Source organism: Sarcophilus harrisii, chromosome 3, assembly GCF_902635505.1.
Source record: "Sarcophilus harrisii chromosome 3, mSarHar1.11, whole genome shotgun sequence".
NCBI lineage: Eukaryota > Metazoa > Chordata > Mammalia > Dasyuromorphia > Dasyuridae > Sarcophilus > Sarcophilus harrisii.
In genome coordinates, this window is record NC_045428.1 from 399,903,150 (window position 1) to 399,971,986 (window position 68,837).

Below are 68,837 nucleotides of genomic sequence, written 5' to 3' on the forward strand. Positions count from 1 at the left end.
TAAGAGAAGACAGGAGAGAGGTAGATAGAGAAGGATGTAGGACATTCCCTGTGCCCACTATCCCCCAGGATCTTGGACTGATATAAAGCCTATTACTGATTTAACAAGAATAGCTACTTAAACTAGAAAACCATGAGATATTCTGCTATTTGCCCCTATCATAGGAGTATTGAACTAGAATCCCAGGATTTCTATTTTCTCCTCTCTACCCCCATAAAAATTATTTCCCAACCACATCCATTCAACCAAGTGTGTATTCCATGACTCCTGATCTAGGTACAAAATGTTTTCTTACATGTCTGATATGGTCTGACCATGGCAGAGCACAGTAGACCTAACAATCCCCATACTGGATATTGTGCTTCTCCTAAAGCCTAAAGATGGCTTCAATTGTTTCAGTTGCCACACTGATTCCCATTGGACTTGCTGTCCACCAAAACTCCTAGATCTTTTTCAGACAAACTCCTATCTATCTATGCCATCTTGTGTTATGTTACATTAAGTTATGTTGTTACGTTTATTTTATTATGTATATATGTATGTGCATATTTATATATGTATATATATATGTGTAAGCCATGTTAAATATTGTAAATATTGTACTAATTATCCCTTTTTCAGTTCTTATTAGATTCAACCCAATGTTCTAGCTTGCCAGAGTATTTTTGCATCTTGACTCTAGGCTAAAATGTTCCCTTCCCTCCTGCCTTTGTAGTACCTACAAATACAAATTTGCAGGTAAATGGTACAATGGATACAGTTCTGGCCAGTGACACAAGAGCACCTGAGTTCAGTCAGACACTAATATAGCTGTGTGACCTAGATACTTAACCTTTATTTGCTCAGTTTCTTCAACTGTAAAATGGGGATAATAATAACAATAATAATAGCACCTACTTCCCAGGATTATTGGGAGATCAAGTGAGAAAATATATGGAAGTTATTAGCATCATCATTATTACCATTAAGCACAAAATGCATGTTTTTATCCATCAGATTAAAGCATTAGCACTGGAAAGAAGATGCAAGGTCATCTAATCCAATGACTTGGCCAAATGGCAAACGAAGAACTCATTACAGATTTTCCGACTCTCAGTCTAGTATTCAAAGGTATGGGAAAATGGATTAATTTCTGTGTGGAACAAAGACATTCTTTGACTCTTCACCTTCTTTTATACCAAGTTTCATGAATTCTGCCTCTAAGATGTCTTTAATCTGTCCCCTTCTCTCTACATACATAGTCACCATTCTAGTTCAGACCCTTATCATGTGTCACCTATGAACTAGGCTTCCTAGTTCCCGTCCTCTTTTCCAAAGGATCCTCCACACAATTGCCAAAATAATCTTTCTAAAACATGGGTCTGATTATATTACTCTTTTGCGCCTCCCCCCCAAACTATAATGTTCTCCATTGCTAATAGAACAAAATACAAACTGCTTGACTTTGCAATTAAGACTTATACTATTTAGCTCACACCTACATTTTCTGTTTTATTCTATAATATTCCAAATTCACAGACTCTATGTTTCAACCAAACTGGACTACTGGCCATTTCCTAAACTCCATCCTCCATCTCCTTCATGCATTCTCATAAGTGATTTTCTTTGCTTGGAACTCCTTCATGCATTCTCAGAAGTGATTTTCTTTGCTTGGAACTCATTCTCTCCTTATCATGACCTCTTAGAATCCTTTTCCTTGAAATTTTAACTGAGGTGCTATCTCTTTAATGATACATTTCCTAGTTCCTTTACCCCAATTAATAGTGTATGTTCTTTTCCCTCTTAATTTTTCTGGTACCATGCTAATTTTCTGGTACCATGTCTATCTACCCTTCCAGTAGCATGTCGGCTTCTTGAGGGAAAAGATTATTTCATTTTTATTTTCATTTCCATTACCTATTATAGTATCTTAATCATGTCAGATGCTTAATAAATGTTTGCCAAAATGAAATAAATTTGAATTAAGTCTAAAAATATGTTTGCTCTGATTATGAATTGTCTCCAACTGATCATTTCTACAAGGAATGTTTATATATATCAACATGGAAGTTAATATGTAGATCTTTAAAATTGCATTTAAAAAAAAAAAGGAAGGCATCAATTGTTGGTCAAAAGACAAATTTGCCTTAAAGCTGTTTTTTTAATTGGCGCTTTTAATACTCATTTCTTTTATTATTATTATAGCTTTTTATTGACAAAACATATGCATAGATAATTTTTCAACATTGATTCTTGCAAACACTTCTGTTTCAACTTTTCCTCTCCTTTCCTCCACTCCCTCTCCTGGATGGCAGGCAGTCACATACATGTTAAATATGTTAGATACAACATATGTATACATATTTATATAGTTATCTTGTTGCACTAGAAAAATCGGATTTAGAAAGAAGGTAAAAATAACTTGGGAAGAAAAACAAAAATGCAAGCAAAGAACAACAAGAAAGAGTGCAAATTCTGCCTTAAAGTTTTATAGAAGCAAACACCAAGAACCCCATGGGGATTTTGACTTTGTTATCTAACATGTTAACCTAATATGTTATCCCACATGTTAATCTTTCCTCCTGCCTTGGTACCATCTACCAACTTAATAAGTAGCTAAATGGTGCAATGGATAGAATTCTGGTCTTGGACACAAGAAGACCTGAATTAAATTCCATCTCACTTATATACCTGTATGACCCCCAGATGCTTAACCTCTATCTGCCCCAGTTTCCTCAACTGTTAAATGGGGATGGAAATAGCACCTCTCTCCCAGGTACTTGTGCTATTGAACATTTGCCTGACTTGATTTGACAACTTGTAGGCTACTTCTACAAAATGAGAGGTAGCATAGTACAATGGTTTAAATGCTGGCTAAGGAAAATCTGGATTCAGATCTTGGGGCAGACTTAGTTCCTTCTACTTCTAAAGTTCTAGGATTTAACTATAAATTAATTTCCAAATTAAAGAATTGTTTAATGGGATGAACAGCTTTAACTAATTAGCCCTTCTGGGTGACATAGTCAGGCAGTTTGGTCTGTTCTTCCCATTGGACCATCTCCTGGGAGATGACTATGAAACTCAGAAGATATTTGTAAATCTCTCTGTGCTTGAAGTCTTTATTCCATTTTTTATTAGCCTGATGATTCCTATATCTACTCATTTACTCTCTGTCTCCATCCATGGAGAAAGGAAACTCCTTTGATGTTTTTCTTATATTTTTCATGTTCCCTTCTCCCCAACTCACTCTACCTTTCTTGAAAAATTGTTCTCCAACCTGCTTTTCATTTTGTTAGGTTTTTTTTTAACATCTTTTAAATCCATGGTCCTCCTGTAGATTTTCTAATTTGCTTCTGCATCTCTGGACATTTGGGATGTTGTAATACATTGATGTAAATACCTTGAGATATGTGAAAGTTTCAGTTATGGCCCCAATGCTGGAATGGAGGGAGGCACTAAGTCTTTGAAAACAATATGGTAGATCCTGATGTCCTAAGGGGAAGAAAAAAGAGAGAAAAAATCCAAGCACAGGAACAACTAAAGTGACAATGGATCTTTGCTTGTCCAGGAGCTAGGTATCAGGGGAGCTTCACCAGAACAGAGCAGGAGAGGAAATGAGGGGTGACAGAGAAGATAATGGTACAAGAACACCAGCTTGGTGTGAAAGGCTTTATAATGGAGGAGTTAGCCCCAGAAGCATGATTTAATCTGCTTCAAGGCACTAGTGAAGATTCTGAAGACATTTGAGGAGCAGAATTACTAATTGAGAAATATATTCTTAGACATAACAGTTTCTCTGACCAATAAAAGTGATATGATTGATCCTTTTTATTTACTCTAGCATACCCCTGGTCTTACTAGCTTCCTCACTATGTATGATTATTTAGGTGGAGGGATAGAATGGGCCTAGGACTTTGTGTCAGTCAGTCATCCTTAAGAGAATAGGCTCAAATGGAATGTAAAGTTAAACCTCCTTGGGTTAAATGCTTCATCCTTGCTAAAGTTCAAGTTGGCTTGAGCTTCTTAAGATTATATTTCCTTTATCCCTAAAATGTGGCAACATACTCCACTAAAAAATCTCTACTGGAAGCAAAGCAAAAACACATAGATAAGAAAAAAATTGAATTCCAAATTGGCAGAGTCAGAGTTCCTTTTTTGTTATAACTATTATATAACACTGACTATACTTTATGCCAGTAATAAATGCAGAATAAGATTTCATTCTGGTAGTGTTGGCCAATTGAGATCCAAGGATCTATTGGTTTATGTAGGGCTTCCTTCTTATAATTTGGTCCCGCTCAAGACTAGTTAACTCCTTTTCAACAAACTATAACAAGTTAAATTATAGGTTAAATTAAGTTATAAATTAACAAGAAAAGGTACTCAGCAGACCACTTGGCAGCCCCTGCTTATTCTCCCAACAGTCCAAGCAAACTCTAAGGAGGACTTCTATCAACTTTTGATTTGAATTGACTCAAAGGTTATTGAAAATTACCTCAGCCTTGACTAGAATCTCTCAATTTCCTGAATTAGCCATAGGTTGAACAGGGGGAAAGGAAGAATAGAGAATAAGATCTATATAGCACTTAGCACATCTCAGTTACTGTGTTAAGTGCTTATTACAAATATTAGATATTTAAATTTCACATCAATCCTGCAAGGTAGACACTGTTATTATCCCCATTTTACAGTTGAGGAAACTGGGGAAAACAGCAATTAAGTGATCTGCCCAAGTCACTTGGGCACAGCTGGAACACATCTAAGAGTGGATTTGAATCCAGATCTTTCTGATTCCAGACAACTGCCACCTAACTGCTTCTCTGCTATTGGTGTTTTTGACAACTCTTCATGATGCCTTTTGGGGATTTTCATGGCAAAGAAATTGGAATGGTTTGTCATTTCTTTCCCTAGCTCATTTGACAGATAAAGAATTGAATTAAAGGTTAAGGGGATTCCCCAGATCACACTCCTAATAAGTATCTGAGACCAGATTTACACCCATGAAGATGAGTCTTCCTGATTCTAAGTCCAGTGCTCTATCCACTGAGCCACCTAGCTGGCTGCAGGATTGCTATCAAAGGTCACCTAATCCAACCCTCTCATTTTACACGAGCAAGTTGAAGCCCAAAAAACTGTGACATATCTAAGGTCATAATATCAACAACAGTCATTTATTAAGTGCTTATTATGTGCCAGGTAGTGTAATAAACATTGGAAAGCAAAAAGACCGTCCCTGAGTTCAAGGAGCCTACATTCTAATTAGGAAAGGCAACACAGACATAAAAGGGAGCTTTAGGGATGATAGAGTAAAGTTCTCTGGAGATGAATCAGCAGCACAGCCTAAAGAGGGATGAAAACATCTTTAGCCTAGACCTCCTCTCCATTTAAAGAAGAGAGAAAGTAGCAAGGTCTTTGAATCCAGGTCTTCGGACACCAAGTCCAGTGCTTTTTACACTGGACCATCTGGCTGGCCTTCCTAATTAAAAGCAGTCAGAGATTCTCAAATTGATCCCTTATAGTATCTGTAGTGCCCCTAGGGCTCAATTGATGCTGAACCTAACTCTTAGCATAAAACTCCTCAAGACTTTAGAGACATATAAGGTTCAGATTAAAAGACTCATACATTTATCTTAAACATATACCAATCATCAAAGGGAAAGCTTAATCCCTGCTATCTTATTCTTTGATGATGGTGAGATGGGGTAGAAGGCAGGGGCACCCAGCAGGATACTTTTGAAATATACCTCTCATTTATGCTCCTTGGTAATCCCTCAAATACATGCCCTTTTCTCCCTGAACTATGAGTCTGTTTAGAATTTACCAATTTCTGCATGTATCCTACCATATAAATCTGTTGGGTAGCTAGGTAGCACAGTAATCAGGCTTGGAATCGGGAAGACTCTTCCTTGGTGCAAATCCAGCTTTAGACACTTACCTTCTTGATGTCATTGTCCTTTTTGAGAACAAAAGACAAACATCAACAGACACATGCTATGTAATTCTGGGCAAGCCACTTAATCCTGTTTACCTTAGTTTCCTGATCTATAAAATGAGCTGGAGAAGGGAATGGCTAACCATTCCAATATCTTTGCCAAGAAAACCTCAAACAGAGTCATGAAGAGTCAGACACAACTGGAAAATGACTTTAAAATAAATTTAAAATTCTAGGAAATCAGTAACAACTGAAATCAAATAATGGTAACAAATTGTTGGCATCAGGAGCCTCCCAGTGTGACAGTGAGGTTTTTATGTTTGGGCAAATGCCTAGGCAGATCCTGGCTCAGCTTCCCCACCTCTGGGGCTCGTCTAATTCTGGTTCAATGTTAAATCATTAGCATTCCAAAGGACCTCCTAGGAGAATAGACTGCTGGGGGTGAGGGTGAGGAAAAAGGAAAGAGGGACAGTTTTTTGTTGTTGTTGTTTGTTTGTTTTGATCCATTCTGATTGGAATCTGTTTTGGTTCAGGACATAAGAACTACCTCAAGTCTGACTTAATATATCCTCAAATATTTGATGTATTCTAAGTCTAAATCCCCCAGCCTTGAACCAGATCTGGAATTTGGAGAAGTCACACATTTGCCCAGCTTATAAAAACTGTTTAAAGCTTGAGAAGTTCTCATTTATTTATCTAGATTACACTGGATTCAGATTATAAAGCTTTCACCATAACTTGTCTGGCTCTGGGTCCTCCCCACCTAGTCATCTCCATCCACCTAAATTTTTCAAACATTAGTCCCTTTACATATTGTCTTCTCTAATTAGAATATCAACTCCTGTCCAGGGTTTAGCCTATGCCTAGCACTTAGTAAATGCTTTTTTCATTCATTCATTCCTCTTGTTTGATTCTTCCAGATGCTAATATTATTTACAACATTATAGATGAGGAGTACATCATATTATATCATAGATTTAGAACTGGAAAGGACCATCTCGAGTCACTCACTCGTTTTACAGACACAGAAACCAAGACCTAGGGAGGTTAATTGATTGGTTTAGGATTTATACTCAGTATGAGAAGCAGGAATCAAACCAAACATTCCTTACTAAGACACTCAGCTGCCTCTGAGCTTGGGTTGAGTGCTTAGGATTTAGGTTTGAACTGCCTCTGGGAGTTGCCTGTTTTAATTTTAAAACTAGCAGCAAAGAAATGCACAGAACAGTAAGTTGTTCCTTTCCTGAACATTCAATGATAATAGCATTGGTTTTGTATGTATGCTTTCCCTCTAGCTAACTATACTATAGTTGTTCCTCCAGACACTGCAAACCCCAAAGCCACATTTTTTGTTGTTGTTCTGACCATTTCACCTTTTAAAATAAATGTCTCACCGGTTGTGAAAAGGAGATATTCTTTACACTTCACAATTTAGCTACCTTATGTGTTTTTATGGCAACCTCCCCCACTCCCCTTCTATCATTTATCATGTCATCTTATCACAGTCTCTTTCTGAGACGCAAATAGCACACTAATGTTTCCTTTTGTTAGGGTGAGTTGGCAATCTCCTCAGAAATGGAACAACTACAGACAGCTCTTTTTTCTGATAATCTTCCTGACACTTGGATGAGACTGGCTTATCCATCAACACACAGCCTAGCTCTGTGGTAAGTCACATGCCAACAGTCAATCAGTATGGATGTCACTTCTTGTCCATCAAGAAAACGTGTAACACCAATAATCTGAGTGCCTTGTCCTGGTGAATGTCCTTCTTTCCTCTCCAATTTTGGACAGTTCTCCTTAGCCTGGCATTACTGGTACCACAAACCACTCTCAGGCCATTACACTCACTAATATGCAAGTCTGAGAGATGCCTTCATTGTTTCAGCTTAGCTAGGCTTTCACTTACATCAACCCACACTGATGGGAGCAGAGGATCCAGCAAAGGAGGGGCATAAAAACTCAGATTGCTACAGCATTGCAGTTCAGAGATTGATGTCTGAATTGATGTAAAATCAGTCATAAGTTACATCAGGGACTATAACATAAAACCTGTAATAATTCCTCAGTAATATCAGACAACTCAACTTGTCTGTCTCTAATGCCAACAGTTTTCCAGGGGCAAAAAAAAAAAAAAATTAAACAGAGAACACAAGGAAGAAATGAAATTCCTTTGCTCAAAACAAATAGAAAGGTGCTACTCTTAAGCCTTGTTCCTTGGTATATTTCTTTCCCATTTCACTGGCCTTGGGTGAAGGGAAAGAAAAGAAGAAACATTTTTCTAATTTAATTTGCATTCATGTCTTGAGGAGCCACCTAGGCTATCCCAAGCAATTTTTTGTCTCCTCTTGGGACAGTAAAAATAATGCCCTGAAGAGGATGTGAACTAAGTGGCTATTAAGGGCCATCCCTGGGATTCAGTTACCAGGTAAAAGAAGTGGGTCATACGGTGGTTTTCTATTTGTTTTTAAAATAAGTTATTACTGATATCTTTCCTACATCACCATAGTTTTCCCCCAGTATCCTTCCCTGTTCCTGAGAACTATTCCCTATAATAAAGCATTAAAACAAAGAAGGGGAAAAATCAACATAACTGATTAATACAGGTACTAAGTTTGAATTTTTTTTTTTTAATTTTGCCGAAGTACTTTCTATATCCTCTAAATTTGGGCCTTGGGGCAAAGCTCTGCTCAACTTACCTTAGTTACAATTCTGTAGCCATTGGCTGGGATTTTTATTCTGTTTTATATTGTCCTTCAAACAGCACTGAAAAAAACTGATTTCAAACCTATAAGGCAAGTATTCTGAATGTGATTGTACTGACTTAACCCTACAGCTGGGCAGTGAACAGAAGCTTGGGTTGGCCCAAGTGAGACTTGGATTCAATTGAGTTCCTAGGTCTTCTTTCTTTTACCCTTTTCATTTTTCTTCCTGCCTTCCTCCTCCCCATCTTCCTCCCCATCTCTCCCTCCCACTTATCTAGATAGCCCCTTGGTTGGTGTAAGTTTTTGGAGGTAAGCATGTAATATATCTTCCTAGTTTATTAGGAAAAGGCAAGTGTTTTAGAAAATGATGGGCTAAAAAAACAATATTTGAAAACCTTTCTGATAGAAAGGGTAAATCTTCTTGGCTAAGAGGATGGGAGCATAGCGTGTTGTAGCTATGAAGTGCAAGAAAAGTAAATGACTCCCCTAAGATTTAATACCTCAAAAACAATCTGGCATCCTTTCATCAAGGAAAAAAATATCTATTCCTGTTGATTTTAAGCTGGCAGAAATGGGTAAAGCTGATGGAAACACTAATAAAAAAAAATCCCTTTTGCAACAGACATCCAACTTTAGGAATCATTTTTGATCAGGGTTTCCTCTGCCCTAGTTCCCCCCCCCCAAAAAAAAAAAAAAGTTTTATTTAATTTTTTCCTTCAAACCAATAAACTAACTGGTTAGACCACTAAATCCCAGTAATGAAAGTTAGGGAACTATTGTCACCCACTGCACTGATACTTTGAAAAATGAAAAAAAATGAAAGCATGTATAGCAAGAAGAGACTTGGGGAATGAGGGGGGCTAGAAAACAAGCGCAGTGATATTCATGGATTAGGACAGAAAGGAATACACTGTATGTATTCATGAAGGTGCTTGTCAGTCAAGTGAAAGAGGTGACATTACAACAACTTCACTCAAGCAAACTACTTGAGCCACAGATATTTTCCCCTATGAATTGGAAAAAGTGAATGGTCTGTGAGGAAATTTTCCAACAATCTGGAAATGAAATCTGGGCAGGGAAAAAAAACATACATAGCATTCTGTGTACCTGATGGGCATGAACAAGCATCAGCCTTTCTACCACACAGTGAGGCAGGGCTAGGATCAAGTACCAGAAGATCAGTGCAAACCAGGAACACACACACACACACACACACACACACACACACACACACACACTGTCTCTTTTGTCTCTCTGTGTGTCTCTCATTTTCTGTCTCTCTCTCTCTCAAGTTTAAGATAAAAAGATCCATATGAACAAGAGAAAGTGTCAAGGTTTTGGAACAATAACAACACCAAAATAGACAGATGTCAAACCACTTGTAATAATTAATAACAACAGATCACTTATTTTAATACCAAACATTGCAAAGTCAATCATGTTTTAAGGCTTCACCAAACCTCTGGAAAGAAAATAACCCTTTAGAATAACCACGGACAAAAATATTCAACTTCTGCCATTTTTAGTCTCCATGTGGGTTAGGAAAATTTCATAATCATCTGCCAAATGGGTGTGTTCTTTGCATCAGTCCCAGATGCCTTATTGTTGTTAGTTTTCTCAGACATTTGTCCAGCACTCTTAACTTACACCTCCACCTCCAAATCTCATCTGCATCAACTATTTGCCCTCACTGGCTGAGAGCTTGGAGATGAAGGCATAATCCTCCTGCCTCATCAAGAAAATATCTAACTAAAAAAAGGAACAGTGAGCCCGGCTTATATCAAGCCAAGAAGGGGTGTAAATTTCTGAAAGGATGAAGAAATCCCTGGGCCTGGGCCTCAGGATTGAAGATCCTGGCAGAGGCAAGTTGCTGTGCAGGTGCCTGGTTGTGTACATTTGTGGTCTGCCTCGGGCCCTTTTAACTCACCCAGTATTTATCAAGCACAGAGAATGAGAGATGAAAATTTTTTCTAGCGGAGGGGAAAAGGCCACAAATAACAAAATCTTTTTACAGTGGCCTAAGCTAGGAGGGCTGTAAAGCCTGTCTGTATGTGAGTGGGTCTGCCTGTTGGAAGCCATGTTCATTACCATTTGAGCCACACTGGGCCAGTCCTAGGAGGAGAATAGGTGACCCTGGGATGTGACCACCACTGTGTAGGAAGCTGAAGGAGAGCGATTGAATGCCGCCTGAAAGAAGGCTTCAAGGACACCGCGAACCACAATTGGCCACCGTTGAACAGTCTGTTATAGCTGGGAGGAGACAGCAGGAGTGACACAATTAGGGACAGGAGTGGTTCAATTTAGTAGAGGGAAAAAAACCCCAACAACAGTCTGCTGTGTGTGGGACAAAGAAGGCCAGTTCTCAACTGCTCCTACAAGCCGCATCCACAAAGAACAGACCGGTGTGTGCATGTGACAGACACAGATGGCTCTTTAAATCATACTTGTTCATGAGCTCAAAAAGTCACCCAGGAGCATGTGTCTGAATGCAAAGGACAGCGAACCCGTGGGTGCATCTCTGTGGCCGCCCTCATGGACACTCTGGGTCCAACAGCGCCCTTTGAAGGACTGGTGAGTTTCCATCCTGTTTCCTCTCTCTTTTCTACCTCTTCTTCCATTTTCTCTCCCCAACACACCCTTGTTTCTGCATTTTAAAGTGAGTTCCGAGAGCTCATTTGCTCAGATGTTTTGGTTATGCCGGTAGTTCAAACCATCTGCGAGTACTACTTTCCCTCTGGTCTAAAATTCTCAGAAAATCAGAGCATGCAATCTGCTAGAAGTACAGGTTAGAAAAGCTGTGTCATACGTAGGAGGAATACTAATCATGTACAATATACCCCAGCTCCAATAACTAATATCTGAGGTAACTAGGTCTGGGGGAATAAGAGATCTATCTAGGGAAAACAAGTGGGATAATGTCTATGTTTAAGCTAAATTAGTGGACATGAATGCTAGATGCAAGTTAATCCTTTATAAATAATATTCACAAAATATATAAGGCACCAACCTACCCACACAAATCGCTTCTCTAGCCAAGCCAGGAAAAAATGAGAACATTTTTAGGCATTGACTACTATGGAGCAGTAGAGATGAGTGATGAACAAAGAATTGATATCTTAGGTTATTGAATGGAATATGACTGTGAAAATTGTTGGTTTGTCTTAGGGTAGTTGTACAAATTCTCTTTTTCTTGAGAAACTAGGTGGAGGAGTAGAAGATAACATTAGATTTGGATGCAGAAGACCCAGGTTAAAATCCGAAGTGATTTAAGAGGCAGCTAGGTACCATAGTATGGGAATAAGGTGACTCAGTGGACAGAGCGCTGGGCTTGGAGTCAGAAAGACTTTCTGACCTCTGGGTTCAAATTAGACCTTTACTAGCTGTGTGACCCTGGACGAATCACTTAATCCTTTGTTTCAGTTTCCTCATCTGTTAAAAATAAGCTGGAGAAGGGAATGGCAAACCACTCTAGTAATCTTGCCAAGAAAGGCCCAAATTGAGGTCTTGAAGAGTCAGAAACTGAACATCAACAAGAATCATAGTGAATAAACTATTGTACTTGGAGTCAGGGAGCCTTAGCTCAAATCTTGCCTCAGACATTTATTATCTAAACTAATAAATACTTACTAGACTTTTGGAAAATTCCTTAATCTCTCTGTGCCTCAGTTTTTCATCAATAAAAAGAGAGGTTTGGGCCCAATGACATCAACAGCCTTTACAACTCTAAATGTGTGGTTTTCTACTTACCACCAATGTGCTCATGGGTGAATCACTCTTCTCCTTTAGGTTTCAGTTTCCTCTTTTTATCCAATTATGTAGGTTAGGGTCTCTTGCTGCTCAAAATTCCATAATCTTGTGAATATCATGCATCTATTGTTATATTCAGAGAATATAAATGCATCTTTGGGAAAAGACAGATCTTCCAACCATGTAGGCGAAAAGGAAAAACTTTCTTAGCTAGATGAAAAGGAACACATTTTCTTTCTTTATTTTTCACATTAAAATTTTTTTTCTGTATTTTATTTTCCCAAATACATATAAAGATAGTCTTCAACATTCACTTTTGTAAGACTGTGTTCTAAATTTCTCTTCTTCCCTCCCTTGCCTACCCCTTCCCCAAGACAGCAAACAATCTGATATAGGTTAAATATTTGCAATCATTTTAAACATATTTCCATATTTGTCATGTTATGCAAGAAAAATCTGACCAAAACGGGGGAAAAATACAAAAGAGAAAGAAACCAACAAAAACAAACAAACAAAACTATACTTTGATCCACATTCAGTCTCCATAGTTCTTTCTGGATGTGATTGACATTTTCCTTTCCAAGTTTATTGGAATTGCCTTGAACCACTGCATTATTGAAGAGTCAAAAAGAAACACATTTTAAATCAAACATGTTTTGACCAGTCCAAAAAAATGATCCTTTCTTGGTCACTGACTATTAAATACAGTCATTGTTTCCTAGTTACATACTAAATGAAGTTTTAATATTGTAATCTTGGATCAGAATGAATAATTTTTCATTTTCATCAAGCAGGGTACTCCACAAAATTGTATGTCTTCTGACACATGCAGTGGCCAAAATAAGTGTCATAAAATCACATAGATGCCCCTGACACAGAAATGATAATCAGTGAGCTGGGGGAGAGGAGCTAGGATTATGACTTTCAGTATGAAAGTAAAATCTAAACATTTTAGAAGATAAAATTTCATTAGCCAAGTACCCAAATGAATGTTCATATAATACTTGGATTGTTTTTGTGGTCCTGTGGAGTTAAAAAAAGGTGAACATCAAATTATACTTGAAATCTTCATTCTTCACAATAAAGTATGGCATCCATCTACATTCAAGACACATTTTTGCTCTGATTAAAGTTGAACTGCCTCTTTTTTTCTTCCCTTTCTATTCTTCCTCATGATGTTCTCTTCCTCTTCCTCACTCTTAATCCTTTCTCACTCTCCTCTTTTTTTTCCTCCTTGTCTTCCACATTTTCTATGAGCAGTTTCTTAAGTGCTAGATTACAGACACTATCAATAGGAATGCTAAGCAAACTCCCTTTCCCTTTATTCCTGTTCCTTCCCCAAATCAGGAGCATGCTTGCTTTAAAATGGTTAACTTCATCTTTCTCAGTTCTCTGACTTACTCCTGAAACATATGGCACTTGGAGAAATTCAAAAAGAAGAAAAGGCATAAGTTTTACACCTACTGCATTCAAAAGTCAAATGGGCATATGCTTTTTGCCTCCCTAGATTTAGATTCCCTCAAATCCATTTTATACAACATCACCAGATTATCATGTTAAACTGCCATGTTCATTATGTTTCCCCTGTTCATAAAATTTCAAAAGCTCTCCATTGTCTACAAACTAGAGAACAAATCACTTATCCTAGCATTCAGGATCTTCCACAGATTGACTCAATCTACTTTTCAAAATTTATTTCACACTAATAGAAGGCACAAAACCTCTATCCCAGCCAAACTGGCATCTCTTTATACCCTTATATACACCCTGCATTCTTCCTTCATGATATTCTTGATCCATTTCCCACCCCTATCTGAAAGACCTTTCCTTTTCCTTTCTGCCTAAATCCTACCTAGCTCAAGGTCTTTGCCTTCTCTCAAGTTTTTCAAGCTCTCTCTATTCACTGTGGTCTCTGCCTGCTTTGATCTCAGAAAAACTTCACGCTTTTTAATTCTTGCATTAAAATTTCAGTTTTCAAATGATTCTATTTTATCTCTCTGACTGAATTAGAAGTACCGAGGGCACAGACCAGGTCTTACACTTGTTTGCATCTCCCCTAGACTAGCCCAGTCATTCAGGGAAAGTGAACACCAAATGCATACTTATTGATGGGACAGGATTTTAGAGCTAATGCTTTTACCAATAGGAATTGTAAAAAGCTTCACAGTAACTGTCCCACTAAGAGAGCTATGCTCTTTGGGGTTATGCTTTTAATCCTGACTCGATCTGTTGCTTCAAAAGATCCTTATGGGTGCCCAAAGTGATGCAAATTACAGTTGTTCGATGCTGATGAGTTGCTAGAGCCAAAAAAATCCATCACATTATAGCCAATTCTGTGTGATAGATACATTGCAATAATGATAAAGCAGCAACAATTATAGTAATAGCATTTATATAAAACTTTAAGGCTTACAAAGCCATTTACAATTATTATCTCATTTTATATTCACAATTATCCTGGGAGGTAGATGCTAATATTATCTTCATTTTGCAGATATGAAAATTGATGCCAAGAGAAGTTAAGTCACTTATCCAAAGTCACACAGCATTCAGGTTTTTCTGTCTCCAAATCCAAGGTGCTCTCCGCTCTGCTGTTTAGCAACCTCTAGTAAACGTTTTTATACCAGTGGGAAAGGCTTATAGAACCCAGGACAGTTAGATGATATTTACCTGGATATAAAGTCAGAAAGACCCAAATTTAAATCCTATCTGTGCAACCTTGAAATCATTTAACCTCTCTGTCTGCCTTAGTTTCCTCAATTGTGAAATGGAGAGAATAGCTACCACAGGGTTGTGAAAATCAAATGATATTAACAAAGTTCTCTATATTAGCTATCAATAGCATCCACATAGTGCTTATTTAATGCTCTGCAGCTCCCAAAGCATTTTTCACAGCACATTTGCTATGACAATAAGAAAATCCCCTAACCCCTTAGTCTTCAGTCACAGGACTTGTGTGTCCCCACCTTGAGAGTTCCATCCCAGAAATCATCACAGATGCTTCCTATATTTCTGATGACTGCAGGGCAAGGTAGATAGAATATCCATATTCTCATTTTGTAGATGAGGAAACTGAGGCCAGATGAAAGGACTTGTTTAAGATCATACTACATTGTGTGGGGAGCTAGGATTCTAACCTAGGTCCTCTGCTCTCAATCCCAGGGCTCTTTAATTGACATTGGGTCAGTTCCACACCTCAATGAGACACCAGAGGCAGGAATTTAGTGCAGGTTGGTACTTAGGTTTGGGCTTAAAGCCCCTTTGCTTTCTAATCTGTTTTTTTTTCTAAATGGAGGTCATGCAGTATTTGGGTGCCCAGGGTTTGAAAACAAAACCCCCTTCAGCCTGTCAACCCAAGGAACAAGTGTTTGGGCTTCTTGACTTTGCTGAAGGATGGAGATGGGCACTCTAAGCTGAGACTAAAAGCCCCAGATATTTCCTTCCAAGATGCTTCTGATTTATTCAGACATCATCTGATTTGTATTTAGATCCTCCTGTCAAGCAGTAACTGGCACATAGTAGTAGGCTCTTAAGAAGTGTTCATGAAATCAAAAGGTAGCATGGTGTAACAGATAGGATGCTTGAGCTAGAATCAGGAGGGCCTGGGTCCAAATCCTTCCTAAAGCACTTAATAGCTGTGTGATCTTGGGCAAGTCTCTTAATCCCTCTCTACCTGTTTCCTTCTCTCTAAAGGAAAACTAGGAGAGGTTGGACTCAATAGACTCTAAGGTCACTCCCAGCTCTAAATCAATGATCTTATGATTAAGTCAGTGGCAAAATATTGAGGAATATTCATTTACATGACAAATGTCTATTGACAATCTACAAGATGAAAGATATCATCTATCTACTCCACACATAAACACATTCTCATCTTTCCTCCTTTTTCTCCTCCTCCTTTTCCTTCTCTTTCTTCTCCTCCTTTTCCTCCTTCTCCTCCTTGTTTTCCTCCTTTTCCTCTTCCTTCTCCTCCTTCTTCTTCTCCTTTTCCTCCTCCTTCTCCTTCTTCTTCTCCTCCTTTTCCTCCTCCTCCTCCTTCTCCTCTTCCTCTTCCTCCTATTCTTCCTCCTCCTTCTCCTCCTCTTCTTCCTGCTCCTCTTCCTTCTCCTCCTCCTTCTTCTGCTGCTCTTTCTTCTTTTTCCTCCTCCTCCTCCTTCTTGTTCTTCTCTTTCTTCTCCTCCTTCTCTTCCTCCTCTTCATTCTTCTTCTTGTTCTCCTCCTCTTCCCTCTCCTCCTCCTCCTCTTCCTCCTCCTCTTCCTCCTCCTTCTCCTCCTCTTCCTCCTCCTTTTCTTCTTTCTCCTCCTCTTCCTCCTCCTCCTCCTTCTCTTTTCCCTTTTCTTCCTCCTCTTCCTCCTCCTCCTCCTCCTCCTCTTTCTCCTCTTATTCCTCCTCTCTTTTTCTGTCTCTGTCTCTCTCTGTCTCTCCTTTTGTTACTTAGGCTTATAAACACTGCACTTATCTAATAATAACCCTTCCCTTCTTCAAAAAGGGATTATTGCTGACCTTCCTACTAGCTAAAATTCTGAACATTACATTCCATAATAAAAATGGGTGACAATATTGCTTTAAATACATTATCTTATTTGATGTTCATAACATCTATATGAGGTAGACAGCTATTATTGTATATTACAGTATTATATAATATAATATTCCATATTATAATATTATATAATATTCCATATTACAGTAAATAAACTGAGGCAGAAATGAAAGGCCTTGCCACACATTCAGGATTATCCTGTTACTAAGTGGAAAAGCCAGGGCTTAGGTTTTTTGCCCTTTTTTCTAATCATCTTTTTCTTCTGGGAACATAGCAATTGTTCCCACATTCCCAAAGGTTTATAAAGTTACTGTGCCTTAAGTCCCCCCACTAAGTACAATATTACTCATTAGTTTCATATACAATGATCATATTCTAGTGATATAATACATAATGACAATCTCAATACTTTAGTCTGACAAGCCCACAAACCTGACAATCTAAGTTTCAAGGAACAGCAATTAAAGAAAAATTTCACACTCTAATGTCATTGTGCCCTCCCTATGAGAGGAGGGGGCTGGACCCACTTTGAACACGACATTCTGAGATGCTGTCAGAACTCACAAAGTTAAATAAAAATCCTCTTGGTGTTATGTGTGGGGTAGACAATAGGCAGGCACTACGGGAATAGATAGCTGTCACTTTAGGAGCCCACCTGCCATTCAGAGACACGCACCTCTTTCCTTGGCTTTTGAGACGAATGCTTTGCAAAACATCTCATCTGCTTTACGTGCTTATTCCTGGACCTGTAGTGGTGGTGGGAAGATCTGATCTGGCTTTGTTAGTTCCCTGGAGGTCATGCTTTACCACTGAATTGCAGTGTGCTATACATGGTTTGGTTTCCCCTGTGATAGCTTTGAACTTCTTAAATTTAATATAGAAACTGCTCAACAAAGCTGTGATGGTCTTTACCTTGTTAAGGTTTCACCTTTCAAATGAACTTGCCCAATATACATTTCTTTCTAAGCTGTGCCTGCTTCCAGATCTGTGTATTTCAGGTCCTTTTTTTTTTTTTAAAGTGCAAATTTTCAATCAAAATTAATTATAGGCATACTAAAAAAACAAAAGCAAAAAAAAAAAAAAAAAAACCCCAAACCAAACACAAAAACATTTAGCTGTCTTCTATAAATAGAGGAATCATAGCTTCAACCTGTCCTGATCCTTTGTGTGTGGAACTAAACCCTCGCTAACTACAATATTTGAAAAAATACAGAATAAGACCAAAAATCTTTGGGATCTTTTCTAGCATTTGGCAAATAAATCATTTGCACACTTATGCATATACTCCAGTCCCTATCATAGGATCTTGCATATAAATGGAGCCATAATAAACATTTATTAAATTGAACATGAAGAGAACAGTTTTACCAGAGACACATAAAGCAAAATAAGCAGAACCAAAAGAATGTTGTATACAGTACCAACAATATTGCTTTAGGCATATATTTGTGCAAAATAGCTCCTAATTATTACTCTAATTTCCTCTTCAGCAATATTGTTTTAAGAACAACTTTGAGCAACTAAATCATTTTGACTATTACAAATGCCCCAATTAACTACAAAGAGCCTATGAAGGAAGATGCTATTTATATTCAGAGAAAGGTAGAGTTGATAAATAGAAGTATGTATAGAATGGTCTACATATATTTATATATTTGTGTCTAATGATAGCCATCTCTTGGAAGGAAGAAGTGAAGGAAGGGAAGAAAAAAAGAAAAAAAAGGTACATGATAATTGTTATATATTTAAAAAGAACAGCAAGTTCTAGATAATAGATTTTCAGTTTAATGTATAATCATCTTTTTTCTATTTTGTGTTATGGAAATGCTTGTTTTTTTTTCTTAAGTCCAGAATAAAATAAATAATTTTTTTAAAAGAAAAAGACATAGAGGAATAGGATCTCAGCGAACAGTTAAGCTCTCATGTGATAAAGATATTTGTTTGAAATCAGCTTCCAACTTCTTAGATATTCTCTACAATCATTGGGTGCTCTGATGCTACCAGAAATGCTGCATCTCTGCAGGGGTATTCACCTTTGAGGAAAGAATTCTATAATTCTGATCATATTTGAATGGGAAATGATTGAGAAATACCCTGGGTTATGAACTCTCTATTTTTTTCCTTCTATTTTAGTTTTATAGTTTTTGTATATTCTCACTCTTTGCTGAGCTGCTGAGAGCTCAATGAAACCCAGCTCTAGATCTTTCTCTCCCTCCCTTGCCTGGATATCAGGTTTTTTCAACCTCCAGTCCTTCCTCACAGGTAGGAAGCACATCACAACTCATTAGTAATTTACTGCTACAGTAATTTTTATAATTACTGCCAGGAGGCCTCATTAAATTTGATCTAATGAATAAATATTGTATTTTTCAACGTGATTACCAGAACAGCTTAAGCTGAGTGCCATAAACAATTATTTTCCTCACTACTCAGTATGTCGGTGACTATTGATTTTTATTTTGTAAAGAATTTACTGTAGTAATACCGATATAAATGACTCTTCAGGAATAGTAAACATATCTGGTGTCAATTCACAAGTAACATATAGCTGGAGGGAAAAATGGGATGGAGATAAGTGAGGTCTGGAGGAATAGAGGTTTGTTGGTTAAGAGTGTTTGTGGCCAGGAAGACTGCTTCAGACTGAAAAACCACCAATGTCCTGGCTGCTGATTGAGAATCTGTCTTCTCTCAAAGACTGCTTATAATTCACAGCAGGATCATCCATTTCGGATAGCAGCCTTTTGGGCTGAACAATGAGGGTAGTGCCGTCTAAGCTGACACCCCTCCCGATTTCCTCTCCCAATGCAGATCAACAACTAGACTTGCCCCGCCCCCCCAGATTATATTAATAAATCCATTGATGTCAGGGTCATTAAGCCATTATATATTAGAAATTGGAGCTGAACTCACATCTTCCTATCAATTCTGCTATTTTTGATATTTTATAGAAGACAAAACTTCAGTTATGATTGAGATTTTTTCTCCAAAACATAGATTTTCCCAAAAATTTTTGAAATTTTAAAGAAATCACATGTAATAAAATCTTATTCAATATACATATGTTGTATATATGTGCATATATATACATGTGTGTATATATGTATGTATATGTATATCTACATGTTTGTGCGTGTCTATATATATAGACACACACATACACAAATATCAGTGACTCCTCCACAAAATAAGGACAGAGAGACTTTCCCTATAAATCAAACAATATATATTTCTTAATGTGCCAGGCCCTGGAAATACAGATGCAAAATGAAATAAATCCTGACTTTAAGCATTCTAAAAGGAAGCGTATATATGTTAATATATTATATATTTATGTGTATGTACATATACAATATATACACATTATGTCTGTATTGATATAAATATAGATATGTGTAAGTGGGGCAGTTAGTTGGTATAGCAGATAGAGCATTGGCCATGAAGTCAGAAAGAACTGAGTTCAGATCTGGCTTCAGATACTTATTAGCTGTGTTCCCCTGGGCAAGTCATTTAACCCTGTTTGCATCTTTGCCAAGAAAAACCCAAGTGGGATCACAGAAAGCTGAATATGACTGACATAACTCAACAATAACCAAAAATAAATGGAAATAGAGGCCAGCAAAGAAATTTTGATGCAGGGCGGGGATTTTTAACATGGGGTTCATAAACTTGGCATTTTTAATATTATAATTTTATATTATATTTTATTTTAATATTCTAATAATTTTTAATATTCCAATATAATTTATTTCCTTAGAAATCTTCTATCTTTCAATTTATGCATTTAAAAATATTATTCTAAGAAGGGACCCACCAGGGTTTACCAGCCTGCCTAAGGGGTCCAAAATACAAAAAAGAATAAGTATTAAGGTCATAGGACAATGGATAGTCCCATCATTTCCTTTTTTATTGTATTGGTTTCCAATATAAAAATAACATGTGGAAGAAATGAGAGGAAGGGAAAAAGCAGTGAGTATATAAATGGTGGAAAGATAGTTTGAAAGATGTCCATCCTGTATAGGCCCTGGTGTTCGGATGATGACTGGATATAAATCAAGTTCTAGGATGGATTAGATATGAGCTTTCGCTAACTCAATGACCAATCAGATCAGTTCAAGCTCAGGGCAGAATCTAAAGAGGAGTGAATTAACTCTTCTGGAATTGGGAAGTGGGAGAGTGGGTGGGTAGCTATTGATGTTTGGAGGTTCTAAAAACTTATCCTAATGAGGAGAAGGGGAATAAACAGTCCAAGGTAAATAGTAAGATGTTCACAATGTGAAGTTCTCCAGAAACTCCAATTTTTGAATGACAGAGTGATGTTTTAAAAAGTTTGAAATAATTATTTATGAGTTATTATTTATTTTATATTAAACAATACAAATTAACATAATAATAAATTAGTTAAATAATTAATAATGCTAACATCCTATTAATAATTTATTAATAAGATTATTTAAAATTTGTTAACAATAGGAATGATCAGTTGGTTTCTCTCAGACCAAAGACAAGAATCATGGTAGTGGGCTCCTAACTTATATGCCCTTGGAAAAACTGAGTGTTCCAGAGGGTGGCAATGAATTTTGATTGGTTAACAATCAATGACAGGTAGGTCTATTATAATGAAAGGCACGAAGGGTAATATCATATTCAGAGACTACAGGAAGACCAACCACAGCCATAGGCAACCTAGACAGAGAATCTACCACCACTTGAATTAGCAAAGATCAGGAATTCATTTTAGATTAAAAGTCTGATTTAGTTGGATAGAGTACCAATACCTAGAATGGGGAGAATGTTAATTCTAACTTCCATCAGTCCTATCCTTGAGAGACTGGATTTCTGACAAGAAAATAAGATAGGGAAAAAACTTGGGTCTTACCAATTTTAACAATTGGTTATTAATATGAAAAGAAATAGTTATTTCTCTCAATAGTATCAAACAATCATTATCTTGCATTAGTGCAGATTCTTCAATAAGGTTCACTCAAAAGAAATGTGTCCAGTAATCCACACAGGAAAAATAAATTAACGATGATTATCTAGATATCATCCAGATAATTACATGACAGATTACAATCCTTTAAATTAGCTCATCAGTACATAAATCTTGCACAGACACTGTATATGGATACAAAGTAAAACTCAAAGTTTGGGAGGAAACAATTGATTAATGACATGAAATGATACAATATTGATATAGTAAGTGATGGCAAATAATGTCAGGATTTTCTATGTCTAATACCTGTACTGCAACTACATCACCATAATAAAACAGGTAACATTCAACTGGAAAATTGTTGAATACAAGGTGGCATATGCATGCAATGGAATATCATTGCTCCATAAGGAATAAATATGAAGAATTCAGAAGCACTTGAAAAGACTTCCATAAATTGATAAGGAGGAAAGCAGAATCAAAGTAATTTACACAACAGCTTTGAAATAGAAATAATAACATTAAAAACAATATGATTCAGGTTATATACAATGGCAATGTTGGCTCCAGATGACTTAGTTATTAAAACAAAACATCTTTTTAATTAAAAAATGATAAATAATGAATAGAAAGATATATGGTCCCTTAGTCACAATTACAAAAATTACAGAAAGTTATGAGAAAGATTGTTCAATAAAAAGTAATTTATATATAATAATCAAATATTATGTATATCAATGCATTATATATATTTATATATGTATTATATATTTATGTATAATAATCAAATGTTATCAACTTTTAAAAATTAAAATCTAGGGCCACAGTCCTAGAGAGAAGCAAGTAGTTAAATAGTATTTTTTTCACTGACTTCAGAAAATTAGGAGGAAAGGAAAAGAGAAAGAAAGTATATCTCCCCCATATAAGACTTCCAAATTTCAAAGATGAATAAAAGTAAAAGTGTTGCATCCCCAAAACTGGAGATCAAGTCCTGGGTTTGAATACAGATTCTGCTTTCTGCTAGCTGAGTCTTTGGGAAGTCATTTATTCATCCTGAAACTCATTTCTTTCATCTATAAAATGGGGATAGTAATATCTATCTACCTCGTTGGGTCTTTTTAAAGATCAAAGAGACAGGATAAAAGCCCTTTTTGTACCTAAATAAATGTCGACTGGTCATAGTATCTGATATCTCTTTATTCATACTTCAATATTTTTTAGTTGTAATGTGTTGTGTTGTTATAATGTAAAGTGAATTCACACAGATGGCACCTGAATAGTGTCAGTAAGGAAGATCTAAGTTCAAATTCAGCTTCAGACACTAGCTGTATGACCCTGAGGTTCAAATTCAGCTTCAGACACTAGCTGTATGACCCTGAGCAAGTTACTTAACCTTCAATTTCTTTATTTGTAAAATGAGCTACAGAAGAAAATGGCTAACAATTCCAGTAACTTTGCTAAGAAAACCCTTAAAAGGGTCAAAAAAAGTCTGGCCTGCAAACAATTGAAGAATAAAAATGTTGCAATGGATTAGAATGCTACATAAGAATTAGATAACAATTTCATTAAAAAAGCCTGAGAGGCTTCTGTATTTAAAAAAAAAAATTTTGACTCAAAGAAATCTGGTAGTGGTAGTAGAGATATTTGGGGGAGGGAGTAAATCAAGACAATGCTCTACAACCTGAGCATATCTGGATTTCAGCAAGGCATTTGATAATCATTTTTTCCCCAAAGCACCCATTTTTATATTCTTTACTTCTGTCCAAAGCACCTAAATTCAAAATATCAGAGTTATTCACAGTTCTTTACTTTTCTTCAAGTCTCTTCCCAATAATCATTCTGATGTTACAACTTCATTACTTTCCATCTGGGAGCATTCTCTCAGAACTCTCTTCTCTATTCCATCCTTTACTCATCTGCCCAAATATACAGGGAATCCCAAAAGTCTTAGCATAATTTCAAGCTTGAGTAGCATGAAGACTCTAGAATATCTCTGATTTGTTTTTCTAGATTTGTCTCATATTACTGGTCTTCCCAATTCTACTAACTCGGCCCTTGATGGGATTCTTGCTATTCTTTGTATACAACATTTCATCTATCACCTCTGGAAATTTGCATGCATTGTCCCTCATGCCCAGAATACACTATCTTTTCATGTCCACTTAGAATCCCTTCATGGTTCAATTCAAGCATAAGTTCCTACACTATGAAGTCTTTCCTAATGTTGTAGTCATAAGGGCTATCCCCCCAACTCCAAATTACTGTGTATATTTTAGATTTATTTAACTAAATGCATATTGTTTCCCTTTACTAGGATATCAACTCCCACACCATGCAGGTAGCCACCCGTTCCATTTCCAAGTAAAACGGGTCTTAGAAAGGAAATCTTGGGGAGAAGACACAAGTAGTAGAGAAACTGGTTTACATAATGGTGTATAAGTATCACCTGTAAGGCTCTTGCTATTATGATCTAAGAAGAAAGAATTACTCAGATTACTCAAATTACTTCTTTCATTCCTTGTTTTGTCTGCATCATTTTATACAGAGATCTATAATTTCCTCCACGTGAGGGTACTCATGTGTGGTAAATTCCTCCATTAATGAAGATTGCGAACTATCCTAAAATCCTCAGGATATATGTAAGGTACAGGGAGTTTGATTGACTATTCCAAAGTAACTCAACAAGTGTTAGAAGGGTTTCAAGCATGGTCTTTCTTCCTGATTTCATACTCAAATGGCTATCTACAAATTCAAATTCAAGGATTATCTACTAGCCCATGCTGCCTCTGTTTTAGAAATGATCAAAACCAAAAACCCAACAACTGTTTTGGAGAGAAAATTAGCTGGTGGTAATTTTTTAAGTGGTAATTGAATTGAATTTCCCAGCACCTCCCAAATAATATCATGTATGCAGACACCTACTAATTCTAAATTTAAAATAATAATAATTTAAAATACTAAATTTCATCAGGATTGATAAAGTTAAAGTTATTTCTAAAATACTTTCCATTGTAAGATTCATCATGTAAATGGTGACAGCATCATTGAGAGAAAATAGTGGCTGAATAGTCCCATGAAGACATAAGCTCCTTGAGGAGAGGAAGTATTTGAATTTTGTCTTAATATATATATACAGGGCTTGGCACAGCATCTGCTCCAGTTGTTTAGTTTTTCAGTTGTATCTGACTCTTTTGTGATAAATACATTGAGTTTTTCTTAACAAAGATGCTGGAGTAGTTTGCCATTTCCTTTTCCAGCATATTCCCATTTTACATATGAGAACTGAAGTAAATAAAAGTTATGATTTACCCAGGGTCACAAATCTAGTGTCTGGGATCACATTTGACCTCAGATTTTCCTGATTCTAGGCCCATACTCTATCCACTCACTGCACTACTCAGATGCCCAAATTGGCTCATAGTACATGCTTAATAAATGTTTGTTCACTGGTAGATGAAAAATTTTGAGAATGATCTTTAGTGGATCTTTTAACTACAGTGAAAATAACTATAGTAGGGAAAATATTAAACAAGGTCAAAAAAATTTATCAGTTCACTGAAATGAAAAACAGTATTTTTTTTTTTACTTTTCTGGAATAAATTGCTTCTTTTTGCTGGATTACTAGGTATTTGTCTTGCTTCATGAGAGATATTTTCCTGGATCAATGTCACCGAAATAAGCAAAATCAGTTTTAAGTTGATTAAGGAGAGTAGTAAAAGAATGCACATTTAACAGCATGATTTCCTATTAGCTTTGCTGTAGCATTTTCACAGAAGCAAGGATTTCAAAATTTCTTTTATCTACAAATTTACATATATTCTCCTTATAAAAGACAGCTAATTATGACTATCATAAATAGGGTTACTTGACACTTTAGAGCAGTGGTTCTTTTGATCTCAATATTTTTATATTACTAAAATTATTGAGGATATGTCCAAAGAGTTTTTGTTTATGTGTATTATATTTATAGATATTTGCCATATTAGAAATAAAAACTAAATTTGAATTTGTAGTCCATCTAAAAGGGTTTCAAGGACTCCAAGGTTTCTTTGGACCACACTTTGAGAACCACTGCTTTTATAGAAACAGCTCATACTGAGGTATAAGTTTGAGCCTATCTCTCATAAAAATCTAGATTACTATCAAACTTTGATATAAACAATATGGTGGAGAGTCTAGAGCAGGGATAGGGAATATCTAGCTTGAAGACCATATGAAGCCTAGAAATCATTTGCTGAGGCAATCACAGAAGATGAGCCGAAAATTAGGTAAAACAATCTCCTGCTGCTTGAGTTCTATAAGCTAATTTTGTATAGCCCATGAATGATGATATAAATATCCAAGTGGCCCTAAGTAGAAAAAAGGTTCCCACCTTGATCTAGAGCTAGTTTTAAAACCAGGAAGAGATGCTGCTTAGGATGGTACTGATACTTCTAATAACATAACCCCCAGCAAGTAATGGAATCACCCCAGGACTCTAGTAGGGAGGATTCTTAAGCTTTTGTGTTATAAATTACTTTAGCATCCAGTAAAGCCTATGGACTGACTGTTCTGGATGTTTTTAAACACATAAAATACACTGGATAACAAATAAAATAGAAATGGTGTTGAAAAAAATCAAAATTAAAAAAAAAAAAAGTTTGTGAACCCCAGATTAAGGATCTTTATTCTGGCTAATGTTGCATAGGTTGTGTCCTCATCCAGAAATTATCTTTATCAGTGAAATCCCAAGTACAGTCTCAAGTCCTAGGAGCAAAATTTATAAGTATAATAACAAAGCCTTATCCTTACTTCAGTTTTTGCCCACTAAGACTAGTCTGACAAAATTTCTTGCTCTTAAAGGCTTTTCTATTTCTTTCCTTTTTGCTCTTTTCTAATATTTTAGTCAGAAATTTCAAATGGAGAGATGTAAATCTGTGGTTAAGTCAAGAGCTGAGGCTTTAAAAAAAAATTCATTCACATATTGTTATCAAGATATAGTGAGAATTACAGAGGATCATTATGAAATCGTAAGTAATTCAAAGGGGAGCAGGGGTGAATAGTTGATCCAAAAAAATCACTATGTATTTCTTCCTTCCTCTCCCCTCTTTTGGGGGGAGCAAACCAATCTCTTTACTTTTAATAACACACATGCAATTGGCAGAACACCAATGAGTTGAATACTGGCCCATTCTCAACAGTTTCTATAGCTATGCATTATCAGAAATTGCATTTAAAGTTTCTTCTGAGTGAAAGCAACCCAACCTGATGGATTCTTACACATCTAAAACAATCCTCTTGTTTAACAATGAAAATTTCATTTTTAAAAAATAGTTGGCTCAGCAGGGACTACAACATGGGTCCTACTTTCTCCTAAAAGGCTATTCTTAAGCCCTTTTGTTGAAAGCAACTAACTAGAAAATTTGGTACATACTCTAACCATCCTGAGGTTAAATGAATTTAGTTATTATCTTTCTCTCTTATCAATAGTGAGAATTCATCTCCATGGTTTTTGTTTTTAGTTCAGTGGCAGCTGTTAATGACAATTTGTAATAGTTTTTGCTGGTAATGAAAGCTGCAAAATATTTACAGTAAGGAATTAAAAATTTTTTTTTCCCTTGAAATACTTAAAATGCCCCAAATGGTCAAGTTAGCTGAAATCACTAATAGCAATACTTTTATTTTTCTGAGATCCAGGCTCAATGGATCCCAGAGATAAGAAATCTGTATCCAATTTTTCAAATATAGTTGAGGAACAAATTCCTAAGCATAAACATTTCCACTAAACATTGAGGAAAAAGCCAGAAATACTGAAATTAACACTGGCATCATAATTAGCATTGAGTAGGAATAAATACCTGTCCACTAAAATGTTTTTTCCTCCAAGATACTATTACAATCACATTGTTTCTAACAAACTAAGCTAAAAAGAGCAATTCCAATTGGTTAACATAAGTGATGATGCAGGATTTCTTGGATTAAATTGACCATTAAAATCAATTGGGTTAGTTGAAGTTTTTTCCTCCCCTTTCTACCCAAACCCTGTTTTGCAACAAGGAATAGTTGCTACACAGAATCACCATGGATTCAGAATTGGAGGACTATCCAACCTAACCCAAGTCAAAGCCCCCTTTATGGAAGAGGAAACCAAAGGCCAGATTATGCAGTTTATGAGCAATAGAAACAAGATTGTAAATCCAAACTGATTTCACATACCCTGCTTCCCAGAATCGCAGGTAATTATATAATATCTAAGTGAATTCAATGGCTTTTCCCAAAAACTAGTCTAAGTTCAGACAGTTAATTCTCTAAACATTCAACTAAAATTCCTTGAAGGCAAAGACCCTGTTTTAGGCTTCTAGAATTATATTATCCACAGCAGGTTTTAAAAGAGCTGTTGAATGACTGATGAAAATGAGTCTTTTTGAATTTGCTGTGGTTACTAGGCTAAACAATTCCATTTAGAGAATTCTTTTGGTAATCACATGAGTTGAAAGTAATGTTGGGTTTTTGGGTTTGTTTGTTTTTTTTTTTGGGGGGGGGGGGGCTCATCCAAAAACATGCAATTCATTGAAATAATCAAATACCAAGATAGACACTCATTTAAATGGCCATAGATTGCTGGCTCTGCCCACCTGAGGCTTACAATCTAAGATCCAAGTAAGAATCTTAGACAATAGTTAAAGAAATACTTAATAATGATGGTCTCATTCCCAACAACTCTGGAAAGTAGGTGCTGCTATTATTTTTACAAATGAGGAAATGGAGACAGATTTGTAGATTCTTTTTTAAAAAATCGTTTATTATTTTAGAACAAGTGATTCTTAGGTTGAATTTGAAGCCAGGTCTTTCTGACTCTAAGTCTTATTCATTGTTTTCACCTAGATATAGGGATTATACCTCAGATTTCATTGAAAGGAAATTCCTGGTGAAGAAATCTATCTAATAGTTCAGACCAGCATTTTCTCTGTAAATTAAAGTCTTGGTTAGAACAGAGCTATCAAATATGTGACTTTAGGAACCAGATTAAAATGTCACCATTGGGAAATATTATTTAAAGTTTATGAAAACACAATAAAACAATGCTAATATGGCTGGCTAGGTGGTACAGTAAGAGTTGGATCTAGAATTAGGAAAACCCGAGTTCCAAATTTGACTTCAGATGTTTACTAGCTATGTGACCCTGGGCAAGCCACTTAAATTTTTGTCTGTTTCTTCATCTGTGAAATGAGTTGGAGAAGGAAATGGCAAGTCACTGTAGTTTTTCCAAGAAACCCCCGAAATGGGGTCACAAAGAATCCAATGTTAATAAGTGGTTCTCAATCAAGATTAAGTATTGTTCAGTGGCCTACATTAGTACTTGAATTGAACAGGTTCTCTAAGTCAATACATGCCCACAAAGATCTTTAAATATGGATTAATAGCCTGAATTTGTTTGAGTTTTATATCAAGACTTAGAGACCTGCCCAGGACAACAGAACCATTAAGTAAGAAACAAGTCTTAAATCTGAGTTGTCATCCTAAATCCCATATTTGGTTGAAATTAATATAAATGCTTATTTCTCTTAATACTTTTTTTTTCCCTGAAAGATATCAAAGAAAAAAGAGACAAGTCTGAACAATAATTTTTATTAATAAAATAAAATTTGTGTACAAAAGAACATTACAGATCTAAAGACCTATTTACAATGTTTGCTTTATTTTCTGATTTTAATTATGTATCCAATACTGAATAAGAACTGTGACATGAAGCTACATGTACAGGAAAGTAGAAAGGACACCCCCTTAGAGCACAGTAATGTCCTGTGTCCCAATTCAATTAATACTAAAAGCCAAATGTGGATGTTATTCCATAGGCAAACAGGATCAGAAAGTACTTTGGTCTTAACCATTTGATTTCTTCCTTCTTCAAGAAGGCACTTTCCAGTCAGCAGTAAAGAACTTTAAATCTAAAGTTAACTCGGTGCATGATCTATTATTTTCTTCAGTCAAGCAGAAATGCTAAGCACTGTAGACTATTACTTATGTCAACTTTCTATACAATATAGTCTAAGAGATATTTTGAAATACCCTACATAGGAATTGTACAAAACACAAGGGGGGGAAAGCAGATGTTTTAAATCTAATACCAAGGATTCTAAGGTTAGTTCAGTTTTCAACTGCAAGATTACTGGGGAAAAAAGGAAAGGAAACCGTTAAGCATATTTAATACTGAATTCTTATATTCTTTTTGGTTGCTGTCATTTTTTAAAATGCCAATTCAAGTATATAACTGTATGCAGCACATGAAATTTTATAATGCAAAGATATTTACTAGCCAGTATATGAACATTTAAACTTCATGATATACAAAAAAGTTTAGAAGCAAGTAATTCTGGTGACAACCGAAATCCTGGTACTCAAAGTGCAGGCTCTGTGTGTTGAGTTGACTGTAAAATACCATACTCCATCCTCTGCATTTATCATGTCATTTTTCTGTGTTTCTAAGTACCAAGGCTCCTTTTTTGCCAGAATCCTCAATGTATGTGAAATACTAGGAGAGTTAGTTACTTAAGAATACTTAATTAGGCATTTTCAAGTGTTTTGTTATATTGCTAGGTTCTAGGGTTTTATACCCAGTCATGAACCAACCATCCCATTTCCTCCCCATCAATACTAAAGGGACAATAAAATCATTTTAAAGTCAGTGATAGTGAAGGGGAGGGGGAAAGCATTAAAAACTACAATGCAACTTTAAAATTATACTACTAGTGCTTCCAAAACGGATTTTAATTTTATCTTAATGTACCCCCACTATCAAAAAATGTACTGATTATCAAGATTGAACCCTGAAGTTTTTAACCATCAACTGCCTAAAACTACTGAAGCTTAACAAGAAGATTAGAGAAAACAGTGTCAGTGAATCCTTCATCAATTTTCAGTCTCCATCTCAAATTCCCGCTTCAGACTGCAAAAGAAAACAAACAAAAACACTTAAGTTCTAGTTTTTGATGGCACCAGGATCCCCATAGGTTAGTTCATTTTGATTTCAGGTACAAACAGTCGAGTCCACAGATACCTTACCTTTTCAAGTAAGCATGCACATTTCCAAAACCGTGGTACTTGGCCAAATACACCAGAACACCAGTTGCACATCGTCCATCTCGCTGCCTACAAAAGCTGCAGTTGCAGATTCCACGACAAGGCGGACAATGCCAATTCTAAGATTTAAACAAAATTAAACACAGACAATAAAAGGTTACCACAGACATATTTTAAAAAAAAAATTGTAATACGTTTTCATACATTTTTCTCTTCATCCCTTTCATGCTCCTTTCAATAAATAAGTATGGGTGAAATAAGCACAACCACCAAGAGAACAAAGTTTCTTGAAACTAAGAACTATATATTTTAGAATCATAGTACTAGAAGTACAAAGAATCCTTAGTACTAGAAGGAAATTCAGTGGACATTCAGAATAAACCAATGTAACTCCAAGAAAGGTTATAATTGAACTAGCTCATATATTAGATTGTAAGCTAATTGAGGGCAGGAGTTCTCTTTTTTGTACTGCTGGTACTTGGTAAAATGCCTGAAAAAATGGTAGATGTTTAATAAATGTTTACTGATTAACTAATATAGAAACTATTGGTTACTTTACTTACTTAATTTCAGAGCAAATCCAAATTTACTGATTAATTCTGGAAAGCCCATTCAAACTATGGGAAATTTAGAACTTTTACAACCAAGAAAATTTAAGCAGTTAAGGAGAAAGTACAAAGGATATTCATTAATAATGGATATTTTTATATTTCATATAATAGGTAATGTATAATGCGATCCTTGAGGGCGGGACTGGTTTTTCTTGTTTTTACCTCTTTGTATCTCCAGCATTTAGCACAGTGTCTGAAACATGAACCATTTTACAAATAAATGTTTATTGACTTGCTCCAAAATCCCAGACGAGAATTTCCACCTCTCACTAGGAGACAACTACAGCTAGAAGAACCCCTCCATGGCACTTACTGGGTCCAACAACGCTATTTTGACCTCTTCACCATATCTGTTTCGAAGACATGGGCCGCAAAACTGTCCCCGAACTCCAAAACATTCTGGGTTTCTGCAGTTTGTCTTAGTGTCAATAGTCTTCTGGCGACACTGGTGGCAGGTGGAGCCCTGAAGCAAAAAAAAGCAGTGATTGAGAGCAAGAAGCATAGTTTCTATAGAGAAAATAACAGGTTTAATGATTTAGCTCCTCTGTAGTGGGTCCTCAAGCAGCTCACTATCATTTGTATTATACTTCAAAATGAATTGTTGCCTGCAAAACAACTTCAGACACAAAGATTTCATCCAATCAAGAAACACCAGCTTTCTCTTCTGTATGATATTTGATTCAAGATAGGGGGTGAATGGGAATGAACCATAGTGAAGACATTTTCCATTTTCATCTTCAGAACTCTGTAGCTTAAAAAATAACCAGAAGGTTGTTATTTGCTTGCATTTTGTTTTCTTTCTCATTTTTCTTCCCGTTTGGATCTGATTTTCTTGTGTAGTATATTTGTGGAAATATGTATAGAGGAAATGTACATGTTTAACATACATTGAATCAGGGGCAGCTAGGTGATGCAGTGGATAGAGCACCAGCCCTGAAGTCAGGAGGACCTGAGTTCAAATCTTGCCTCAGACACTTAATACTTTCTAGCTGTGCAACCCTGGGCAAGTCACTTAACCCCAACTGCCTCAGTCAAAAAACAAACAAACAAACAAAATCCAACCATACATATATTGGATTACTTGCCAACTGGGGGAGGGGGGAAGGAAGGGAAAAAATCAGAACATAGGGTTTTGTAGAGGTGAATGTCAAAAATTATATTTTTAAAAATAATAAGCTATAATTTTTTTAAAAAAGTAAATGGGCAGCTAAATTTTATGATCAATGAACTATGCAAGTTGAGCCTATAAAGTTGAGCATGTTGTAAATGAATAAAATCTATAAAAGTTTAAAAAAAATAACCAAAAAATGAGCAACATGATATGTTTCATATTATCTTCTGCTTATTCCTGAGTCCTAAGCATAGTTTGGGATTGGGGGTAGGTCCAGAGATTTTACAAGAAGGTCTGAACACTTGCAGTATACTTAGCAAATCACCCACCTACCTTGAAAGGAAACCGAGTCTAGACAAAATGTACTAAATTTTTAAGGGGAAGTGAATACAGTGAAAAATAGGTTACCTTATTCTAGCAAGGCATTAACCGAGAGGAAGAGTTATTGAATTTTTAACTTAAAGTCTATAAAACCAGATTAATTTTTTAAAAAATATTTTGTAACTATTTCAATATAACTGGTTTCCTTCTGTCACCCTCTGCACTTTATTATATATATTCTGAAAGAGGCCTCTAGACTTCACCATTGTCTAAGGAGTCCATGACAGAAGAAAGATTTTAAAAAATCTCTGATTTAGAGGTTCTTACTAATGAACGGTTGTAGATCTTGTCCCGAGAGGAAATGCAGATGTTCTCCAGCTCTTCCTCTGTAATCTCTTCCACCGGACGAACAATATGAGGAAGGGTCATGGTTCCTGGACGACGACTTCTGGGCGTGGAGTCATCCTATGTCACAACAATTTATAAAAATCATTTCCCTACTTCTTAATCTGGCTTTAAATTTCACAGGCATTTTGGTGTAATCAGCCTAAAAATCTTCGTTAGTATTTGTTGGGAAAAACAAATTATCACATTAATTGTACAGATGCACCCATATAACAATTCCTTGATAAAACGATACCAACCTAAGAGCCACTATTTTCAATGATGAAAATGTAGCCTGTAACCCTTTTACTCTTAAGAATATGCACTTTTAAAAATGATTTAAAAAGAATATATCCTTAAATGGATTGCTATGCCCAATCTTCTATTGATTAAACTCTCTGTATCGACAGACTGGTCCTGAGATGACAGTTATATAGTCCATCACAAGTCTACACTTGAAACATTTTCAGCATAGTAGGAACTTATCTGACCTAAGGAGCTCCTATAAAGACAGTTGAGAATCCTAGGACATTGTCATATTATGAAGAGATATCAGAGTGGGATTTTAGTCTTTTTGTCCTAAATCAAATACAAGTTTTTGCAGCAAACCTTTCTCAAAATAAATAAATAGAAATTAAAACAAAACAAAACAAGAAGGTAACGGCAGAACAGTGAAATTCTAGAGGCTTTCACAGAACAGAAAGAGAGGGAACTTACATCCATATATCCATCGATGTTCTTCCTTTTTCTCACCAACATGTACTTGTCCTCAAAATCTATTTCATCTTCTAAGTGTAGATCTGGGGGTCCTTCGATCAGAGATCTCGACCTGGTATGTGGACGAGCTCTTCGTTCAGGGTTTCTTCTTGAGGGGTCTCTTGGGAAGGAGCGCCTTCGATTTGGCTTCGACTGCTAAAGTGGAAAACCCCCATGAAGGAAAAAGATCATGCATTTCCCCTAAAAACACTTTCTTCAAAACAAAGAATATTACTCATTCCCACAATCTGAGTTAAATCAAACTGTTGCTAAAGTACCCACAGGAACCAGCCCTAAATCATTAGTATGGGCAAAATCCAGTCTCTTAAAGAACAACAGAAGTTGCTATTTTTTCCTCTTAGAAGAGATCTTTCAATTTCTTTCTCAAAGGAGTACTGCTTCCTCTGAAATTACTTTCCATATGTTTTGTATCTAATTGGAGGAACAGAAATTATTTCCCCCATTAAAACATAAGCTACTTGATGGTGAGGATTGTGTCATTTTTGTCATATTTGTGTCATCAGTGCATGATGCTTAGCAGTCAGCCATCCATTTAGTGTTAGCTGAGAGAAAGGAACTAATAGCATCTCCAGTACTATTCCCAAACTCCTTCTTAAAGTGGTCTGTCTGTTGAGCCCCAAGATTTCCTATATGTTCAGTAGTGATCAAAAGAAAATAATCTATCAAAGGTGAAGATGGATGATGGCTAATTTTCTTTTCTTTGCACTAATGTGTCTAATTGATCTTAATCATACTAGTTTTGTTCTTAAAAGTTGCAATCATATCTAGTGTTATTAAGAAACCTGAACATTTTTTTAACTTGACAGTTTGAAAAGTTCTTTCTTCTAATTAAATCTGCTAACATACTTTTTCTGTGAAACACAAGCTAACAAAATTAATTTATACTTACTGGGCTACTACCTGGAAGTGATCTCCTTTCAGTAAATAATCCTGGAAAACTCTGCAATTCTGACATAAGTTTTGCAAGCTGCAAGGTAGGAGGGAAAAAACAAAAACATAAAGTGAACAAATCATTTTATTAGAACAATTTCCTAACATAAGTCAGAAACTTTAGAAATTGAGGTCTTCCTTCTTTCTTTCTTCTGTTACCATACCTTTAAATCTAATAATCTGAAAGCACAGGAATTCTTTGTTAATGCACAGGCATTAACTAAAACAAAACGGGTAAACGTAATTTCAACAGAATGACAAAAACCTATCAATTTGAGGAAACATGTTATGAACTACAACAGGAACAACATATCCCATAGAAGGGAAAAGCCCAGTATGACATAATAGATTTGAACACAGAATTCTAGAACACATACCATTGCCTTGTTTTCCTTTATATTTAGCGCCCTCTTTTCTAAAAAACTGGAGCCTTTCTCATCTTCTGAATCAGAATCAGAATTGGGAATGGGAACCTCAGGGGCTTTTGGTGGGGCAGCTTTTTGTTTCCTTGACTTTTTGAGGTCTCGGGTTGGAAACTTTAGAGCTACTTGCAAAGGACCCAACCGTTTCATTTGACTCCGAGTCCTTCTGCCTTCATCATCCGAATCCAATTTCTGTTCAAATAAAACAATTTGTTTAATTTTACAACATATACCCAATACATCGAAAAATTTAAAAATGAACACATAAATCAATCAATTCTCTAGATGATCAAAATCAGACAGTAACCCGAGTGTAATTGCTACTCTCATCATTAGTAAAAATTGAAGATTCTCACTACTAGTTAAAATGAAACAGATAATCTCATATTATTACTCATCCTCAAAAGGCTATTACTAATATCCAAGATGGAATTTCTGACCAATATTAGCTAATGATCTACCCAAAGTCACACAATTCATTTTTTTAATGCATATATTTTGCCTAATCAACAGACCAAAGAACTTATATATAGCAGCCTCTTGCATCTACCTATATCCAATTTCATTTAATTTAAACATTTATTAAGTACCTAGTGTATGTAAGACATTGTCCTAAATGTAAAAAATAGAAAAATGAAAGATGGATTCAATCCTTAATTCTGAATAACTCATGTTTTACCAGAATTTAGTTGTATAGAGTCAAGCTAGAGAATGATAGGATAAAGGAGAAAATCAAAATTTGAGGAAAATTTGAAAAGGAAAAACTTTCAGGTAGGATAGGGCTGGGCAGTGGGATCAGGAAGGCTTCATGGAATAAATGGCTCTTGAGTTGGGCCTTGAAGAAAGGAGAGTTTGACAAGAATGGACAGGAAGCCCTTGCATGCATGTTCAGTGGTAGAATTCTCGCCTACCAAGAGTGGGAGGCCTGGGTTCAATTCCCAGCCCATGCATGTATTTGTTTTGGGGACAGCTAGGTGGTACAGTGGACAGAGCACCAGCTCTGAAGTCAGGAGGACCTGAGTATTTGGTCTCAAACACTTGACACTTCCTAGCTGTGTGATTCTGGGCAACTCACTTACTCCAAGTGCCTCACATATGCACACAAATGTGATGGAAGAATGGATGAAGAAAAAAATCTAGGCTGGTCGCTGTGAGAACCATAGTGGCAAGAGAAAGGACAGAAGTTGACAAGTGACTGGATATGAAGGTGAGGGGAAGGACAAATCAAAGATGAGCTTGGATGATAAAGAAATTGGTGGTATCAGGGCTAGAAACAGGAATGAATACAGAACCAGACTTAAGTGGAAGGCACTTCTGTCTAGAATCATATAGCACATAAGTGTTGAAGGTAGCACCCAGGTCTTTCCAATTCCAAGTTAAATGCCATATTTATACTGTGCTTCCTCTAGAAGAAGAGATGACATTAGCTCAATTTTAAACATGCTGACTTTGAAGTCTTAGGTCAGATATTCAAGTAGAAATACTTAGAAGGCAGCTGAAAATATGGAGGCAGAAGCTCAGAATTAAGTCTATATTAAATTGAGTACATTGGAAAAATGGATGAGATTTTCAAGAAATATGATGTAGAGAAAAAAGGGCCAAGAAGACAGAAACTGAAGGGACAGATAGTCACACTGGGAGGGTATGAGAGGCTGAACTAGTAAAGGAAACAATGTAGTCACATGGGTAGGAAAATCAGGAGAAGTGTCATACAAGCCAACCAGAAGGGAAAAATACAGAACTAGGGACTGGTTAGTCATACTAATTGTTATAGAAAGGTCCCAGAAAAAGCTAATCAAAGGCCATAGAGTCAATGAAGCTTTTTGTATGACCAGTCTCAAGAGTGATTGGGGTTTGAAGCTAACTAGGAAGTCTCTTAAGGTTATTCCAAATTCTAAGATTCTATAATTTTGAAAAGAAAAAAAAAATCAGAAAATACAGCCGAATCAATTATCATTTCAGCTGCACAAAATGCTAACAAAGAGGAGTCAGAAAAACTCTGGGTAAATATTTTAAGTTACTAACTGAAGGTAAAATAAAAAGAGGAAATTAGTGTAGACTGGAAGTGTCAAACTTGTTTCCCAGTGCAACCAGAATCAGATAAAATGGAATTGGTAAATATTTAACAAAATAAAACATAACACAGACAATGTTAATTTGTGGTTTTCAAAGTAAATATACTACCACTGGTATGCATGTATGTTTTCAATGAAACATTAGGCAAAGTCCCTCGAACTTGTTGAGGGCAGAGGGATTTGGTTAGGAACTTGATCTCTGGAAAAACTTTGTGAAGATGGTGATGGAGAATCAATCAGAAGTGAATACAAGGATTGCTATGTATTTGTGTAGTTTAGTTTAGATAACAGTAATTTGTAGTGGGTTTAGTCCACATACATTGGGGATAAAGAGTGGAATAAGTATGTGGAAGAGGAAGCCCAAGGTCGAGAATGAGAAGGTATACACAGCAGAAGGAAAGGAGGGTAAGGAATTCAAGAGTGATGCTACATGTCCTTACTGAATTGTCTAGTTAAATAGAGGGCCAAAATAATAAAAGGTGGGAAATAAGAAGAGGGTGATGGACAAGTGATTAATCAGTCAAAAATGGCAGAATAGGCAAAGAACCATTAAGAGAAATGAGGCACTGATAGCAATGAAAGTTAGAGATTACAAGGAGAAAATGTTGAGTTCAATGTCTTCAAAGAAGAAGTTTGAGTAGTAAGATTTAAACCAATCAACCCTTTGATTGGCTGAGATTGAATGGAGGAACAGAGGATGGGAGAGTTAGTGGACTGGAAGGTCAGGAAGTGTCCTGATGTTAATAGTTTAGTAAAGATGTGGTTAGATTGGTAATCAGCAACAAACAATAGTCTAGATGGGGTAATACAACAGGACAGTACTAAAGATTTAAAAAGAAAATGAGGTTATTAATCGATGGTGGTGTATGGCAGGTCTAGCATCATACTTAGAGCCTTTTAAAAGTTACTAAGCAGGCCCTGTGGAGAACAAGTAGCATGTTCCAAGGATGAGGTATCTGAGAACAGAGAGGACAAGAGAATGTGTAACACCTTCAGAAAAAAGTCACTTTTTAAGTTATATTATTCTTCATGATGGAAGTTTTTAATTTTGCTTGCATTTGAAAATTTGATAGCTCATACTATTCCATAGTTGTTTTCCTTCTACTATTAAATAAAACTAATTCCACTAAAATAATTGACCAAATACTATTGTCACATATCATTTAAAAAAACTTAACAAATAAACCTTTAATATAGTTAACATTTCTTTCTCTCCCTCACTTCCCCTAATTTCACTCTTTTTAGCCATGTGTTCAATTTCCAAACCTGCCTGCTCTTTTCTAAAGTTCCTTCTTTTACACTGGCAGCCACTGTCCAGGATTTCATAATGCCTTCTCATGTTTTCTAGGCTTCTTCATGATGTTATCATTTTCCCTCATGTGAATGCATTAGGAAGTTCTCACCAGGTCTAAAAATTATTGGGAAGCTCCATCCCTTTCCAGATACATAACTTCTTAAGAAGGCTAATAACAGATCAAAAAATTGCTACCTTAGTGTTCCTCAAGAATAATTAAAACTATTTTTTTTTTTCCTCGAATTCTTATTAGATTATCTCTTCTGATGCTACCTATAGAACCTCATTACCATTCTTTGGAGTACAAGCAGCTGCTTCTTTCTCAGAGGGGCCAACTCATGCCACATTCAAGGCAAGAGCCTACTGCCTATTTCTGAGGTCTTCTAAGAGTAAAAAAGTTATTCCCGTCTTCTTTCTACATTCTTTCCCCCTCCCACCTCCTGTTAAAGATCAAAATTTTCTGCCTCTTCAAATCATCTGTCTTCTTTGAGTGTCTTGAAGACCTTCCATTTTTTCAAGGAATATTTCATTTCTCCTGACAACCTGGATAATGGGAAAAGAGTCCCTCTAATTCTGTTTTTTTTTCCTTTTAGGAAGAGTGCAGTTACTTGGCCTGAGCAAAAGACCACTCTATACAAGTCACTAAAAATGCTTGCCTTTATCCTTCCAAAATTGGTGACTAAAGAAAGCACCTTTTGACATCTCCTTATATTTTTTAAGTCACCTATGTATTTTTCACAAGGTTTGTTTCTAAGCTGATGAGCTTAGATGCCCTCTGTAGCCCTTCTCGTAGCTTTGTGGTGACTCTTGCAAATGAAACTCAATCATTGGGCTGCAAGATATTACCCATTGATCTTCATTTCACTTTTCCAATCCAGACACCAAATTAATAGTTTTAAGTTACAAAAGATATTCCCTTTAGTAAGTTGAGTGAAGGAAAAAGCACACTCCTCTATATTTTGGATTCCCCAAAGAAGCAATAAACTTTTTGAGTCAATTAAGTAGGGAAGGTAGTAGGTAACCCAGCAGCAGTAGCAATGATGAGGTATTGGTAGCAGCAATGGCAGCAGCAATAGCAGCAGCAGGGTATGGGATAAAGCCAAGCATGAAAAATATTGGATGAAAGAAAGGTCCCTCATTATCCTTATCATCCCTGATAAAGAATTTTCCATAAACAGATTTTCAAACTAACTGAACTTCCCACTAATGGCTTCACATAACTTAAGGTTCTGGAATAGAATGAATGAACCTCTGCCTTTCTACTATAAATTTCAGTATTTCTACAATACTCATAAGAAATGTTTACAATTAAAACTCAGTGGTGAGTCAGTGCTGTGAAAGGACAAGTGCTTTTCATCATGAATATTCCTTAAAACTAAGTTTTTCTTTCAGGAATTTTATAATAAAATCAAAATTTCAAATCATGAATTATATCGCATTATCTAAAAGAAATTATTTTATGGCAAATCACCTTAAATGACCAAAAAAAGGGAGGCAAACTACAAAAAGAAATCAGACTGGGAATAAGTATTTCATTCCACTACTACACATTAATTCTAGACATTGACATATCCTGAAACTCACCATTCCATCTTGTATTTCGCTTTCTGAGAAGCCGCAGAATGATTCATCATCAGAGTCGGCACAGAAAATAGTGGCCAGTTCTTTAGTGATATCTGGCCTGAATTTGGGTTTGTGTAAAATTCCACAATCCCCTCTCAAGTCTTTCGCCTCACTTTCTGGAAAGCCGCAGAAAGATTCATTATCAGAGTCCTCATAAAAAATATTTGCCAGTTCTTCACTGATATCTGACCTGAATTTGGGCTTCTGTAAAATAAATAAATAAGTGCCATTGTGCATCCCCCCTTTTCAAGAACCAATTTTCCATAAACCGTGCAGAGAGCAAATCACATTTACAAGTGCACTACAAGAGAATAGCTTTTGTTACAAAGAAAAATGGTTCAGGGGTTTACAAATGATTTCTGAGTTGTTATGGCAAATCATCAGGCATGTTAGGTTAGGCGACATTTCAAAAGGATAGAATAAGTAGCTAATCTACCTCCAACAATTACTACCTAGAACCACAGCAAAAAGTGAAATGAAATTACAGAGCATACTGTATTTTCATAACGGCTGTATAGAAATGTAGGCAAAAAGCAAGCAGTTTTAATCACGTACAAAGCATTTGGGGCATTTTCAGCATCGCAGACTCAATTCTGTTTATTCTCGTACTGCACTTACTGTGTTTGCAAAATTATCAGAAGCAAAACTGTCACAACTGTCATCAGAGGATGACGAGGTTTCCATGGAAATCAATTTCACATTTCTGAAATTTTTGAAGTTCTTCTTTACAGAAAGGTCCTTTTGCTGAAAATGGAAATGGCAATCCGATTAAATATGATGCTTACTGCAGTGTCCAACTTTTCAACACAATTTTTTTTTTTTTTTTTTTTTTTTTAGTTTTGCATGTTTAAAACATTATGAGGCAATGGAATCCATTGCATATGCTCTTGATGAGATAGTAAAGCAGGACTAGTTTTAAGAGGAAAAAAACCAGGTCAACATGCCCTCAAATAAAAAATGCTATTCATAAATTGGAGGGGTGGAGGTGGGGTAAAAATTACTCTTTTTAATAATTTATTCAAACATCTTTGGAGCCATCTATCACCCAACTTTAAAATCTCCAAGTTCAATATTAATTAAACATTTGCTTTCCCAAAATTTTTCAATTCTGACTCTTTCAATTTTATCAAAGCTACAATTTTGAAAGTAAATAACAGCTGTTTTCTCCCTTCACCAAAATCAAACCAAAGAGGTCTTTTTCTAAGTAGATCTGGTATTATACATAGATGCTCATTTCCTAAGATTAAAAGTCCACTAGTAAATCCACTAGATCAAGGTGAAAAGATTCCAAATATAACTTCATTCCAATCAAAAGGGACAATGATTAAGGCCCAAGTACTCAGAAACCAGATGCCTCAATACTGTGGAGCAAATGCCAAAACAAACTGAGACTTTTTCATGTGTATTAAAAAGTCTGAGTGATACTCAAAGATTTCACATTTTTCATTCACATGTCTGAAATTCCATTCAGGTGTTTAATAGGTAGATAGTAATTTCTCATGGAATAATGAACATGGGTCTGTTTGTTCATTGGAAACCAGCATTGAACAAGAAGTGGATGATTCTAAGCCTCTAGCCCCACCTGTTGAATTTCAGACTCCTTGCTGTGCAACCAATTTATGGGAGTCTTCTTTTAGATACCTCAATAATAGCAATTATATTCAATTCAACACAAGTACAGAAATCCAGACAGCACCTCACATTGGGACTTTTTTTACTTCTTAAAAACAAATATTCCTTCTGTGTTCTAGTTACTTTTTCTATACTTTTATGTTTTACATTATTTACAGCAGGTAGAGCTGATCTATCAAACTCAACTGTGAGGACAAGTTCATTATTATTACTGCAATCACAGGGTTTGGAGCTGAGAGGGACATTGAGGATTATTATGGAAATAATCCCAAATCCTTTTCAGTTCTAAATCTATGACCCAGTTCAAGAATGTACCTTACAGATGAGGAAATCAAGGCCAAAAGGTTAAAATCTGTCCAAGGCTGTAAAATTAGTTAAATAACAATTTTAGAATTTTATTTTGAAATAAAAAATGTTATCCCATTTTCTTTATCTTAGCAACAACAACAAAAATGCTATGTGTCAGTTAAAGGTCTTTCTAATTATTTTTAAACTCTGGTCATTCTATTAAGTTAGAGGATCTGGTTTAAAATCTGAGTTTTCTGACTTCAAATTAAGAGACTTTCATAGAATTTAGCATTACCTCTATGATCATTATAAGATGCTGAGATTTCTGATACCTACTCAATAGAAAATCCTGGCAGGAACAGAGAAAAAAATTAGCCTTTACCTTTACATTAATTTACTAAATCAATTTCAGTGAAGACACCTACACAATTAAATAAAAGTTGGGTTTTTGATAAAGATAGCATACTCCTCTATAAAACAAAATTCAGAGATCACAGGATCTTTCTTTTCAGTAGACCATCAAATCCTTCTTTTACAAAAGAGGAAATTTGAAGCCCAGAGAGAATTTGTACAAGGACACAGAAAAGCTGGGATCTAAACACAATGTCTCAGATTTGAAATCCAGTGCACTTCTAACTTAATTTTTGTCCCTTACTGGAAAAAAAAAAAATCTAAAATTGTTATTTTATTATTTTGGCCAGCATTTAATTGTTTATGTGACTATTTAAAAAATGATATTTTCAGCTTTATTTCACACTATTATTCCACCCATCTTCTGGCTAAAATGATACTTCTTTCTTGTTTTGGCCTCTGTGATTCTCATAGTGTGTCTTTTGTTGGGAGGAACGCATTCCTCCCACATCTGAGTACTTCAGTAGTAAATTGCCTTTCTTTTGCTCCAAAATCTTGCCCAGGTGCCAAGTAGTCCTCCCAGCTTAAAAGTATCTTAAACTCAAGTATCATAAATTTGGAGTTAAAAATATCTAATGCAATCTTTCCATTTACAAAGGAGGAACCAGGCTCAGAGCTTAGGTGACTTTTCAGATGTGATCCAGGTAGTAAGTGGAAGAATTCTAGAGTTGGAATTTTTAGGTCTTTAAAATGCACCACACATTGCTTACTTTTTCCAAATGTTAATTGTATATTCAAACATGTGAGTGCCAACTCTGTGCAAAGCATAGCACACAAGGGATATAAAAATAAGTATTAGCTTATAACTGAGTATGGGGACATCAGGTAGTCAAATAATTATGTTACAAAGTAGGCAAGTGTCATTGATGGCACCAATTGGAAATGCTATGGCAATTTGGGAGGGAAGAGGGATCCAAGTCACTTTCATGAGTTATTTTGGATAGATATAAATCTTTTGATGATATCCTAAAGTGAGAAAACTGTATTTTGGTTATTGGTAGCTCCTTATTAGGCATAAAAAAAACCCCTGAAAGTCTGCATTAAATATTTCAAGGAAGTACTTTGTATCTGTCATTTATACATCTGACGTATTCCCAGGACTTTTTGTTCTGCATCCATCTGCTAAATTACCTAGAAATCTAGGTTGCCTCTAATGAGAGCCTTTTTCTTTTGGCAGGTATGTGCAACACTTTAACTAGTGTCACAAGCTAAATAAAACTTTGTAAACTATGTGGTTAACTTTTAGAGACACAAAAAGGTGTTAACTACAAGAATCTGAGCACGAGTTCGGATTCCAGATGCATCTTCAAACATTTAATTAAAAAATAAGCAATAAAGTCAATATCATGCTCCTGGATCAGACCTTTCTCTTCCAAGGTCACAGTACTAAACAGAACTGCTCCAATCCACAAGGTCACTGCAGAGATTCCAGTAAGCCAAGGGTACTTTCTAATCAACTTCTGACAAACATAGAGCTCCACCTCCTACACATCAGTTAATTCCCCTCCCCGAGGGAAAGCTTTGCTTTTTCCTTCCTGCCCAACCCCCAAGGCTCTGGCCCGGGTGCAGACCCCACTTTTTAGTTCCCTTTCTCAAAGACTCTATCTTACAACCTCAGAACGTGGGTGGGGGTGGAGGGATTGGAGGATAAAAGGTCCATTTACCAGAACTCTAAACTAAAAAGACTAAATCCTAACTTCAAAGAGTTTGCAAAGAGACGGAGATGGGACATACACAAATACAAATGCTAATACCAAAGGGGGAAGGAAACACTTCCAGCAGTAGGGAATCACAGTGGGCGTCGCAGAAGCTGCATTTCAACAGGCGTAAAAGGAGTTGATAAAACTTCGACTTTATTCAGATGAAAACGTGATGATTTATTATACTATTACAAGAAATACGGAAATCAAATAACGTGCCCCCAAAAAGTATACACCGTAGTGTTCACAGGGCGTTGCAACATCTATCGCCCCATTCCTTCCCGTTATGCCCACCGGGGCGCAAGCATGTGGGCACAGCAGGGAAGGGGTGGAGGCAAGAAGGGGAGCAAAGGGGTCAAGCACAAATGCAGGAAAGCAGCTGAAGCTGCGGGGAGAAAGAAAAGCAGCGGTAGGGTTGGGGAAAGGGGGCAAGATTCTCATATTCTCTCTTCCCGCCTCCGGGTTCATCTCCCCTTCGCTCACTCCTCCTAGGATGGCCCCAAACTCGGGGAGGAGGGGAGCCCGGGCTGAGAGCCCTGCAGAGCCCGAGCTCGGGGCCGCCTCTGCTGGCGACAGATCGCGTGCAGCCCTGCTCCACGTGGAGCTCGCAGGCGCGCACACACATGCACATTCTCAGGAGCTACTTCAGAGACCCGGAGGGGACCTGGTCTCCCCCGCTCCCGCTCGCTTGGGCAGGAAAGCCGCGGCGCCATAAACCCCCAGGTGCAGCAACGTCTTTCTGCAGAGCTGGACAGACCGGCCCCCACCCCGCCTCCTCCTCCTCCTCCTCCTCCCTCTACTCCTGCACACTCGCGCGGACGGCCGCACTTCGGAGACGCGCACCCTCACCTGCGTGCCGAAAGGATCCATGAGTGGCGGCGGAGGCAACGAGAAGGACGCTTTAAAGGGGAGCGACCGCACCGGGGGAGCAGGGCGCGGGCAGCCACTGAGTGCCGGCAGAGGAGCGCGAGCGAGGGAGCGAGCAGAGACAGCGGGAGGGGCGCGCGCCGAGCCCGACCCGGGACGGGGCGGGGCTGGGCCCCGGCTTTCCCGCGCCCCGAGGCGCAGGTCCTGAACGCTGCGGTAACGCGTGGGCCTAAACCTCCCACCTCCCCCTCGAAGAGTTTTCCCACAATTTAATTACTAAAGGGAAGAAAATACCCTAGGAAGCTCCGCCTTCAAGAAAAAAAAGCATTTTTTTTTTTTACCCTCCCAATCCTATTCTTTTTACTTTGCTGTCCTGTCCTTCAGCGAGTGGCGGGAAAACGGTTCATATTGCCCCCGGGTTCCTGACATGATTTGCATAATACTGGAGCCGGAAGAAGGAGGATGAAAGAGTAGGGTTTTAATGGAGTGCATGATTTCGCTAACCAGAGGAATTAACGAGATACTTCAGTTCAGTGCTTTATACTCCTGCTTAGGGTTCTATGCGGAGAGTAGAACATTTGACCCAGCACTTCACTCGGTCAATTCTGTAGCGCACCATCTTCTCTAGCAATTGTATTCCCTGGAGTAAAAGTTAAACCCTGGTTTGAAAGTATTTTCTGAAAGCATGAAAGTGAAATTCTCCAGTTAGGCACTTTTATCTTCAGATGTGCAAAAATCGAACCAACTGATAGATGGCTGGGTTTGGATGAAAATCTTACTAATAGATGAAATAACTTCGGAACGATTGGGATTATTCACAAATAGAGCTGATTATGAACTATGAAAATAAACGTTCACTTTTTGAATAGTTAGGGAAACATCCTTACGGGATTTTCCCCTTCTTTCAGAGTTAAGGGCCAAACTGTGCGATTGCTATAATCTGCAACACGTGTGTGCAAGTGAGATGTTGCATGCTTTTGTACAGGGTTTATTCTTGCCTGTTATTCAAGTCTTCTCTCAGAAAGTAACAATTGTTTCTAATATTTCGTTTGAGAAAGAAACAAAGAGAAGGGGGCGGGATGGGTGGGTGGAAGGAACTTAATTATAGTCTTAATTTTTTTTAAGGTGGTTATTTTGGAGGGGAAAGTTCCCACAACACCAGAGACTATCAATATTAAATTGTATATAGTATATCTGTATGTCTTCAGAACACAACCTACTGTTCCTTTCCCCCTCCATAAATTTAGTTTCTCATTTATTTAACATTTTCCCATTACATTTAAACAATTTTTTACATTTGAAAAAAAAAAAACTTTTGAGTTCCAGATTCTCTCTATTGTCCCTTATGAATAAGAAACTAAATTTATGGGGGGGAGGAAGAAGAAACAGGTTGTGTTCTCTAGTGTTGTAAGAAAGTCCCCTCCAAAATAACCACAAACATTTCCATAAGTCATGTTGTGAAAGAAAACAGATCTCCCACTCACCCCAAAAATGAAAAATAAAGTTGAGAGAGACAGAGAGAATATGCATGATTCAATTTGTATTCGGACACAATCTATTTTTTCTCTGGGTATGAATAGATTTTTCCTTCAGAGTAGTCTTGGATCTTTGTACTGCTGAGAATAGCAAAACCATTTACAGCCGGTCATCCTAAAACATTACTATTACTTTGTATACAGTACATTTCACTTCGAGTTCATGGAGGACTTTCCAACAACCTACTGCTCTAGTTGAAATGACTTCAAAACAAGAATTTATAAGCAGTATTTGGAGATAAACCAAAATTGTTATAAATGCATTGCTTAAATCAGGAATTCTTAACCTAGTATGCTTGAAACTTTTTTTGATAATGTTTTGATAAATGTATTTCAATATAATTGGTTTTCCTTGTAATCTTATGCATTTAAAAACATTATTTTTTGAAGGGCTCTTTAAGCTCTGTGAGAGCCAGAGAGGTTTATGTCACACACAAAAAGTTAAATACACATGAACTAGATGGAAATAGAAATATACTTCATTATATGAAAACCATGAGTCTTGGATTAGGGCATAATTTATTCACATTAGAATGACTTTCATTTTCAAAAAATTAAGGCAGAGTTCCTTTTAAGTAATAAATTATTTCTCTGTTTAAAAGATTATTTGATGGACAGAAATATTACACAATAGGGAGAGGAATGAAAATGTCTCTTCTGTTAATCTACATATAAATAGAATTGTTTCTTCCTTTTAGGAATCTGCAATAGAAGTACAGTTTTGTCCTGTAAAAATCTATGTGCTTCGTCTTAAGTTTTATACCAGTAGACAAAATTCAGTGACAGATTTTCATTACAAATGATGGAACAAAGATACATAGTAATTAGAGAAAATCAACAATTATATTAGGGCCAAGACCACAGAGCCTTTCTCCAATCCACACTGCCTCATTCTAAAATTCCAAGGAAAAAGAGGGAATGCAATGACCAGATAAGAAGTTACCCAACACACATAACATCTCTAAATAAAGTAGATACTCAGTCAATGCTTATTGGCTAATATATAATTTTATATGCAATTTAAAATTTGTCACCACTTTGTATATACAAACTTCCCAGAAGGAATTCCCATTTTCTAACAAATATTTTGTTTTCTTCAAATTTAGGTCTATATAAACTTTAAGAACTTTAATGAACTGCCTTAACTGTTCTTTCTATGCTCTTTTCGGAAAGCACATCTTTATTCTTAATTCTCTGAACTTTGATCAACTCCATATGTCTGAGATATCTTTTTTCCTTCTGAACCAATATTGCTAAATTTCTCTTACTTGTTTCCTGGAATAAACATAAATTAAAAAAAAAAAAAAAAAAAAAAAAAGCTTTAGTGAGCTCCATTTCAGATGAGCCTTGCAACAATTAATAAACATTTAAAATGCTTTTGAGTGGATCCAGGGCAATCTTGTGGGGAACAAGGCTAACCCTAAACTTCATGGGCTCTCTCTCAGTATTTTGTAACTTGAACCAAGGATGAATTTGTAAGATGAATATCATAAATAGATCATAACACAACACAACACATAATACAAACAGCACCAAAAATTTTTTTAAACTGTAGTTACAAGATCTTTTACGAAAGCTGAAATCTGTCCATGGACTTCTATTTTAAATAATGCCTTAATTACAGGCTTACCTTCCCTAGTTAGTGATTTTCCAGAAGGCACACAAAGGCAGGCAAACCCCCAAAGTCTTAAAGTTTCACTTCTATTACCTGAATCTTTACCTTGGGAGGGGCTAGCTAATTACCACCTGTACTAACTTTCACCCACAAAAAATAAACTTTCCAAACTATACTCAGGTGTCTCATTTCGATTATACTGTACTTTGAAAGATTCTTGCTTTCCTCAATGTGACTACTTTTCCAGCTATACAGACCTTAGTTCTACCCTATCCTATCCTCTGACAGTCTTGCCTTTCCATGGTTTCATATTGTAATGTTTGGCTTATTGATCCAAGGAAAAGAGACGTGCACACTTTTTGACTCAGCTTTACAACTACTAATCCTCTCCCCCCAAAAGATCAAAGAAAATAGAAAAGGATCCATATATACAAAACATATTTGAAACAGATTCTTTTTCTGGTAACAAAGAATTGGAAACCAAGGAGTGTCCATCAATTGAGGAATAGCTGGATCAATTAACAAATATTTATTAAGTGCCTACTATGTGCTAGGTAGGCACTAAGTTCTGGGAATACAAAAAGAAGCAAAAGACAGTCAGTCTCTGCCTTCATGGAGCTTATAATCTAATGAGGAGGAGGTTATGCAAACACATATATAGACAAGCTACATACTGAATAAATAGCAAATAATTAACAGGGGAAAGCAGTATAATAAGAGGGAAAGACTTCCTTTAAAAGATGGGATTTTAAGGGCAGCTAGGTAGTGCAGTAAATAGAGCATCAGCCCTGAAATTAGGAGGATCTGAGTTCAAATATGGCCTCAGACACTTAACACTTTCTAGCTATGTGACCCTGGGCAAGTCACTTGACCCCAATTGCCTCAGGAAAAAAAAAAAAAAAACCAACTAAAATTTTAAAAATGGGATTTTAATTGATACTTAACAGATGTCAAGGAAGTCAGTAGGTGGAGATGAAGAGGGAAAGTATTCCAGGAATGTGGAGAGCCCAGAGAAGAGAGATAACACATCATGTTCATGGACCAGTACATATACCCATCTCACTGGATCAAAAAGTATGTGATAAGGAATAAGGTATAAGAAGCATAGAAAGGTAGGAGGAAGCCTAAATTATGAAGAATTTTGAATGACAAAATAGGGAGCATTTTACTTTTGATCCTGGATTAGGAAACTACTGAATATGCTATTGAATAAAACATGTGTTTAAAGAAAATCACCTTAATGGCTGAACAAAGAATGATGAATTTGATTAATTTGGTGAGAGTGGCCTTTTCTGGGAGTTTAGCTACAAAGGGCAGAAGGGATATAACAATAGCTTGTGGAGATGAAAGCATCAAATAAGGTTTTGTAAGTATGGGGGCAACATGGTCATGGTTTTTAAACAGTAGAGAATAAATCAATGGCCAGAAAGAAGTTAAAAATCACTAAGAGTGGGAATGATGGGACAATCAGTCTGAATATATAGGATGGAAAGAGACTACCTTAATAAGTAGAGAGGTAAATACCCATCAATTGGGGAATGGCTGAATAAGTTATAGTATATGAATGAAATGGAATATTATTGTTTTATATGAAATGTTTCTCAGATTCTCTGATCTGAGAAAAGCCTGGAAAAACTAACAGGAATTGATGCTAAGTAAAATGAACAGAACCAAGATTACATGTACACAGTAACAAGATTATATGATCAACTGTGATGGACTTAGTTCTTCTCAACAATGTGATGATTCAAGGAAATTCCAATAGACTTGGGATGGAATTTTGGAGACTGAATATAGATCAGAATATAGTATTTTCACCTTTTGGAGGGGGTTGTTTTTTTCTCTCATGGTTTTTTCCCTTTTGATCTGATTTTTCTTGCACAGCATGGCAAATATAGAAATATATTTAGAAGAAATTTCACATGTTTAACTGATATTGGCTTGACTTTCCCCTCTTGGGGAGGGGAAAGAAGAGGAGGGAGGGAAAAAAATTTTGGAACACAAGGTTTTGTTAAAGTAAATGTTGAAAGCTATCTTTGCATAAACACTATTGAGAAAATAAGTAGAGGAGCTAGTTAGTAGCTGTAAGGGAGTGAAAAGGGTTAAACTGATAAGGTCATTTCATCGAATGAGACAGTGGTAAAAGAGGACAGTGGCAGAAGGCATCTAAGTAATAGGAGATGAAGAAGAGGGGAGAAGAGGGAGTTCCTAGTAATTGGTTCCAAACTTTTCTGTAAAATATGAGGCCTTGAATCTCAGCTGAGTGAGTAGGGAAGGGGGAGTCACAAAACATTTAAGAAAGGATTAAAAGTTTTAGAAGAGCCTCCGTGGAGAGCAGGATAGTGAGTAGGTAAGAGACGTACAGTAGGAATACCTAGCAACAGTACTAGTACCCTAGCAGCACATGTATAGGAATGAAGATGAAATATAGTGGGAGTGACCCAAAGATGAGGCTTGACAGGGCATAATCCGTGATATGATCAGGAGGCTAGTGATTCAAGAGAGGAGAACCATGCAGAGTTGAATTGGTTTACCAAGGGGTCAAGAAAGAGAAAAGAGGAGAATGGCTGGAGAAACGGAGAGAATATTGGGATCAAGAACAGGGCAAACAAGATGAAACATTAGTCTTTTCAAAAATAAGCATTCTTTATCACTATGACATTTTTAACCTTAAGTACTAAAATGTCAAACTCTTTGGAGAAGATTAATTCATCTTTAATCTCTGAATCAATCATTCCCAACTTTGGAAGAGTTGGTAGTTCATTCTCCATGGTTTGGACAAATTTCCATCCCTATCTTCTCCCCCTACAATTGTATAGTATCTGTGTTAGAATAAATTGAAAGTTATTTTGTTTTAAAATTGTTTTGCAGTTATTGTCAGCCAACAAACACTTATTAAGCACCTGTGTGGCAGGTATATGCTAATCACTGGTTATTGAAAGAAAAAGTCCCTACTTTCAAGAGTTTATAAAAACATGAAAGCAAGATATGTAATGCAAGATATAGGCAAACAAAATATACATGTCATTGGAGATTTATAAATTAGGGATAATCAGTGGAGGAAAAGGTCTGGAATTGAGTGGAATGAGGAAGGACTTCTCAGAGAAGTTGGGATTTTAGCTGGAAGTTGAAGGAAGCCAGAAGTCAGATAAGCTAAGAAATCATTTCAGACAGGGAGACAACTAGTAAAAACGCATGAAATCTACAGTTGGAGTAACTTGTGTCAAGAACTGTGAGGGGACCATTGATACCATCTTACAGAGTATATGGAGAAGCAAGATGGAGTGAGGTATAAGAAGACTGGAAAAGTAGGAAAGGATCAATTTATGAAGGGCTTTGAATGCCAAACAGTAATTTCTATCTGAGGATTAATATGCGGTTTAATTAATAATAATAATAGCTAACATTTGCATGGTTTTTATTTTGTATCAGGAACTGTGTCAAACACTTTTTAATTACTGTCTCATTTGATCCTCACAGCAATCCTGGGAAGCCAGTGCTAATTATTATCCTCATTTTACAGGTGAGGAAACTGAGGCAAATGGCAGTTAAATGACTTGCTCAGGGTACCACAGCTAGTAAATATCTAAGGCTACATCTGAAGTACCTATTCTGAATTCCAAGTTCAGTGCTCTATCACTGAGATCAGAGAGTATCAGAAATGACAATTGGTCTATCAATAATACTTGGTAAAGATGAAGCAGGGGAGGGAGAAATGGGTGGTAGGAGAATTTTGGAGTTGCAGAATTCAATGAAGTCATCCTGTTCTCTTATCTCTCCTCAGTACTGCCTCCTAAGGGGTTTACTTTGCTTTATATTCTTTAGATAACAGGCCTGCCTCTTTTCAGGTAATATTGACCTGATTCCAGGCTGGAATCAGATAACTTAATAGAAGAGCTTCACAACTGCAGTCAAGATCAAGATAAATCCTGAGAGCAAGGGGAAAAAAAAAAAAAAAAAAAAAAGAAGGTAACAATAGAAATTTCTGATATTCAACAAGAAGCTTTCATCAGAAAAATTCAAACAAATGAACTTAACGAGGTAACTCAAAGCCACCATCACAAAAGACAGAGAATAGGAAGCATAAATCAAAAGTACAATGGCCCATGTGATGGTGGCACTTATCAAATTGAACAATCAATAAAGAGAAATACCTTCTCAGGGAACCAAGGATGGAGATTCTTAGAATGGCTGAGCTCTCAACAACCTCACCCAGCAAATGGCTGTGAAACCTGGCTCCAGGGGTAGCCACAGAATGAAGAACTGGAGCCTTTGAATTTAGACATCTCTGAATAAGTCTACACAAAAAAGTTCATAGAACTCTTCTCTTCACTTGGGGAGTCCAGTTTCAGGATGGAGTTACATAAAGATGGAAATGAAAATGCATTCATGTCAGCAACTGACCTTATAATATCTGTATTAGCCAGAAGACCCAATGGAAAAGAAAAAAATAAAACTGCTTCCCAATGAAGAGAATACAGTCGCTGAGCAGAATGCCTTCAAATTGTCATGGAAAGATCTCACATAAATTAGGTACAATTTGAGCCATTGCCCTCCACAGGCTACCAAATGAAATTATTAGACTTTTGAAAAGAACAGAGTTTCTCTCTTGTAACCATGCAGAATAATAATTTCCATATTTTCAGTGATGACAACAAAATGAAATCAGAATGATACTGGGGCAGATCTGTATATTTATTGTCTTTGTAGCCCAAATCTCATCTTACATTTCCAATCCTCCAAATTCTGACAAGTGTCCTGGTTTAAAGACTCCTAGTCAAGTTAAGAAGGGAATAAGAACAACTCATTCAATACTTTAGTAAATTTAACATAACAATAAATTGAACTTTAAAAAAATTGTACATAATGGGAGATCATGGCCTCATAAATAGTTCTCTTTTCTCTTCTTTGTATGTTGAAATGTTTGTGTTTGTTGATAGTAAATTTGAGGGTTTTTTTTTTTTAAGTGGGGAATACAAAATTAAAGGAAAAGAGCTTTCCCTGCCCTATTCTTTCCACTACGGATTAAAGCAGTTCATTGTGTCTGACTGGTTAAGGATCTATCTGCTTTCTTTCTCCTTCCTTCCTTCCTTCTTTCTTTCTTTCCTTCCTTCCTTCCTTCCTTCCTTTTCCTCCCTTTTCCCCTTCCTCTCTTCTTTCCTTCTTTTCGCCCTCTCTCCTCTCTCCTTCCTTTCTTTCATCCCTCCCTTCTTCTTCTTTTCCTCCTTCCTTCCCTCTCTCCTCCTTTCTCTCCCTCTGTCCACATAGAATATCACACCCTTACCTACAGATGTTCTTAAAAGCATTTCGCCCTTCTTTTGTACTTCTGAACTCTCCCAAGATATTTTGGGGTTTACTAGCTAGATTTTTTTTCTTAAGGACCAGACCTTAAACCATTTCTGCTCTGACCAGAAACCCTGAGGGTTTTCCTCTCTCAGATTTATATACATATATATATATATATATATATATGTATATTTGTATGTATGTATATATATATATATATATATATATATATATATATTTGGACAAGCCTCAATTGCTACCTATCCTTAATCACAGAATGGATGCAGCCTCAGTCTAACTGAGACCTGTTGTAAACCTTAGCTTAAAAATTAAGGTCTCCTATTTTATCCAGAACCATCTCCAACTGTCCTGATCTATATCTTGCCATTGGACCCACATAACTAAGTAGAAGAAAGTGAAAGTGGTGACTTTGCACAACCCTCCCTCACTTAAATCCAATTCATTTGCATGCCTTAACATCATCTCCCTGATGTCTTGGCCCTCTTTGAGAACAAAGGACAAAAAACAACATTGGAATAGTTGAGTTGCCCGATTGAATTCTTTTAAAATAAATGTGTATTTTATTTTTATCCAATTTACATATTAAAATAATTTTAAACATTTGTCTTTTTTATAAAAGTTTGATTCCCCCCTCCCTGAGACAGTAAGCAATCAGATTATACATGTGCAATCATGTAAAGTATTTCCATATTAGTCATTAATTAGTCACAAGAAAATCCAAATAAAAAAATGAAAGAAAGTGAAAAATAGTATGTTTCAATCTGTAATATAACAATATTAATTCTTTCTCTGGGGGTAGATAGTATGGTTGATCATTAAATCTTTGGAATTGTCTTAGATAATTATATTGCTGAGATAGGAAAGTCGTTTACACTTGGTCATCTTACAATGTTGCTGTTACTGTGTACAATATTCTCCTGGTTCTCCTCGTTTCACTTTGCATCAATTCCATGTAATCTTTCCAGATTTTTTTTAATCAGCCAGTTCATCATTTTTATAGCACAATAATATTCCATCACAATTATATATCACAACTTCCTTAGTCATTTCCCACTTGATGAGCATCCTTTTGATTTCTAATTCTTAGCCACCACAAAAAGAGCTTCCATAAATATTTTTGTATAAATAGATCCTCTCCCCCTTTTTAAATAGCTTTGGGATGGATCTAGGGACAGGGATATTGCTGGATCAAAGGGTATCCACAGTTGTATAGTCCTTTGGACATAGTTCCAAATTGTTCTACAGAATAATTGGATCAGTTCACAGTTCCACCAACAATGCATTAGTGGTCAAACTTGAATTCTTAAGAATATCTTCTTTGGCCAACATTATAGGCCAGAGGTTTCAAACATGAAGGCAATTTCATATAGCCCATAACAATCCTGAGTGTAGCCTGAACCAGACTAAAATGCAACTGCTATCTGATTTTAACATGTTAATGTTTTTAAAAAAAGAAATATATTAACCCATATAGTTTTTTTTTAAAGTTAATGTGTATGGTTTAGTGGTCCCTTTCCCTGCATTCTTTGAAATTTATTTTCCCGGCAATTTGGAACTATGTCTAAAAGGTTATCAAATTGTGCATACCCTTTGATCCAGCAGTATCTCTACTGAGTCTGTATTCCCGAGAGATCATTAAAAAGGGAAAAAGACTCTCATGTGCAAAAATGTTTGTGGAAGCCTTTTTTGTAGTGGCAATAAACTGGAAACTGAGTGGATGCCCATCAATTTGACAATGGCTGAATAAATTATGATCTATTAATGTTATGAAATATTATTGTTCTATAAGAAACGATCAGCAGGATGATTTCAGAAAGACCTGGAAAGATTTACATGAATTGATGTTAAGTGAAGTGAGTAGAACCAAGAGAACATTGTACACAGCAACAACAAGATTATGTGATAATCAGCTGTGATGGACTTGTCTCTTTTCTACAATGAGGTGATTCAAGTCAATTCCAATTGACTAGTGATGGAGAAAGCCAGATGCATTCATAAAGAGTACCATAGGAACTGAATGTGGATCATACCATATCATTTCCACCTTTCTTGTTGCTGTTTGCTTGCTTTTTTTTTCTTTCTCATTTTTTTCCCTTTTTGATCTGATTTTTCTTGTGCAGCAAGATAAATGTGAAAATATGTTTGGAACAATTCTACATGTTTAATCTATATCGGATTACATGCTGTCTAGAGCAGGGAGTGGGGAGAAGGGAGGCAGAAAAATTTGAAACACAAGGTTTTGCAAGGGTGGATGTTGAAAGCTATCTTTGCATGTATTTTGAAAATAAAAACTATTACTAAAAATTAAAAAAAATAAATTTGCTTCCCTCCCAAAAATCTATAAAATATTTGGTATTACTTTTCTTATTTATCACAAATTTAATATGGTAGACTCACTTTCTGCCAAAACTCCCAATATTTCTTTTTTACTAACGAATTCTTCCTTGATTGGTCAGAATGATTAATTCCCTTCATTGCTCTTTCCACTTTCTGAAGAATGAAATTGTTATTATTAAGACAAGTCAAGAATTGCTCTGTCACTCTGATTTTAAGAGAAAGAAACTGGTAAATATCTGGATAGTTCAAAAGGAATAACTGGTATTAAAAAGCCAATTTATATACTGATAACAACAGAAAAAAATTCCAACAAATCTGCCAGTCAATCAACAAATATTTTTTGAACATCTTTATTGTGTAATGAACTTTACTAGATTAAGAAAAATGTAAGACAAAGTTCAGGCCCCTTAAGAGCTTATAATAACTCACATTTACAATCAAGTTGAGCAAGTGACTTAAATATATATTCTTAATATCCAAGGTAGCATTTGTGAATGTCAAATGAATGATGTAGAATATAAATATGAGTTCAGAGGTGTGGCAGAACATTTTAGGCTTAGGAAAATTCAGGGAGCGTTAAAGGAGCTTGGAATAATGATTTGTCCCTACTTATTAGCTTTGTGACCTTGGCTCACTTTCCTTACCTCTTAAAATGAACTAGAAATTCTGTCATGTCTTTCAACTTTAAATAATATGATTTCTTTGCACTACTTCCATTCCCCCTCAAGAAGACTTCCAATTTCAATAATATGGAGAATTTCTAGTCTGGAGATTCCTTCCATTGATATATTTAGCAATTTGTCTGTAGCTTATTATCTTAAAGACTTGCTTAGGTCACTGATGTGTTAAAAATAATTTGTCCAGGAGTTGTATTTCAAGCCTATAGACCTTACAAGTTAATTGTGCTTTGTAACTTTAAGTTACCATAGAATGTAATTTGTTATGATTATCATTTTGTCAATACATCTGATTTTGGGGCCACCTTGTTGATGTCTGATTTATTTAATGCCAATATGAGTGCTAGTAATAGGAAGTCCATTTGAAAAGAGATGATGTCAGAAGGGTGCAGGAGCCAGCTCCAAATGGATTGTTAACTTTTCAATATGAACATTTATTTACATATATTAAAATTGTTATAAATCAGTGTGTGATCCATTTTGTTGAATGCCTAGACTAAAAATATGGAGAAAATATTAATGCAAATTAATCTTAAAAGTGTGCATATGTTTTTATCAGAGAGTTACTTGTTGAACATTTACTAGCACATCCTTTGCTAAGTGATACTGCCAGTTCTTTACATTTAGGATTGAAATTGCTATGGTTAATCTAAATCACTTCATTCATGCACTTACTTGCTCCCTCATTCACTCACATTCAAATGTCTTGATTATCTTCATTCAAGTGTTGGCTATCGTAAGTTCTAAAATGTTTTTTTAACTTTATTTTGTGATTAAAAAAAATAACTTAGTAAAAATTACTTGCATATTGAAGATGTTCAATAAATATTTGTTTGGTAGATTGATCGGAAAATTGTATCTATTGTTATTATTAGTGTTTTAAGAATGCCCAGGTATCTTATACTGTGGCTGCACCTGTGCAGGATATAAAATTGCTTAGGGCAAAGTGTAGAAGCATCAGAAAGGCAGATTTCACCTAAATGTAAAGAAAAACTTTAAGTCTCCTTTAATGGAACAAGTGAGTTCTCTTTCATTTGAGATCTTCAAGTGAAAGACTGGATGACACTTGTGAGTTTTGAAAAAGAAATTTGGGACAGCTAGTTGATGCAGTGGTTAGTCCCATGGGTGTGCTAGTAATTGTTTACCAACCAACTCTTTGATAAAAACATATGCCCACTTTTAAGGTTAATCTGCGTCAATATTTTCTCCATATTTTTAGTCTAGGCATTCAACAAAATGGATTAAAAACTGAGTTGTAGCAATTTTAGATATATAAATAAATGTTCATATTGAAAAATTAACAACCCATTTGGAGTTGGTTCCCGAACACTCCTGATCTCACCTCCTCTTGGGAGGACCTGAGTTCAAATCCAGACTCAGTCATTCACAAATTACATAACCCTGGGCAAGTCATTTAACCCTGATTACAGAAGAAGAAGAAGAAGAAGAAGAAGAAGAAGAAGAAGAAGAAGAAGAAGAAGAAGAAGAAGAAGAAGAAGAAGAAGAAGAAGAAGAAGAAGAAGAAGAAGAAGAAGAAGAAGAAGAAGAAGAAGAAAAAGAAGAAGAAGGAGAAGAAGAAGAAGAAGAAGAAGAAGAAGAAGAAGAAGAAGAAGAAGAAGAAGAAAAAGAAGAAGAAGGAGAGAATTTTAGATTAAGTATGTATGACTTTCATGAGATGGAGTATGAGGTTCTTTTTAATTCTGTCACTCTGTCCCTATCATCTAGGAATCTACAATCACCTAGAAATGAATTAATAGAATGGGGACTACATTTCAGACAGAATTAAGGCACTAAATTGTTTGGCTTCACTCTACTAATAAACATGGAGAAAAAGTATCATCAAAATCAGTTTTAAAAGTTTACAGAATAAAATGATGTTTGCACAAAAATAAGGCAATTGTGTCAGTACCATATTGAATTTAATTTGTATGTTTAAAATTGCATATATTAGAATTTCATAGTTCCATATACATTCCTCCTTGTTCTTTGTGTACTGAAATCTCATATTTTTGATGGTAATTGAGCTCATATATTTAAAAAGCTATCCTTTTCTGTTTCTTCTTTTCTTTCCCCACTCCAGTCTAGTTTGATTTATTCTTTAATGATATTCTTTAGAGGAGTTGTCATAAATAATAATCATTTTCAAAATATAAATTATATCATTCAAATAATTATATGAAAGTATTGCATTTGTGCCCCACATTAATAAGCATATGCTAATATAGATGCTGGATCTATATTAATGAATATATAAATGAATGAATCAATTGCACATTATATTAACATATGTCTTATTGGAGAGCATATCTTTGAGAGGCAGCCTTCACGGACCTTATGGAGGTGGCTTGTACAAGGAGATAAAGATCTGAATCCTTACTCCTATGACACATGAAATCTGAAATAATTGAGAAAACAAAGGTTTGAGCTTCTAAGAAAATCGATTAATAAGCGATGCATCTTAATTGCATAACAAATTAGGACCAAGCCTTCTCAGCTTGACAATGGACCCTGAATACAAGGGGAGAGAGACTTTTATGTATTAAAAGCAAACAATTAATAAGATATAAAATAGGATATAGGATTGAGCAATCTAATTTCTAATTGGGCTCTGGACTTTCTGAGTTGGGAAAGAGATGAGTGACTTGGGAGCTGGGAATGGGGAGAGCAAGCAGGTAGACTTTACTGAATGGGAAATAGAATGTCACTCAATTTCCACAATTAGTGAGCAGTGAAATTTATGAGAATATTAAATTTAGGTCTGAAAAAATTAGTTTTGCAATATGGAGTCAGTTTGGATCACTTTGGCCTAATTAGTGCATTGTCAATGCATTCTCCGTTCTGGATCAGCACCCAGTCAAAAGGATCCTCTTCTTCCCATGGTAAGCAGCCTAGAAACACTATCAACAACATAAGTTCACTTGGAGACTGTATCATATGCAGGTTCATAAGAACTGGACTCATTGACCAGAAAGGCAAAAAACAGTATCTACTTACATTTGAATGCTAAATAACTAGCCACACATAAGATTTATGTGGAGTCGATGGAGGGTAATTTGAGAGGGAAAGGCACCAGCAGTTGGAAGGACTGGGAAAGTTCTTCCTTATAGAAGTTTAGATTTCAGATAAGTCTTGAAGGAAACTCAAACAGATGTGAGGAGGCATGATATTCCATGCATGGAGGTCCACCAAAACAAAGACAAGGAGACGGATTATTGTTTTCAAGGACCCACAAGTAAATCAATGTCTCTAGTTTATAAAGTACTTATAGGACAATACAATGTAAAAAGACTGGCAAGGTAGGAATGAGGCCATATTATAGAGTTTTAAAAACAGAATTTATATTTTATCCTGGAGGTAAGAGGAAGCCAATGTAACATAAACTCAAAAATAATGTTGTTCCTGCTCATGTTTTCCTCATTCCCCAGGTCCATTTCCTTCCCAGACTTTGACTTTCCAATTAGTGAATACCACAGACAGAAATGGAAACTACATCCCTTACAGCCAGATCTTGGGAGAAACTTGGTTCTCTCTGGCTTCTCCTGAGAACTTCTTACGGTGTCCAGTGTGGTCTAAACTCTGACCCTGGAATTCCTCTGCTTGGCAAAGCTCATGCATGGATTTAAGGACCATGAAAATTCCACATCCAGTTCTAACACATTTGGTAAAAACTTTGTTCTTTACATCTCTAAGATTATCTTCTTAAACTAGGTGTGATGACATGTTGCATGTAACCTTGGCTTCTCAAAAGCAAGTAGAGTGCAGTCTCTGGCAGTTTTTACCAAGATAAAAACACTTTGAATGGGAGCCCCACAATAGATTTCTACCTAAGAACCAGCCCAACTAAGTTTAGAGAGTCCCATCATCAGAAGATTTTTCTTTTTATATCCACATACACATAAATACACATAATACACACATATGTACATATATTTAACAAAACCTCATAAAAGTCATCAACTCAGTGTGGGAAAATTGTAATTTTAATCAGTAAAAGAAGTACACGTACCAGTGAAATCATGACTTATTTGAAAAATTAAAAGCTGGAAGTCTTTTGTGCATGAAGACAAATGTGTTTGTGCCCGACATTAGAAGGCATGTGCTTTAAATGTGTTTTTCCAGTAGAAATAATCATTCTATGCTGAACATGCATCCACTATATCCACTGTATGTCCTTCAGTACCCAATTACAAAGCAGCTGGTCTATGATTAGGGATGCCATTCATGCCATTGAACAAAGCCATCTGACTGGCCCATTTAAGGATGAAGTTTATAGACTGGGGGATTCTCAGGTATGGAAAAAGTTGTTTGGTTTTGTTGTTTTATTTTTTGATAGAGAGATGAGATTTTTACAGTCTTATCAGTTTGTCTTTACTCCAAATATCCAAGATCGCAGTGGTATCACTCTCCTAACAGGTACAAAATCATAATGAGAACATTCTGGACTATCTGTGTCCAGCAGAATGATTTTTATGATTTTCTGAAGGAAATGAGATGTGAACATTAGGAAAGGAATGTAGCTTGGCAGAGAGAAAGTAACTCAAGACCTCTTGCAATGTCTTGAATGTCTGGGTCATCTTGGACTTTTCATCTCAGATGACAAATTAAGCAAGAAAAAGTGAAGAAAAAGAAAAAAATTGACAAAATCACTCGCAGATCCAACTGCTTTAATTTCTTGTGCAGCTCATGTTTTTGCTAAACATCTTCATTAAGTTCACATTTATCCAAGATGGGGCACTTGATGAGGGTTGGCTAAGGCACGTGTCACCCACCATATATGATAAACCAGTCACAATTGTGTGACAAAAAGATGTCCATTTTCTACCTAACTTTGGGAGAAAAGAAGATATAAAGAAATAATTGTACAAATAATAGTACAAACCGTGCTAGCACTTCCTGGAAATATGAAGAAAGGACATTCCAAGAATGTCAGAACAATAGAAATGAAAGATCAAGCATCTTGTATACAGAATCACAAATTGGCAAAGTGTAGCTGAATCAAAGAGGGTGGGGGTAATTACATTAATGTGTACAAAGACTAAATGTAGGAAGAGACCAAGTTGTAAAGAGATTTAAATGCCAAACAGAGGGATTTATATTTGACCCTCGAAGTAAAAAGGAGCCACTGGAATTTGAGAGTGGAGGTAACCTACCTTGTGCCTTGTAAAAATAATTCTCATGGCTGTGTGAAGGACAGATTGGAGTGGAAAAAAAAGTTTGAGATAGGAAGGCTAAACAGGAGGTTATGACATTAGTTCAGGTGAGAAGTGATGGAGCCTAAGTGAATGATGATAAGGTAAAATTTGTGGGAGATGTTGTAGAGCTAGAAACAATAAGCTCATGCAACTGACTGGATGTGTGGGATGAATAAGAATGAGGAGGTGAGGGTGACACAAGAAATGAACCTGAACGATGCTATGGATGACAGGGACCTTCGTATAAATAAGAAAACAGAGAATATGTATGGAAAGAAAGATTTATGAATTCTGTTTTAGATATGTCAAGCTTGAGAATCCTTGTGGAAAATCTATTTTGGAATGTCCAAGAGGCAATTTATGATAGAACAGGAATGGAAATGAGGAGAAAGAAGAGGATCAAATATATAGGTTTCAGAATTACAAGCACAGAGAATGGTCGTTGAATCTGTGGAAACTATTGAGATCCCACTAAGAGAAAGAATGTAGAGAGAAGAAAAAGAAGGCAGAGGTCACACATAATTAGTGGGTATGACTTGAATGAGGAATAAGCTAGGAAAAATGAGAAAGATTGGTCAGACAGGTAAGAAAAGAAATAGGAGAAAATGGCACAAAAACACAGTAAGGAGAGGGTATATAGAAGAGGATGGTAGTGGACAGAAAGGTCAATAAGGAAGACAATTAAGAATTGTTGTTATTCGTTTTGGTCATGTATACTTATTGTGTATCTAATTTATATTTTAATGTACTTAACATCTACTGGTCATCCTGCCATCTGGGGGAGGGGGTGGAGGGTAAGAGGTGAAAAATTGGAACAAGAGGTTTGGCAATTGTTAATGCTGTAAAGTTACCCATGCATATATCCTGTAAATAAAAGGCTATTAAAAAAAAAAAAACAAAAAAGAATTTTTGTTATTGTTATTGAGAGTAATAATCACAGTATCTCTAATTGTTTTTAGCAGTTATTTTTGCCTATTAATTATTTACTGGACACTTCTGCCAATATTATTCTTCTGTGTCATGGAATCATGGACTAAAATGTTTTTAGTGCTAGGTGGGAATTTTAAAGATAATCTAATTCAAACCTTTATTTTACAAATGAGACCTATAGATTTGGTGAAGAGACAACTAGATGATGCAGTGGATAGAGCACTGGGAATCAAGAAGATCTGAATTCAAATGTGACCTCAGGCATTTACTAGCAGAGTGACTCTGGACAAATCACTTCACCCTGTTTGCCTCAGTTTCTTCTTCGATAAAATGATCTGGAAAAGGAAATGTCAAACTGCTCCAGTATCTTTGCTAAGAAAATCTCAAATAGGGTCATGAAGAGTTAGATGGGACTGAAAATGAGTAAATAATATTGAGTTTAAGTGATTTAAGTTAGGTCACATAGGTACTCAGTATTAAAATGCAGGTTTCATGACTCTTTACTGTTGTCTTCTTTAGTACCTGTTTTAAAGTCTTATCTGAAATATTTTTCTCTCATCTCATTTATCTTCATTTGAAACCCTGTTAAATAAGCAAGACTTTAGCCAAACATGCATTTTGCTGACCTTGTTATCTTTTCCCCAAGTTACAAGTCCATCATGTTCTTATCTTAAAACATAACTTACAAAGCAATCCTGTTCCTCGATTTCTTAGTTGGACCCTTTCTTCCAAAGGAAAACTCTCCTTTCTTTTAAAGCTTCTCTCACAATTCTTATGTCCATATTTTTTGTAGAGAATTTCACTTTATACTTTACTAAGCAAAGACAGAATATTTACTACTTGCTTCTTTTCTCTATATCTCAAAGCCTCTTCATATTCCCAATTCTTTTTTTCTTTAAATTTCTAAAGAAAAGGCAGCTCTTTTCTTTTCCAAAGCTAACCTTTCTACTTGTACCCAGGGGTGTTCTGGAACCAACTCCAGTTGGCTCATAGAGACAATTTTTAAATTTTCAATGTGGTTATCACCTGCAAATTGGCAAATGCTATTAATCAGGACCTTAGTAATTGGCTTATTGACTGTCTACACTTAAGAAAGTGATGGAGAAAATGTTAATAATGCAATTAAAACAGTGTGTGTGTGTATACATACATACACACATGTTTTTTTTTTTTTCCCCTCAGAACACTAGTTAAATATTTATAAGTACATCCTTGTTTGTATCTTGGATCACAACCTTTTTTTATCTCTTCTAAGACATTGCCCTGCAATCATCCCTTCATAACAGTATACTACCTACCTCCTACCCCCTCCCCACTTCCATGTTACACTCTACTCATGGGCTGCTTTTTCTGCTCTCTAAATCTCTTCCATCTTTTAAAAGCCTTCAACTAAACCTAATATACCCTCAACATATTTTCCCATCTCTCTCCTCACAACCAATACCCTAAAAAACGTATCTGTAGCTGTGCTTCCGTTTCCTTTCTTCTCACTTGTCTTCTAAATCATTCTAGCTACTGATCTCAGCATTAAACTGGGATTAACTTTAAAGCTAGCAATGATTCATCTCTTAGTTACCAGATAACAACAGCGTCTTAGTCACCAATTTTTTTTCAAATCTCTGCAGCATTTAATATTGAATTGTCTCTCCTTCATGGATTTTGTGTTATTTCTCTCTCTGTTGGTTCCCCTCTTACCTCTCTCAATCCTCTTAACCAGTCCCCTTTGCTAGATTTGTCCATGAAAAATTGATGTACCTTAAGGATTTTGTCCCTGAACATCTTCTCTTCTCTCTCAACATGTTCTTTCTTGGGAATGTCATCAGATTTCATGAGTTAAGTTATTTTCAATAGCTAAGTGACTCCAATATCTGTACATCTAGCTCCAGTTTTCAATCTTTCCCTTGCCACTCTTCCTATCCATCCATCTACAAACAACTAGATGTCTCTCTGATGATATTTGTTCCAGCTCTAGCATGAAGGGGCTGCCCTGTCATTCTTTTCCTAACTCCCTCTTTACCCTTTGGGTATCTCCTGTTAAGCCACTTGACTGTCCCTTTTCTTTAAAACATAAAATTAAATGACCTGTTGATTTCATCATTGATTGGTTCATCTGATTCTCCTCTCAAACTCCTTTGGATTGAGATAGACAATGGGGGAGAAAAATCAAAAATCCATATGAGTGGAATGGAGATAAAGGCAAACCTTAAGAGTAGCTTTTGGCTAGAAAGAGCAGCCCTTTGCTGACATTGTTCTCATCCTTTCCAGCTGAGACTTGCATTGGTCTCCTACTGTTTTTCTACCCCAGATGTTTATGCCTGGTTAAATATAAATCTCCACAGACTGTTATTAACTGTAGTCCTAGAGAACTCCTCCTACATTATTTCCTATCCATCAAAAGCCAAGAGTTGAAGTCTTGAGTTTCAGTAAGTTTATTAAGATAAAAAAATGCTATAATGTTTGCAAAGCTTCTTGCTCCCGAAGTAATTCTGATTTCCATCTTTTTGAATAGCCCAGTGATTTTCTTTCACTTTATTGATTTGGAATGTCAGAAGGTGTTTCTGATATTTTTTTCTCACTCAATACCAAAGAAAAGATGTTGTTTTTTTGTGAAGATAAAATAAAAATATTTGTCAGGTAAGAAGGCAATCATAAGAAGTAAAAAATTCAAATGTGGCTCTTTAAAATTCATCCTTGGACTACTTGAGGCCTGAGTTGGTTGCACATATTGGCCTAAAAGATCCTCTGCTCCACACACATACCCTCATTGTTTTAAGTGACTTCTCACTATAGAAGGGGAGGACCAAAGGATGCTTATAACATTAAATCGATTCAGCTAATTATTGGATAATGGTTAGGGAATAGATTTTGATGTATACCCATGTGGGAAGTGTTATCATTGGTCATTTGTCAAAAACATACATCCATGTAGAGATGTCCACTAAGGAAGGGCTGTGTAAGTGGAAGGAAATCAGGGATTCTTTTTAAATGAACCGTTAAATTAAAAACCATCTAAGATCATTGAACTTGACATAGCGATGAGGACAACTATTCATTAGAGTAGTTTGTTAGAAATCCCCAAGTCAAATCTCCATGGGAGGTGGCAATGTTCTGCTCTTTAGCATTCCACATACAAACACTGCTTTAATGATTGCACATATGCAGTATCTTGCTGACCTTAGAACATCTAGTTAGAGAGGGAGATAATTTGGGGTATTTGTGTTCATCTATTGACAACAGCAGTTAGCTTTTCTTTTGTATTCATATTGCTGGGAAGTTACCATTGTGCCTAAAACTAATTATATATAATTCCGTATATTTATTTGTTTGGTTTTTTTTTAATAGTATAGATTATATATGTCCTTTGGCATATAATATGCTTGGTTCCAGAAGTATGGCCTCTTGTAGGAAAAAAAATAGATTCAAGTATCTTAAAACTATAAATGAAACTCAAGTAGAGTTTCATTAAAACCTCTTTTGAAAGAGAGAGAAAAGAGATCCTTCAGATAAGGCAGGATAAGAAGTTAGAAGTATGATCTTTACAAGTAACATATATTTAAGATTTAAAAGTGATTATATTTAGTTGGTTGCCATTTGAAAGTACTATAAATTGTTGACTTAGATATGGATCATCTAAAAAGCATAATTGAAAAAAAGTATTTAAATAGTCTAAAATATTCTCTTCCAGCTGCTCAACATAGAAAGGAATAAAAGTTGCTTCTCCCTCCATTTTCTGCATCTTGTAAATTTGTCACAGACCTGATTTTGCTCTAGAGATTGTTGAAGGTGAAAGGGGAAAAAGAAAGGAAAGAAGCTGAAAACACTGAATATTCTAGCTTCCTCCATATTCTTATTTCTTACAATATCACTTCTATTGCAACTATTCCAACTACTAATGGACACTGTTTTCTCCACGAAATACAAGACCTCTTTATTTTTGAATCCAAAGGACTTTTTTTCAGTCCTCATCCTTTTTGCAGTATCTCACAATGTTGATCACATTGCTTCCCTCTCACAGTAAGCAACTGGTCCCATCACTTTCCAGCAAACAGAGGGAAAAGAAAAGAAAGCAGTATCAGATATTGCGATCAAAGATCACTGCAGATACTGACGGTAACCATGAAACTTAAAGAGACTTGATCCTTGGAAGGAAGGCTATGACAAATCTGGACAGCATACTAAAGAGAAGAGATCTTGCTGATAAAGGTCCATATACTCAAAGCTAGGGTTTTTCCTGTAGTAATATATAGTTGTGAGAGTCAGACTATTAGGAAAGCTGAGTGCCATAGAATTGATGCTTTAAATTGTGGTGCTGTAGAAGACTTTTGAGAATCCTTTGGACAAAGTCAAATGAGTCAATATTTAAATTCATTCAGAACATTCATTTTAAGGGCAAATAATGGAACAGAAGCTTAAATACTTTGGCTACATAATGAAAAGATAGAATTCACTCATCTCCATATTGATCCTTTGAAAAAAAAGAGACTATCATATGTGAAGGCACATACTTTTTTTTTTGTTTCTTTTTCAGGAGAATCTTTGGGCATTCTTAAATAATTATTTTTGGAGCTAGCTTTTATCATAACAAGGTTCCTAGGGCCTGTTACCCAGATGGATGCCATCTCTCTCCTGCCTCCATCTTGGCAGTGGGGCCTAAGCTAATCTATTTGGCTTTCCTGAAATATTACTTCTGGATAACAAAATAGCTGTCTTTTTGGTTTGTGGTTTCAGTTCTTTCTTGTGGACTCATTTTGGTAAACAAATTGTCTTATCTTCTTCACCTGGAAAATAATGGATGTGATGCTCATTTTAAAATTATTGCCTGACTCTCCATCTATAAATATCCCTGGTTCATCATGTTTTTCTTGAAACTTCTCAATTTTTTTTAGGAGTAGAATTGATATTATCATTGTTTCCAATCCTGGTACAGCACTTTTTTTTGGGTCTTTCTTGGTATCCTCAGGCACAGTGCCAAGTAGCACATAATAGGCACTTAATAAATGCATATTGACTAACACTTATGTTGTAGTTCTATGTGTTATCTCATTTGATCACCGTACCAATTCCAATCAACTACTGAGAAAGGATTGTATCTTTCAGATATGTCTTAAATTTAGATGAATAAATTCAAGTTGGAAAAATTTAGGATCCCTTTTCTTTCCAAACCAGGCTAGCTAAATAGGTATGGAAAGGGGCTGATGGAAGAAATGAGATTAATCCACAGAATTTATTGTTACTGTCTTCAAAATGATTTTCATCTAAACAAGAGCTTATTGCAAAAATTGTTTAAAATAGAGTGGCAACCTTATATAGAATTAAAATTAGGCATAGGAATTTTTGTTTTATATTTTATTTTTTATTTTTGGTCCCAGAAGCTGAATACCAAGTTACTTACTAGAAATAAGGGCATTCTCAAACCCTCTAAAAATTGATGTGAAATCTTATTTGTGAATTTTCTTTTTGAACATGTTAATTTTTGTGTAGATAACTTTAGTCTTCAGACCTCATGTTATATACCTTCCCTATGTATTTATTGGGAAATGTTATATATTATAATACTTTGTGTTTGTGTCTTGTCTCCTTAGATTTCTGTTCTAATTAAATTTTCTATCTTCCTCATAATTTAGCTCTGTGATCTATATAGAAGTACTCAATAAGTTTGTTGAACTGAGAAAGCAAGCAATTTAGACTTAAAAGTTAGTACAAGATAAAAAACTGAAGGGATTGTTAGCCAAAGTAAACTTTTAAAATTCTTTGCCTCTAGCAAGGTTGTTTTTTCTTAAAGATAAATTCAGAAAAATCTATCTGCAGATGTGTATCTCCTATCCTCCACTCATAGGAGACAACTGGGAAGAAAGGGGATAAGTTGTCTTCTTTGAATAAGGAGGATTCCTCCACATT

The 68,837-nt window shown here is 36.0% G+C and overlaps 1 protein-coding gene across 2 annotated transcripts; it reads right to left on the reverse strand.

Annotated features, from left to right (window-relative positions):
• Positions 1–29,434: 29,434 nt before the first annotated feature.
• CDCA7 (cell division cycle associated 7) lies at positions 29,435–45,594 on the reverse strand. 2 transcript variants are annotated; one of them, XM_012544825.3, is made up of 10 exons: positions 45,329–45,594; positions 41,067–41,192; positions 40,410–40,652; positions 35,412–35,648; positions 34,994–35,071; positions 34,045–34,239; positions 33,271–33,408; positions 31,825–31,974; positions 30,883–31,019; positions 29,435–30,766 (listed from the first exon to the last, which is right to left on the reverse strand). In XM_012544825.3, the coding sequence occupies exons 1-10, from the start codon at positions 45,347–45,349 to the stop codon at positions 30,730–30,732; spliced, it is 1,362 nt and encodes a 453-aa protein (XP_012400279.2). In that variant the 5' UTR covers positions 45,350–45,594; the 3' UTR covers positions 29,435–30,729. The 2 variants fall into 2 exon arrangements, with proteins under 2 accessions (XP_012400279.2, XP_023355056.1); XM_023499288.2 differs by lacking the exon at positions 40,410–40,652 and having other exon boundaries at positions 45,329–45,590.
• Between the last annotated feature and the right edge of the window lie 23,243 nt (positions 45,595–68,837).

Bases quoted from the DNA above. Each gene is read 5' to 3' on its own strand.
- CDCA7 (XM_012544825.3), bottom strand. From the start codon at position 45,349: ATGGATCCTTTCGGCACGCAG. The intron at 40,653-41,066 runs GTAAGTGCAGTA...TTTATTTTACAG, and splicing joins CTGATAATTTTGCAAACACA to AAGCCCAAATTCAGGTCAGA. The intron at 33,409-34,044 runs GTAAGTTCCCTC...GTTGTGACATAG, and splicing joins ACATCGATGGATATATGGAT to GATGACTCCACGCCCAGAAG.